This window comes from Babylonia areolata, chromosome 26, assembly GCF_041734735.1.
Source record: "Babylonia areolata isolate BAREFJ2019XMU chromosome 26, ASM4173473v1, whole genome shotgun sequence".
NCBI classification, from domain to species: domain Eukaryota; kingdom Metazoa; phylum Mollusca; class Gastropoda; order Neogastropoda; family Buccinidae; genus Babylonia; species Babylonia areolata.
In genome coordinates this window covers 34015761-34067283 of record NC_134901.1, presented here as the reverse complement: position 1 = coordinate 34067283, position 51523 = coordinate 34015761, and the positions used below count along the sequence as shown (strand labels likewise).

Here is a 51523-nt window from a genome sequence, read left to right as displayed (position 1 = left end):
TTTTACATTTGGTATCAACGGCACTGTTCTCAGTCAACTGGTTCAAATCTTATCTAGTCACTGATCGATTCTAGTCTGGGAGACTGCAGTGCTCTTCACACTGTGGACACTGCTCCTCAGTCTTGCTGAAATCGTCAACCGCCATAATGTCAGTCACCATTCTTATGCTGATGACACTCAACTCTAGAAGAGTGTTACCCCTGAACATAAAATCGTCCTCGCTCTTGCAAGAAATATATGACTTCTTCCTGGACATGATCAAAACTCGATCAGTGGAGGACTCTAAATACGAGTACGTTACAATTGAACGCGGACAAAACTGACTGAAGCAACAATCATAGGAACTAAACAAAAACTCTCTTCTATCACAACTGACACAATCAAACCCGATACTCCCCGGCCCAATACTCCCCCTCTCCCCGGTCCGATACTGACTCCCCAGCCCGATACTCCCCCGCCGTCTCCCCGGCCCGATACTCCGGCTCCCTCTGCCCGGCCCGATACTTCCCCTCTCCCCGGCCCGATACTCCCTCTCTCCCCGGCCCGATACTCCCCTCGTCTCCCCGGCCCGATACTCCCTCTCTCCCCGGCCCGATACTCCCCCTCTCCCAAGCCCGATACTCCCCCTCCTCCCCAGCCCGATACTCCCCCTCTCCCAGGCCCGATACTCCCCCTCTCCCAAGCCCGATACTCCCCGGCCCGATACTCCCCCTCTGCCCGGCCCGATACTTCCCCTCTTCCCCGGCGGCCCGATACTCCCCCTCTCCCCGGCCTGATACTCTCCCTCTCCCCCCGCCGGCCCAATACTCTCCCTCTCTTCGGCCTGATACTTCCCGGCCCAATACTTCCTGGCCCGATACTTCCCGGCCCGATACTCCCCGGGCCAATACTCCCCCGGCCCGATATTTCCCCTCTCCCGGCCTGATATTCCCTGGCCCAATACTCCCCATCTCCCCGGCCCGATACTCCCTCTCCCCCCGGCCTGATACTCCCCGGCCCAATACTCCCTCTCTCCCCGGCCCGATACTCCCCCTCTCCTCGGCCCGATACTTCCCGTCCTGATACTTCCCGGCTCGATACTCCCCCGGCCCGGTACTCCCCGGCCCAATACTTGCTCTATCCCCGGCCCGATACTCCCCAGGCCCGGTACTTCCCGGCCTGATACTCCCCAGGCCCGATACTCCCCAGCCCAATACTCCCTGGCCCGATACTCCCCCTCTCCCCGGCCCGATACTCCCCGACCTGATACTCCCCCTCTCCCCAGCCCGATACTTCCCCCTCTACCTGGCCCAATACTCCCCCTCTCCCTGGCCCAATACTCCCCCTCTACCCGGCCCGATACTTCCCCTCTCCCCGGCCCGATACTCCCCCTCTCCCCAGTCCAATATTTCCTGGCCCAATACTCCCCCTCTCCCCGGCCTGATACTCCCCCTCTCCCCGTCCCGATACACACACCCTCTCCCCGGCCCAATACTCCCCGGCCCAATACTCCCCTTCTCCCCAGCCCGATACTTCCTGGCCCGATACTCCCCGGCCTGATACTCCCCCTCTCCCTGGCCCGATACTCCCCCTCTCCCCGGCCCGATACTCTCTGGCCTGATACTCCCCCATGTCGATACTCCCCAGCCTGATACTCCCAGGCCCCGATACCTCCGGGCCGATACTCTCCTGTGTCAATACTCCCCAGCCCGATACAACAGCCTCTTCTCTGTAAGATAAGAATAACTTTATTTTATTTTGTATTTCTCTTTTTTTGTTTGTTTGTTTATTTGTCACAACAGATTTCTGTGTGTGAAATTCGGGCTGCTCTCCCCAGGGAGAGCGCGTCTCTACACTGAGAGCACCACCCAATTTTTTGTATTCAAGTTCCTGCATGCAGTTTTATTTGTTTTTCCTATTGAAGTGGATTTTTCTACAGAATTTTGCCAGGGACAACCCTTTTGTAGCCGTGGGTTCTTTTACGTGCGCTAAGTGCATGCTGCACACAGGACCTTGGTTTATCGTCTCATCCGAACAACTGGCGTCCAGACCACCACTCAAGGTCTTGTGTAGGGGGAGAAAATATTGGCAACTGTACCGTGATTCGAGCCAGTGCTCTCAGAGTCTCTCGCTTCCTTGGCGGACGCGTTTCATGGTCAGGTCATGATAGAATCAGGCAATGCATTTTGCACAGTTACATCCTAATTCATCCGACTGGAAATTTCTGCTGAATCATTTAGTGATTGTACAAGAACAACTGAACATTCTTCGAATAGTAGGTATATATACCCATTTAGTTTATGAGACAATAGAAACTGAAACTGAATCTGCATGAAGTCATCTGAACTCTGAAGCTGTAGGTGAATACTAAGAGCACCACGAGCAGACATTCACAGAACACCAGAAAAGGATCAAAGATGCCTGTGTGAACAGACAAAAGCGGACTCGTGGAAATGCTGGACGCATTCTTATGCTTGTAAGCAATTCACATTTAGAATACATGTTTATAACATGTGTTCATGCCCTTAGCACACATAAAAAGGATCTATGATTTCCACAGTACAAAAGGGTTGTCACCAGAAAAAAAGAAGTAAACATGCCACTTTGACTAAAACAAATACCCTAGACTCAAGCAATCAGAAAAAAGAAAGCAATAGACTTGGGGCTGGTGTCACAGGGGGTTCTTAGCAGTAAAGAACATGGTCATAGTGGGAAAACGGGTGCAGCAACTAAAATATGCGTTTCACATCGGCTGCATAGAGGGGTTTTATTTGTAAATGTGTTCGCAACTTTGACGGTGGTCCTCCCCCCCGCCCCCCAAGCCTCCCTCAGACCCCCCCCCGTCCCTCCCCTCCCCCTGTGTTTGCAGCTATGTGGACAGCACAGCTGCACATCATTATCAGCAAGCCAGTGTGTCTGCAGCGGGTTTTGAACACTGATTTTAGATGTGTGTGAGCCATGGACTACACGGCAGGAAAAGAAGAGACGGTTAACCGCGTGCTGTACCATTACTTTTTTATATGTGTGTTTCAGCAGAAGACGTCTAATCAGAAGCAGGCACACATTTTGATGGTGGTGCTTGTTCAGTTGTAAAACAATAATGAGAATAAGAATAAAATATTATACTGTTGTCAATATAGTAGTTTGTTGATTTGCCAGAAAATGGGTCAACTTCTAATAACAGCATTATTTTCATTAAGACCCAGAACGCTGAAGGATCAAAAGAGTAAATACACAAACGCACGCACCAACCTTTCTCCCTCCGCCTCTCCCTCCCTCCCACACAAAACCAGTGAAAGAAAATGTCAGTTAAAATATATGTTGAATAAAGATCCACATAATACTTGCATGTCAGTTGTAGTCAATGGTGAACATTTGTGTGTTTGTTGTTTTTGATATCAACTCTCAATTAAAGCTCCCAGAGGTCTATAGAAAATTACATTGAATAAGTTCTTTGATTTTCTTCCTGCTGGACCCTCATTTAATTGGTGCTTTGTCCGAAGTTACGATCATGAACTGATCCTGAACACAATTTTTCCTCATTTTTATGCAATGACAGGTCGATCTTGTTCTCTTTGTGAAGGATCTTTTAGCAGAATTACTTATATATTCTTTCACTTTAAATTTGATCTTTTATATGTTTATACTAATCTGGTACATGTGCTTGTATCTAATCATATAGCCTGTGAAGAAACGTGTCATAAATATCTTAATTTGTTTGTTCCCAACATGAGATCAGTGATTCTGTTCAAGTCTGTATCATATAAGGAGAAGTGCACTTGTTACTATGTGCACATGTATGTGCTGAAGAAATATGTGTGTGTTTGTGTGTGTGTGAGTGCATGTGTCCACGCATAGGTCTTGTGTATGTTATGAGTACATTTTGTGTGTATGTCTGAATTTATCAAATTATAATAAATTGTAATAGTAACTCTTTTTTTTGTATCACTTCCAATTAAAACCAACATATCTGGCATTAACCGACTGTTCACCAAATTATCTTGTCAAAAAGAGGGGTAATGAGTTACCCTGTGCCCAATTTTCAAGAAACTGAAATCATTCCCGAGAGAGAGAGAGAGTGACAGTAACAGACACACTGAGAGAGAGAGAGTACTCAAATGCAATGCAATCAGGAAAGGGTTATTCTCACTCTCTTTTTCATAAAGATGAGACGCATGCACGCAAGTTGAAAACACACTATCAATCAAAAGAAAAAAGAAAGAAATGGAATCAGTTGCATTTTTATTTTAAATGATATTGTAGCATACTACAGAAAAAGTGCATTAAGCACAGTGTGTTGTGTTCATGAAAAATTTAAAACCATCATCATCATCATAACTGAATACAGGTAGTCCTTGCCGTAAATGTACATAAAATGCCATTCTAAGAGGAAATTCACTGTCACTGTTTCTGTGACATTCACTTCTTGCACGCATAAAACAAAAACAAAAAAAGAGAAGAAAATAAAAGAAAATAAAGATATGACTGAGGTCATGCACTGTGGGAAATTTATGCAAGGGGAAAATGGGATGTCTTACTATTACTGTTTCAGTTCTGTACATGTCATTCATACAGACTGCTAAACAAATGTATATGTAACAATTATCAGTGGTGACATTCCCCTTTGTCAGGATCACAGCGAAGAAAAAAACAACAAAACATTAGCAGTGGCTATACATGTTTCATCCATTTTAAAATCATCTTTTCCCTTTTCTATGTTTACTTAATGCCAAAGAGCACAAACACATTCTGAGATTGGTAACACGACTGTCCACCTATTCATCTGCATAATGAGACCTAAATGCTTGGTAATATTATTATCCGCCTATTTATGTACATAATTTGACCTGAATGTAAAAAAAATCTGTAACATATATTAAGTATCACCTGAACAAATTTACAAAAGCAAGTCAGTCTACATGTGAAGTTTACACAAAGAGAGCCAAGCATCCAACAACAACAACAAAAAACATATGATAATCATTCTCACTGTATGTATCATGATCTCTCCTCCCTCACTCTTTCCACAATAATACTATCATGCGTTGGATTCTTGTATCTATGTGAGAGACAGAAACGAATATTTTTTGTTTGTTAAAAAGAATACTGTTTGCATTCTGGTTTCTACTTCTGTCTCTCTTTCATTCTCTCTCCCTCCACCCCCCCCCCCCCACCCCCCCTCCTTGTAGCATACACTGAGCACTGCAGTTTTTTGTGCAAGTAAATTTTCTTTCTGACAGACAAGAATGAATATTACTTTTGAAAAAGGAGAGAGAGAGAATGCGAAGGGTGGTGGGAGGGGAGTGAAGGGGAGTGGGTGTTCAGACCCAATGAAATCAACTTTTCCTAAAACAGTATGAAAATGCAGTGAAAGGAGTGGAAACAGAATGGGATATTTCTTAATTTCTTCTTTTTTTTCTTTGTTAAAAAATAAAATAAAATAAAATAAAAAATATAAAAAAATGAGAAGAAGAAGAAGAAAAAAAAGGTATGTGCAATAATGCTGTTTCCTAATGTTTTGTTCCTTTGTTTGCTAGCTTGCTTGCTGCTCATTTGTTTGTCTCTGTCTCTTGTTCAGCTGCAGTTGTGCTGTGTCAGTCATCCATCAGTTTCAAGTTCATTCATTCTTTACGCTCAGTCAACCAAAGGTTACAAGGTTACAACAGTGCAATCCTGCAAACATCCCTCCCATCACATGTCTGAATAATCATGTCCATATTTTCCATGTGAGGATTACACAGTTCAAATCTCACACATAATCATCATTTTTGACAACAGAACAATGTATAGGTTCATGGTATGCTGGGTTTCTTTTGTTTCCTATCAAAGCCTAACAAACGTCCCTGGTACAACAGCCTTCCACACCATTTTCTTTCCTGCTCTGTTTTCCATGACCTCCAAGTAGAATTAACCACATGCTGTTTGACCCCAATATCTCATGCACAACCCCACTCAGGCTCAATCTGCAGCAGCTGCAGTGTTGTCAGTTCTCAAGGATTTATCAATATCAGAGCACCATCAGGCCACCCACCAGAGCCGATCCTGCACTGCTGCTGGATCAATCTGGTGGTGTTCAAAACATGCTGGACATCACTTGCTGAGCCTGTAACTGAGGACAGTGACAGCTTTGTCACAGAGTAAGACTGGGTGAGTGTCCCGTCTCGACTGAAGACTTCTTTTTGACAGTGACAGTCCCTATAGATCTGCTGATAGTGCAGACTTGGACACCAACTCATCAAAAGTGGAGGGGAAGTCAACACTGAGCTCACCATGAGAGCAGAGTATGAAGGGCCACCAAATTTGAGTCAAAATTTCTTTTTTTCCCCCCATTTTTTAAGGTGAAGAGGAGGATGGTGAAGATGCTTCCTAGAAGATACATTTTGGATTGAGACTGCTGCACTCTACTCTTCACTTCATCAACCGTGCTCAAGAGAAAACAATACCTGCAGTGTTGATCAGAAAGTTTGAGCAATACTTAAAGATGCATCCACAAAGCAAATGACACTGTATGATCCCATTCTTACAACTTAAAACTATGAGACTGTGTCCCACCCCATATGCCTTCTTGAACCTCTGACAAAATAAACTCTGGGCAGGAGCTTGCTTGGACCAAGATTTCTCACAGTAAAGTGTGTCTTATGAGCTCTGTTCCCACCATATCCGATCATATGTTTGTGGCGTTTCATCATTTGCCAAGGTGGTCAGTGCCTTCCAACAAACTTCATGTACATAGAACCTCAACAATCAGGCAGGAAAATTAAATAGAAAGAACACACACACACACACACACACACACACACACACATATGACAACAACAAAAAAAGAGAAATATAACTCAGAAGAAATTTTAAGTAACTAACACATAACCTCTAGAAGAATGGACATATAACTGCAACAACAACAACAACAACAACACCCTTAATCCCCCCAAAGAATATCTAAACTATCCTTCCTCACCTCGTCCTTTTCACACAACACAAATGCACTGTATGCTGGCAGCATCGATGCAACACTGGCATCAAAACAAAAAACAAAAAAAATCCTCCTGCACTCCAAAACCAAAAACAAATCAAAACCCCAAAATAGTTATGTGCTCAAAGCAAGGGGGACAGGAGGGGAGGAAGGGGGGTGTGGGGGGTGGGGGAGGGTTGGGGGGGAATGATATCGAGGTATCAGTAATGTTTTCAAAAATCACTGTCACCTAAAGTGAATGACCCACGCGCCATCCAAAATATTTGATAAAACAAACCAAAGAAGCATCAACATGTATACATACACTCTATAACAAATGAGGAATCTCAATAATAAAAATCAACAAGTGTTATGCACGGTGTCAATGATAGTAAATTTCCCCAGATGTTAGTAACTGTGTGGTATTCTTTACTCCCCCGAACATGGTGGGCAAGGGGAGGGGTCATAAAACGACATCAACCAATCAATAAAGACCATCAACCATCAATTGTATTGCACTTTCTGTATAGGCTTTCACACATCAAACTATAATATGAAACCAACATTCATTTTGTGACATAAATATTCATTCACTGCCATGAACTGATGATGGAAGTAAGCTTGAATTAAAAGAATTCAGTCCATAAAAGAAAACATGAAGATCAAGTTTATGGAATGCAGATGCTATGAAACAGTGTGACACTGATTCATACACATTTCTGACACACGCACCTGTGAAGGGAAAGTGAAAATTTCATGAAACATACCAAACAAATAATTCCATAAAAATGAAAGAAAGTAATCTCCAACAGAGTTTGTTGCAGTAACTCTGACCTAGGATTAACTCTGTCATCAGTCTTTACAGCCACCTCAAATCAAAACAAGAAAGTGACATGGTAATGTGAAATGAAATGGCTTCATCTGGTAAAAAAACAACTCAAACTGGTGAAGAAAGCACTGGCTTTTTTTTTTTAAACACTATTCATTAACTGACCATGTTAAATTCATATAAACTTAAATAAATTAAAAAAAAAGGGGGGGGGGGGGAAACAACCAGACACTGTGATAAAGTGGTTCGTGTCATGGTGTTATGGATTGACGACTGAGAGAATGCAGGTTTGAGCCACAACAGAGGCAGGGATTTTTCAGCCAGTGGCCAGCTCCTACACTCAGTTGAATGTGCTATGAGCTCAAATGGTAAGACTTGGATCATCACACAGCTGAGGGATTATCCACTTCATGAACGAGTTGTCTTTATCTCTTGAGCTTGGTTGATGCCGGGATAGGTTACGTTATGAAAGGAAGCACAGAGAACAGCTTTGCCATGAAGTCCCAAACCTAACTGGATCTCCATAACAGCATTTTCATCATTCTCATTATCATTCATCATCAAATTAAAAAAAGAAAAACATTGTCCCAGATTCTGTAGGCATTTATTTTGGACTGCTGACCCTGAACTGTGGCAGATAAAGCAGACTGGCTGTGTATAACTGTATGGGGATCTTGGGGTGAGTGGCCTCAGAAAGTGGAGGTAATGCCTAAAAAATGCCTCAGAGAAAGGAGAGAAGAGACACAACTTCTTGTTTTTTGGTGTGTTTTTTTAATTCCAAAGGACACTTATTACTTTCTAAAAGAGATAAAACTGATGATAGCCCGTGACAATTATTGCAACAGACACTTTTGGCCATGTGTTCCTTTCTTGACTTTGAAAACATCTTTTGTTTTCAGAAATAATTCAGTGGTTTCATCAATTGGAGAAATCAACCAAAGTCATGATTTCAGGAAATGTAACAACCAATCAAAATAAATGCTGCAAAAAAAAAAGAAAAAAAAAAAAAGTAACAATCAAATGGGAGAAAAATGTTTTTGTTAAACAAATCAGTTTCATCAAACAGCAACCAAATAAAAAGAAAAATGGTTTTATCAATCATATACATCAAATCACGCAGTTTCCTCTGAGTACCATATCAAAAAAAACACAACAAGGTATACTTGATTTCAAAGTAAGTGCTAATACTAATCTCAGTTTCTGTCAATACCTTTTACATCACAGTCATCATAAATTAGACAACGAAAGAACAAAGTATAAAATAAATGAAATACATAAAATAAGGACAGGGGTTGGCGAGAATGAGAACAAGAGAAAGGCAAGCCATTTCAAATAAATTTTCTAAAAATACTGTTTGATGACAGAAAGAAACAGTGTTAAACAAAAAGAACATGCTACAGGCTTGTTTTGTTGTTTCTGGCCCTGCTGGAGAAAAAAGTGCAGTGCTTCATCTTCTTTAACCCCTTGAAAGCTGCTGACGAGTATGCTCATCATCACCTTACTGAGGTAAGACAGCTTACAGGTCAGGGTGCCAGTCAGCACTGTGTATGTGGACTTCTTCCTATCAGACTGCATTACATTTGTTCAGCAAAACCAATCACAACAGTGAAAAGTACACAGGTAGCAAGTGCACTTCAGACTCCTGCCATACTGATCTTAGTTCACCATTGTTCAGCAGTTCAGGGGTTAAAGCAGTATAATGATCAGCTTTTTTTGTGCTTTTTTTTTAGGGCAGGGGGGAGTGGAGGGGAGGGGGGTATTTCACCCACAGGGTGTTTTGTCATCATCATTATCATTATGGTTACTTATCTCATTGTTTTTTGTTTTTTTTACATAGTTCTATTATTGATCTTATCACTATCATTATTGATGTTGCTGCTAAACATCATTATCATCATTAGTATCATTATCTCTGTTATCATTATCATTAGTACTGTTGTCTCTATTTCAATGATTACCACCATCGTCAGTGTTTTTTCCACTTTCAGCCAACTACAGCAACTGCTCCAGAGCAATCATCCATGCATATTTTCAATGCCAACCCAAACCATCGCATCTGCAGTGTCATTTGGATATTGGCATTACTTGCATCTGAAGCAAGACATGTTCTTTCTGAAACAGAACAACTGTACATATGCAAAAAAAAGAAAAAGAAAAAAAAAAGCTGCTTCCTTCAAGCAGATATGCTCGACGGCACTTTCGTCAGCCTTCTGTTCAAGCCACCTCCAGTGAGCACACATACCCCAAACAAGTCCATGGCACTGTTATCATTTCCAGTCAATTTACTGAACAGAAGATAAGCAACAACCAAAACTGCAACATCGATAAAACTACTCTGTTTAAAAGGCATATGTAGGGTGAAACGTTTTAAAAAAATAATGGGTGTGTTCAACAGTGCAAACTTGAAAAAAGAAATGAAAAAAAAAAGGCAGCACTGAATAAAAGCATCACAAGATCAGGCCTTGACAGTGGCAGAAACAGCAATTCTATTTTTTCTTATAATAATTATACAGAGATATGGTGAGAGACGAGCCACATTTGGTTCAAAACAGGGGATGGATCAAGTATCTCATAGGAAAGAAAACTGGAACTAAATTGTATTACACTGTATTTCATCGTGTTGGGTGTATACTGTGTTGAACAGAATTGTATTGAACTTCAGTCCCAGCAGTGGGATTCCTGTGCATCAAATTCGAGCTGCTCTCCCCAGGAACAGCATGTCACCAAAAACAGATGCCACTTTCTTCTTTTTTTCTCATGTACAGGGAGACACACTCTGTTTACCTCTCTGTTATAAAATAGTTTACTGATCACCCTGCTTCAACAGACAACAGAATAAACATGTAATCTACAAAAGTCAAACTCTCCCATTATTTATTTTATTTTATTTTATTTTATTTTTGTATTCATCTCACAGTTCTGGAAGCAAAACAGCAACAGAAGGCCTGAAAGTTCTGAAGAAGAAGAGACAAGATGTACTGAAATTCAACATGATGTTGTGGACCTAATGGAGAGAAGAGACACTGCTGGGGCAAATATTTTCACCCTTGTGTTCATCCCAGAGGAGAGGTGTGTAACATGCTCCATATCTGTGCAGTGTGAATTCTATGTCGTCCTTTGTCATCAAGTGACAGAAGGCATTTAAACCTCACTGAAACTATGTCCAGCACAAATGCTAATAAGCATTCTAATTTCATATTATCATGTTCATTGCCCTGTATGCTCTATCATTCTACAAAAATAAACACTACTTACTATCACTATTGCTGCATGACTACCATTGCTACTGCTACTATTTCTACTAACAATTACAGTAATGATAACAATAAGAAGAAGAACAATTACTGATAATAATAACAACTACAACAACAATAAGAAGATTGCATGTGTCTGAACCTTAAACACATGCCCACACAAATCTAAGCAAGTGGTTCTTTCTTACTGTCCACCACAGAGATATTACAAACATATGTGGGTGTGGGTGCATGCGTGCACACACACACACACACACACACACACACACACATACACAAATCACCTATGTGGCAATAACTGGAATTCATGTAGCTATTCTCCTCCATGCCAGCATGCCATGATACCACCTTCTTGCATACCAAACAGCCACTTAGAAATTCACCACTGTCTCAACAAAATAAAACAAAACAAGATGTCCAACCAGCACAGCTATATGAAGACACTTCTAACAAAACAGGGCCCCTAATCCAGGGATAAGAGGAAAAAAGCAACTGTAGGTTACTTATTCCAGTCAAGTTCAGTACCAAGGACTATCTATTTCTAGCAACATTACATCTGTGACAATAATCGCCTAGTTAGTGATGAATATAATCACCTAGTTACTGACGACAATAATTGCCAAGTTGGTGATGACAATAATAGCGGAGTTAGTGACAATAATAATCGCTTAGTTAGTGATGACAATATTGCCAAGTCACTGACAATAATCGCCTAGTTATTGACGACAATGATCGCCAAATCAGTGATGACAATAATCGCTAAGTTACTGCTGACAGGAATCACTGAGTGAAAGCTGACAATTATCAGCCAAGTTAGCGCCAACAATAATCCTTAATTCACAGAGCCAGACTGAGTAGAGACGACCCCTGGAGTGGTGGGTTCCACCATGTCTTGCCTCTGACAATCCCCACAACTCTGCTGACCACTTTCCTCCCCTGCCCACCAGCTACCACCATTCTCCTTTTTAACCCCAACTTCTCTCTCATGTTCACTTCAGCAAAACAGAACGAGCCTTCCAGTTTGTTTTGTGCTCTGGATTAATTTACAGTCCCTATCGTAGTGTTTGACCCATGTGCATTTAAACCCTTCAGTGCAAACAGAGCGTGCTGAGGATGGATCTGGAACAACAACTAATACATCTGGTTTAAATACATATTCTCTGGGGTACAACGCAGTAGAAGGGAAATGAAACTGTTGAAATACAACATGCAGCATAAATTACAAAACGCACTGCACTGCTGAACCACAAAGCACTGGTTATCTTCTTGCAATGCAGGAGATATGTAAATAAATAAATAAATACATAAAAGTTTGTACGACATCCTCATGAAATTCAGTTTTATTCACAGAATGACTGCAGAATGTCTAAAGCAAATGAAAAAGTTGATCTCAGTTTGATTTCCCCTGTGTATATGCGCATGCGTGCACATGTGTGTATGTGTGTGTGTGTGTGTGTGTGTGTGTGTGAGTGCATATACGTTTTTTTGTTTGTTTTTTCTTTTCATGTGTGTGTGTGTGTGTGTGTGTGTGTGTGTGTGTGCACATGTGCTCATGTATGTGAAAACAGTGTAGTCACAAAAAGACCATCTCTTTCAGGGCTGATCCAGGGAATATATTTTCATTTAAGCCAATATCACCTTAACCAAACAAAAATATAAACATCATCTGCACCATTCAAACATTCACAAATTCCCTTTACTCCTGTGCACTTTTCACGTTAATAAAAACATTGCCTCAAAAAATGTGTGCATCATATGGGCCACTTAAAGTGAAGGGTTCACACATTCTTATGCACTTGTTTTATTTGAATTGAAGCCACTATTATTTAACAAATGTGTGCATTATCTGACCCATTCCAAATTAAGGAGTTCTCAGTATCTGTTCATCCCTGTAGAAACTTTCAGTCCAAATAAACCCCAAATCACAACTGTAAAGGTCATCTGACCCGTTCAAAATGAAGAGTCTGATTTGAAGGGTTCACAAATTCCCTCTTTTCCAGACTTACGAGCCTACATTTTTGAACACAGGAACAGGCAGTGAACAAGTTCTTCTGACCCATAGTCAAATCAGACACAACCACTCAACAGGCACACACAAAATAGAACAGGTTTTGTGACAATCAACCAATGTCTCCGTTTCAAAAACCAGAGAATAAATACATGACATTTTCTGACAACTCTCCTTTCAATGTCTACGTACCGCAGTTCCCAGGTTACAGGTCCAGTAAAATCATACCATCAACCATCAGACCCCATCAGGCACTACTTGTATCCATGTGTTGACAAAGTGTCAGCACAAATGATTTAAATAAATCACATCATCAGCTGGACCAAAGAGATTTTTTGTGTGTTTTCTCATAAATATGCATATATACATTGTGACAATGAATGTGTTGACCACATATGAAATAATGTGCCAGAATGCTGAACTGAGAAACGAACCAGCAAATGCTGGATCACTGATGCTGAATGTGAAATAAATGACTGAACTTTTCGAACATTATTACAAACAGTGGCAGTAAACACACACACACACAGAGACAAACACACACACAAACACATACACACAACTCAGAGGCAAATGCACACACACACACACACACACACACAATCAAATGCACAAGCACACATGCATGCACAGGTGCAAGTGTGCATACACACACACACACATACACAATGCCAAAGCAGCCAGACTTACATTCACTCTTTCATTGTGCCTTATGAACTGAGAACAGGGGGAGGGGAGGGGAGGGGAGGGGTTGGGGTAAGCCGAAGCAAAAGAACTGGGGGAACAGATGTAACCTGAAACTGAATTCAAGCCCATCGTGCAACAGCAACAGCTATCTTAACAGCATCTTGACAGAAAGTTACAAGTACCAGGTTCAATCCACGGTGAGTTTCTCTTTCAGAAGAGTTCCTCATTCTTTACTTATTTGTATATGTATCTATTCAGTTCAGTTAATTATTCATTTAGTCATGTGCCTTGCACACGTAAAAGATTTCAGTGTGTAAAAAATATAGCCCCCGACTAAATTCCACAGAAAATGTTTGGTACATCATCTGACATATTTTGTTTGGAAATACTGGGGTGTGGGTGGGGGGAAAATTGAAGATTTTTTTTTTTAAGTTTGCCATTGAACATCTTGGAAACAAAAGAAATACTTGCAGCTGCAGACATACTTAATACACAAAATAACAAATGCTTACCACTCCACCATTCCAGAAGCACAAGTTCCATTTCAAGTTTTTAATGTCTGGGGCCACACAAAAATATCAACACAAATTAACAGCCACCTAAGAACCACTTCATTTGCATACATACACAGGTCAGTAACCACTTGAGGATGTACATATGAATGCATGCACACATTCACGAACATGCACACAGACACACATAAACAGCCACTTAGCCCCCCACCCCACCCCCCAACCCCCCTGTCTTTGCTCACAACCACCCCCTAGTCACACACACACACACACACGTATTAAAAGCCACTTAAAGGCTACACACACACACACACACACACACACACACACACACAGAGGCATGCAAACACACACACACACACTTTTAATACAGAGACTGATAATCACACCAAGCCTCTCCCCTGCCCCCACTGACACAGACAGACAACACAGACTGACAGCTGTGCTCAGAAGAGCGATATAACTTTGCTGTGCTCGGGGGTGTCGGCCGTCTCGTCACCCTCCCTCAGACCTTCACTGACCGGTCCCCGGCCCAGCAGCTCCAGCATGGCCTTGGCCTCGGGGTCCTTGTCCAGGATGCTCTTCTTGGCTGCCTCCTGCCACCGCAACACACAGCAGCTTAGTGCACAAGAGCTGTTTGATATTGACCATGCTTCAGGCACTTCAGACATTTCTTATTGACAATGGTCTTTAAGTGCTGAGCTGTTTGAGAGGCCTAGCTTCAGGCATTTAAGACAATTCTTATTGACAATGGTCTATAAGTGCTGAGCTGTTTGAGAGGCCACACTTCAGACATTTCAGACATTTCTTACTGACAATGGTCTATAATGGATGAGCGGTTTGAGAGGCCACGCTTCAGGCATTTCAGACATTTCTTATTGACAATGGTCTATAAGTGCTGAGCTGTTTGAGAGGCCACACTTCAGACATTTCAGACATTTCTTACTGACAATGGTCTATAATGGATGAGCGGTTTGAGAGGCCACACTTCAGGCATTTCAGACATTTCTTACTGACAATGGTCTATAATGGATGAGCGGTTTGAGAGGCCTAGCTTCAGGTATTTCAGACATTTCTTATTGACAATGGTCTATAAGTGCTGAGCTGTTTGAGAGGCCACACTTCAGACATTTCAGACATTTCTTACTGACAATGGTCTATAATGGATGAGCGGTTTGAGAGGCCACGCTTCAGGCATTTCAGACATTTCTTACTGACAATGGTCTATAATGGATGAGCGGTTTGAGAGGCCTAGCTTCAGGCATTTCAGACATTTCTTACTGACAATGGTCTATAATGGATGAGCGGTTTGAGAGGCCTAGCTTCAGGCATTTCAGACATTTCTTACTGACAATGGTCTATAATGGATGAGCTGTTTGAGAGGCCACACTTCAGGCATTTCAGACATTTCTTACTGACAATGGTCTATAATGGATGAGCTGTTTGAGAGGCCACACTTCAGGCATTTCTTACTGATACTGGCCTATCTTCAGCCCTCGTGTCAAAAGGTTACAATTCTCAGTTGCTGCATCAAGTGTATTGAATGGAAGATGAGAAACAGAACAAAGTACGAGAGACTGGTGGTTGAGGAAGCCAGGCAGACAGCAACTGACAATGCCAATATTTCAGCCAAACCCACAGCTCAGAAGACTTTTATTCTCAATCATTAATTTAACCTTTTAAATTCTTAAGACTTATGTGTGTGTGCACGTCCGTGAGTGTGTACGTGCATGCAGGAGCGTGTATAAGTGTATGTGCATGCATGCATGCGTGTGTGTGTGTGTGTGTGTGTGTGTGTGTGTGTGTGTGTGTGTGTGTGTGTGTGTGTGTGTGTGTGTGTGTGTGTGTGTGCGCGCGCGTGTTGCTTGGATAATAAGCTGTGTTTGTTTTACTTTCTGGAATGATCTGTTTCTAATATTGTCATACTGGGGATGTGTGGTAGTGTGTGGAGTGAGTGTGGAATATGATGTATGCAATGTTATGGTTTGTGTCTTTCCAACAGATTATATCATATTTACTACAATGTTTTACAGTGAATATATGAAATATTTTCCATTTTAAATGTTGCTTTTTAAAGTCATGTTTACTATTCTCATGTTGAGTCACCGTCCATGTTTATTTTGCCGCTCATGGAACAACATCTCTTTATGAAATAATAAAGTTCTTCTGATCTAACCTGACCTGACCTGACCTTATTCTATATTACCTTATCTTATCTTACCTTCATGTCAACAAGCATAGTGCAGTGCCACAGAGGGTGTGAGGAAATCAGACATGACATGCCCACCCCAGATTCTGACAATCAGTACTACAGCCTCCAAAAGAACAGAACAATCCCAGATCATCAGGAACACCACATCACATTTGCTTGCAGTCATTAAACTGCACATACATTGATAAAAAAAAAAAGATAAAAAAAAGCTCTCAGCTCATCAGACAGCTGCAGACAACACTCATGCTGATTTTGCCTTAGGCAGTGTTCCGCAAGCATCCTCTTCATCCCTGACTTAAAGTCTTTTCAGTGTAGTTACGAATTAACTTCCTCTTTGTCGCCATGTTGGTTTGCCGAGTCATTTCATGGCCTTTCTAAACTGTTGGTTCTGACAATGCTGGCGCATGCACATGAAAAGCTGCCACTGTGATTGGCTGAAGAAATTAACCATGTGCAATTTTCGTGGGTTTTTTTGTTGTTGTTTTTTTTCAGCACAACAACATACCTTTTGTATTTTCCTAACTCAGAGACATTTTTGTTTGTTTTCCAGAACATGTATAGACACAGCACGATAGCAGGCAAGTCTGGGGAAGATGTGTGTGTGTATGGGAAGAGGAAAGCTGGTGGAAGACCTGTGTGTGTACGGGAAGAGGAAAGCAGGTGGAAGACATGTGTGTGTGTACGGGAAGAGGAAAGCAGGTGGAAGACATGTGTGTGTGTACGGGAAGAGGAAAGCAGGTGGAAGACATGTGTGTGTACGGGAAGAGGAAAGCAGGTGGAAGACCTGTGTGTGTATGGGAAGAGGAAAGCAGGTGGAAGACGTGTGTGTGTATGGGAAGAGGAAAGCAGGAGGAAGGGGCAACAGTGAAAGTGAACCCAGGAAGGTACAAAGAAGAAGAAAGCAAATGAGGGTATGATGGAGGCAACGATGCAAAGATAGAAAGATGTGGGACAGAGATGAAGATGGGGTACAGCCTACCGTCTCCTCTCAGATCATCAGATGGTCACTAGGGTGGGCTTAACCACCGGTAAAGGGTAGAGCAAAATGAATAATAAAAACAAAACAAAAACTGTTCACTATAGGTTTATCAGTTCATGACATGTCTATCTAATGTTACACGTTCTCTAAATTACTGCTGAGGCCTTCTTCAGTTATTTCCTGAATAATGAATACTTTGTCTGTCTGACTGTCTGTCTCTGCCTCTCTTTGTCTATCTGTCTCACCTATTTGGTTGTTTTCTCTTTCACTTCCTTACTGATTTTCCAAATCTCTGTCGTCAATGGGAAAAGTATTTTATATATATATATATATATTCTTTTAAATTGTCCTGTATTAAAATCAAATTAAACACGTTCTTCCGCTACCCTTCCACCCCCAAAAAGTATATATATATATATATATTACTTGCATCTCTCCCATATGAACGCAAAATACGCACCTCATCAGAGAGTTCATCAACATCATAATCATCTTCCTTCTTCTTCAGAGGACCAACATGCCAAACTTCCATTACGTCCACCTCAAACTCTGGTTCCATATCTCTGTCATCAATGCGAAAAGTATCACACATATATATTTTTTATTGTTGTTATATATCGCAGGACACCAGTGGTGTTACACGATATATGTTTGCAAAATGTTTAATTGGAGCTGAATGCAACCATTCTTGTTGCGTGAAGTTGAATTGCTCCTTTTTCATGAAATATGAATATGTTCACTAGTTTAAAAAAACAACAACAAAAAAACCATCTGTTTTTTGATGGTTCACGAGTTATTCTCATAACTGTTTTACCAACTTAGAGGAGTCTGATTCTGAGCCCAGAACAGTGGACATCGGACTTGTTCTTGCACTATTTTAGGTGGGAAGGAGAGAGAGCAAGTCTTAAAACAGAAGACGAGGATGAAGAAAGAGAAAAAGAAGTAGAAGAAAAAAAAAGAAGAGATGCTTGAGAAGACCAAGAAGAAGACTGAGAAGAAGACAGAACAAGGAAGAGTAGAAGACAGAGAAGAGGAAGATGGAGAAGGCAACGGAGAAGAGGAGGAAGACGAAGAAGGCGACGACTAAGAAGAGGAGGAAGACGGAGAAGAAGAGGAGGAAAATGAAGAAGAAGACGACGGAGAAGGAGAAGACGATGGAGAAGAGGAGGAAGACGAAGGAGAAGACGGCGGAGAAGAGGAGGAAGACAAAGAAGAAGACGGAGAAGAGGAGGAAGACAAAGAAGAAGACGGAGAAGAGGAGGAAGATGAAGGAGAAGACGATGGAGAAGAGGAGGAAGACAAAGAAGAAGACGGAGAAGAGGAGGAAGACAAAGAAGAAGATGGAGAAGAGGAGAAGACGAAGGAGAAGACGACGGAGAAGAGGAGGAAGACGAAGAAGAAGACGACGGAGAAGAGGAGGAAGACGAAGAAGACGAAGGAGAAGAGGAGGAAGACGAAGGAGAAGACGATGGAGAAGAGGAGGAAGACGAAGAAGAAGACGACGGAGAAGAGGAGGAAGACAAAGAAGAAGACGACGGAGAAGAGGAGGAAGACGAAGGAGAAGACGATGGAGAAGAGGAGGAAGACAAAGAAGAAGACGACGGAGAAGAGGAGGAAGACGAAGGAGAAGACGATGGAGAAGAGGAGGAAGACAAAGAAGAAGACGACGGAGAAGAGGAGGAAGACGAAGGAGAAGACGATGGAGAAGAGGAGGAAGACAAAGAAGAAGACGACAGAGAAGGGGAGGAAGACAAAGAAGAAGACGACGGAGAAGAGGAGGAAGACAAAGAAGAAGACGACGGAGAAGAGGAGGAAGACAAAGAATAAAACGGAGAAGAGGAGGCAAACAGAGAAGAAGACGATGGAGAAGAGGAGGAAGACGGGGAAGAAGTAGAAGAGGAAGAGGCCAGAGACTGATGAAGAAGGCGGAGGAGATTAAGAAGAGAAGCAGAAGGAAGAAGATATGGGAAAGAGAGAAGCAGAGGGAGAGAAAGAAGAGTAAGAATCATTTTTGTTGTATATGGGTATGAGAATTGCTTTTGTGTGTGCATTTGTTAATGGATGTGTGTAAAATACCTGACATTTTCATTTATTTAGAAATCAAGAATTGTCACTGCGCTGGACTGTTGTTTGTCATGAATGAGATGGAGTGGATATGGTTATGTGAATAAAGGTGTGCCAGTGCGGATGATTGGTGAGAACGGAAGAAACATGTCATGCACATGTGGTACGTTACAATTGTCCTGTATCAAAATCAAAATAAACAAGTTCTTCCCCACACCCCAACTCCCCCCAAAATTACTTGCATCTCTCCCATATGAATACAAAGTACACACCTCGTCAGAGAGTTCATCAGCATCATAATCATCTTCCTTCTTCTTCAGAGGACCAACATGCCAAACTTCCAATATGTCCACCTCAAACTCTGGGGATTTTGACAACTGCGGGCTGCCATAGGTGGTGCATCGTGGCTGGGCCTTACTGTGGCCTCTGTTGAACGTGTCAGCAACCCACAGGCCGAAGTAATCCAACTGACCCCCCATGCCCTGAAAGAAACACCAGCTTGGCATGTACAATTTTATGTCACAAAAAAAAGAAAAAGAAAAAAAGAAACAAGATGAAAATAGAAAAAAAAACCCACCCACATGCTTATTAACTGATGACTGATTGATTGATTGCTTAATTATGTTTAATTAATTATTGCCCTGGAAACTGTAGCCCATTTACATTTTCGTTCCATTTTATAGTTTAACACACACAGTAGAACACAGACACTGAAGCTGAAGATAAAACAGCACAGAACACAGACAAAAAACAGGGCAAAACACAGACATTTAACAGAGCAGAACACAGACATAAACAGGGCAAAACAGAGACATAAAACAGAGCAGAACACAGACATAAAACAGAGCAGACCACAGACACTGGAGCGGACAAGAAAACACAACAGACCCTCACCAGCCCGTTGGGTAGAGTCTGCATGTTCATGTTGAGGTACATGAAGTTGCTGTTGTAGCCTGAAGAGGAGAACACCCCATAGTTGGGCCTCAGGCGGAACAGGTAGCACTGGCCGTCACCTGCATCAACACACATTTACTTAAGCAGACATGATCATCTCAGTCATTTAAAGAAGAGGAAAACAAAAAATATACATCAATGATTTGCTCAGATCCTGTTCTCTCTCTCTCTCTCTCTCTCTCTCTCTCTCTCTCTCATGATTTTGCAACAAAGTCCAGGTGGCAAGGAAATGTCTGAAATGAGAGCTGTTTACTCATGTTGTTTATAGTTAACACACACACACACACACATATCCATGGGTGTGCATGCGTACACACACACACACACACATACATGCACACACAAAACATACACACCCAACCACTCCCACACACCCAATACATACACCACCACACACACAACACTGAACACCACTATTCCACATCCCCCACCCCCACCCCTCAGCCCCCACCTAAAACGAACTTTCACCACAACACTAACCATAGAAGTTGGGGTTGATATTCCAGGGCTGACTGGCAAACCCCTACACACACACACACACACACACACACACACACACACCACACATACCACACACAAAACACCACTATTACCCCCACCCTCTTGACCCCTAACCCCCCAACCTAACAAACTGTCACCATCAACACTGACCATAGAACTTGGCGTTGACATTCCAGGGCTGACTGGCAAACCCCCCAAACACGTGCCCCTGTCGGTCCTGCAGCACCAGAAGGGTGGGCCCCTTTCCTTCCAGAATCTTCACCAGCTGGGTGAAGCTGTCTCCATGGAGACCATTGCTGAAGAGCAGGCGCCACTCCTCCTGCAGGTCAGAGGGCAGGCTGGCGTTGAGGAAAAGCACGGAGGGCAGGTTCAGGATGGTCTGCACCTTGGACCAGTTGGTGTCGCACACCTGGGGGATCCTCGGGTGGACGAACATCACGTCCGATGGGTCATTGTCCTGAAAGGTTGAATTTTGTTGTTGGTTTTTTTTGACATTTTTGACAAACACCACATCCGATGGGTCACTGTCCTGAAAGATTGAATTCTGTTGTTGTTGTTTTTTGAAAAACACCACGTCCTATGGGTCGTTGACATGAAAGGTTGTATTTTGTTGTTGCTTTTTTGACAAATACCACGTCCTATGGGTCACTGTCCTGAAAGATAGTATTTTGTTATGTTTTTTTTAAAAATAACTAACTGCATGATTTTCTTTTTTTAAAACGTTATTTTGAAATACCTAACAATATTCCATTTTCTTCTTTTATTTAATTTTTTGGGAGGAAAGAAAATATTGCCATTGACAGGGATAGGTCACTGACCTTTTCAACAGACTTGTTGTGACTAAGGAAGAGGCTGTCAACAATCTCTCATGTTTAGATGTGAACTGGTTCAGTTGGTTCACAGTGATACATGCATATACTTTTATATTCAGAATTATACTGTTGAATTGTTTTGGTGCAGTGAGTCTGTCCTTTTAGAAAAGCAGTTTTGCCAACAGTTACCACCTTGCCAGCTCTGTTCATAACACTCCATGTTAAACATTTCCACACCCTTTTCCCCCTTATAATAGCCAGTCCTTTTTTTTCTTCTTTGTTTTATAGGTATAATTTCAATATATGACTACTGCCACAGTGAAGAATCACAATGTAAAAAGTGAGAAAGATTATGTAGCTTTCAAAATGTGACACTGATCAGAAAAGCAAGTCTATTTTGTTTTTGTTTTTCTGTTAAATGTCTTTATCACTGTGCTAAAGATGGCATCAATACCAAGTTCATTTGAAAAAAACAAACTATTCTGATTTGTAAAAAACACAACTTCTTCTTTTTCTTCTTCCTCGTTCGCCTCCCATTAGATGAGCAGCCCGGTGTCCTCGATGAAGGCTGCCGTCCATCGCAGCTCCTCCAGGGTGCCATACAGTTTGGCTTCCACTGCTGTCGGTGTTGGCCAGTACTTCCTCCTGGATGCTGCATGCGTCCTACAGTCTTGAAGGATGTGGCCGGTTGTCATTGGTCCCTCAACACAAGGGCACTCTCCACTCTGTCCAATGCCAAATTTTGTGTGCATATGGTGGAGCAAGTGGTTGTGTCCAGTCCTCAGGCGGAAGATCTTGACCTGTTCCCGTCATTCCAGCAAATGGTATCTGTCTTCTGGGTTATATTTGGGGTGCTGGAGGCGCCACTTTATTCCTTGCTGTGCCTTGATGATTGTCTTGATTTCATCGTATGACACCAGTTTGTTGGCCTACTCCTTCTGTGCACTGTCTTTTGCCAGAATGTCCGATTTTTCGTTGCCTCTGATGCCAGTGTGCTGGTACCCACTGTATCACCACTTTCTCCACTCTGACACTCAGAGCAACAAGGGCTGAAGTGAGATGGTTCTGTTCTTTGCAGCAGGAGTTCTTGAGGGCTTGGAGCACAGGGAGAGCATCTGAGAACACCACCACCTGTTCTGTTGTTCTTGTGGAGTTCTGCGAGACTGTTGTGGCTGCCTCACAGAGGGCTTCTTGCTCAGCTCGGAAGTTGGTGGAGTATTTTCCTGTTGGGATTGCAATTTCTTCATCTCTGTCTTTGTATCGGAGGAAGATTCCAGCTCCACCATCCCTCGTTGCTTCTGTGGCGGAGCAGATGTACTCCATGGCCAGGGCCTTCCTTTGGGTGTCTGACTGTGTTCCTCTCTTCTCCACTCCAGGCATGCTGGTGACGACTATTGGGAACACCTGCCTCTTCCAAGATGGGTGGGTGACATTTGCCGGGATAGGCTTTGCTTTTTGTTCCATCAAGACTGGGGTTTGTCTTTCAAGGCGTCTTGACTAGTGGATGAAGCTGCCTCTTTTCAGCCAGCTCTTGGTGGGTCTGCTCATTCTGTTGCTCATTGGATGGTTTTAAATGTCTTTATCACTGTGCTAAAGATGGCATCAATACCAAGTTCATTTGAAAAAAACAACAACAAACTATTCTGATTTGTAAAAAACACTACTGATTTGTCACACACAAAAAACAAACTAAACTGATCTGTCAAGGACCTTGAAAAATCTGACAAAACAGTGACTTTCAATAATCGTTTGCAAAAAGCAGTTTCTAGTTAGTTCTCTCATATTTAAAAAAAACCAAACGAAACAAACAAAAAAACTTCCATATACCCAGATTTGTCTCATACTGACCTGCAATCTTTGACTATAAAAGACTTTAAAAAGAAAAGATTTTCCTGAAAAACTGCAGTATATTCATGAGAGTGGAATCATACAGGTCTGACTATCTCTTTCACTGCTGCACATGAGAATGATAAAAAAAGATGCAATAACAAGAGCAAAATGTTTAAAGGTGGGAACACCCAGCATAAATGCAAAAATGAAAAAGAAAAAGAACTAAACAAATGAAAATATAATCGGAACTTCAGCAGACATTTCCCCCATGCACACAAAAACAAACAAAATAAATAGACAAACAATCAAACCAGCCAGAAAGCACAGAGACTAGAGACACAGCCAGACTGTCACTGTGTATGACAAACAGGTAAAGCACGCATCATTCAACTTGAAATCATTCACTTTCAAGGAGGTGTCACAGAGAACTAATTATTGCATATAAATAACACATCCATTAAAAATAGAATAAAACAAACAAAAGGAAAAACACACTCTCTTCTCTACATATAAGCTCACCATGCTGGTCATTCAAATCATTCAATAATAAAATTAAAAAAAAAAAAAAATTCAACAAATCCTCCTCACCTTATCTATAGCCTCATTTATCAACCATTTTATCAAAGCAGAAGAACACAACACACGAAATATCAGTCACAAGTTTTTATCCAAACTTTTACATCCTTTCTTTTCTCTTATCCTGTTCATCATTATTGTTGGGTTGTTTCTTTGTTGTTGTTGTTTTCAAGTCTCCCCCCAAACATGTTTAGTCATTCATTTTTCAACAATGTATATAAATATTGTGCCAAACGATGCAGGTTCAAAATACAGCAAAATGACATATGAACTGAAAAAAAACCCCACAGATATGACTTTTTTTTTTAACATCATTGTCAGTTGTTTGACAAGAAAGACAAATGGAGATATGAATATTAAAAAACAACAAAAACAAAAACAGACAAATAAAAGAAAGAAACAAACAAAAATGTAATGATAGGAATAATGATAATAATTAGCCTGCACAGCTACCAGTGGGCTTCTCACAAAGGGTCTTCTTATTAATCCTCAGATACAAGGAATCTGCCATCAGCATCATCATCACCATAATAATAATAATTACCATCATAATAATCATACTAACAATAAATACAACAATAACTCTAATAACAATAATAACAAGAACAAAACCAAAATCAAGACAACACATAAGACCAAACCAAAGGCACTTCTGTAAAATGAACAGCAGGCATATACCTTAAAATGGCGGCTTGAATCGTCTTTTCTTATCTGAATAGAGTGTGAAATACATGCAGACTGGCAACATTAAAGAACAAAGTACAAAAAAAATAAATAAATAAAAAAGGTGAAGCCTTCATCATGACTCAAGTGTGCCTCCTGCTGATTTAAAAACTAAAAGAACAAAACCCAAAATGCGCTGGTGGTGGGGGTGGGGGTGAAGGTTATATATAGTACCCCTATGTTGCCTATATGACGAGATTTGGTTGGGTTACTGCCACAGTATTTTACCTGCCTCCTTGCTTGCTTAGAAAAATGCCGGACGCTGTGCTCAAGCTATGCAATTATGGGGCACTAAAACCCTGGCAAATAGATTTCACTTTAATCTTATTTCCCTGGCATCAAAAGGGTTAAATATTCCAGCTTTGATAAATCATAACAAAACCACCATCACACCAGATATGTCCAGTCATTTTGTCAAAAAATTATAATCAGTGGTTCGGAGGTGTTCTCAGATCAAAGTTTCAAACTTCCTGTCTTCTTTGTGGCTTTTGGGCTTCAATAGATTGTTAAAAAAACAAAAAAACAAAAAAAAGCACTCCAGTCAAAAACCGATTTTCAGTTATCTTCAATTCTAGGGTTTTTCTCCTCCATATTACCATTTGAATTACTGCAGTCAGATAATGTGTTTTGATAGTTTCAGAATTTGTTAGTATTTTTCACTGTGTACTATTAATGATTGTATGCTATGACTTTTCTGAGTGCGTGCGCATGTGCTTGTGTGTAGTGTGTGTGGGGGGGGGGGGGGGGGGGGGGCAGGGGGTGTGTGATGGGGGGGGAGGCGTTGGGGGGGATGAATAATTTTTAATGATGTTTGGTACCTTGTGTTCAATTTTTCCTTTTGATATTTACATGTGTTCTATTTGTAAATGCCTAGAGCTTATTTTCAAGATTAGGCATAAATGCTCCATACTACTATACTACTATTACTACTACTATTAATAATAATAATAATAATGTGTAAACTGCCTGAGTTGATCAACATTATATCTTAATGGTCAGATCTATTGAAATGTGCTGGTTTGTGCCTGACAGTCCTATTAATGTGCCTGTGCAGCCTTAATCAGTATTGATCAGAATGACCAGCCAGTACAGAATGTGATGTTATGAATTTAGATGAATGTTAAAAATTATTACACACAGTCTATTCAGACTGATGGCCCATCACATGGCACAATTTTGCTGCTGCTGGCAGAATTATGCATCAATGAAAAATTCCAAACTAAACAAGGAAGTTTCTATCTTGACTAAAAATGACATAATAGCTGCTGTTAATCAGTGTTTAGCATATCTGATAAAACTTCTTTGTGAAAGAGAAAGAAAAATGTAAGTGAACTGACTATGGCAACAGTTTTGGCTTCTTTAATTTTTAAACTTTTATTTTTATGCTCTTTGCAGAAGTGCTTTGTGTGTGGAAAGAATTGATTTTGGAGTGAACAGACAAACAATTTCCAGATAAAATGAATTTGTAAAAATTTACCATGGACAAGCACCAAACACACACACACACACACACACACACACACACACACAGAGAGAGAGAGAGAGAGAGAGAACAGAAACACAGGGTTCTTAAATAAGCTCACATTAAATGTTAACACACACAACCAAAAAGCAGTGCTGAGAAGAAAAGGTATTAACAAAATAAAGCAACATGAAACAGGGTAATCAAAAGATGATTCTCTTTTTGGTATGGCACTGTAAAACCGGTTTGTTGCAATTAATTTTTCAATATAGTTTACGAATGGAAGCTATTTTATCTCAAAATTGTAATTTTGCATGTCCAGTGAGTGTGTATATTTTTCTCTCTTATATCTGATTGTTACTTCAGTCAAGAATATTTAAATGTTTGGTCTAATTCTGTTTATTCTGCATCTGTACATAAAGAATTTTGCAAATAAGATCTGATATGTCATCCCTTGTACTGTTTTCTTTAGTGCCAGGTAAGACTGGTTTATCATTCATATTAACACAATTCTGACAGTTTTCCATGACAATACTTTGTAATCCTTTCCAAGATGAAAGCAAATACTGGCAAATGTAAAGGTAAAGATACACATTGCTCCCTCTTTACCACAGAAATTGCTTCTTTTGTCATTATCTATAAAAACCCAAGTTTTGTTTAATGACATATGTCAACAAGATTTTTTGATATATTCTAAACTGAAACAATTTTAACTTCATGTCATTCATTTTGCAAATTTTTTTCTCGATATTGCTTCACAGTCTTGTTGTGTAGTTAAAGTTTTCCATCCATAAATAATTTGACACTGAATACTTCTATTTTACCCATTTAGATTTTGTAATACTGTTTCAATCCTTTGTTTACACTTTGTAGAAGTTGTTTTTACACTGAAAGAACACAAACGAGAGTCCTCCCCAGTGGACAAACATCTGACCCACAACCAACATCACTTTGTAAAGGACAATGTGCAAATTCTCGACAGAGAAGCAAGATGGTTCCAGAGGGGAGTAAAGGAAGCAGTCCACATCGCCGCCCAGAACCCCACCCTCAACCGTGACTGGGACCGACACAACCTGCCTTTGGTGAACTCCTCACTCGTCAAGTTGCATTGTCAAAGTTTGCTCACGGCGATGCATACAGCTGCTAGTTCTCTACCCAGCAGTTGTGCTGAAGAAGCCGGCCGGATCGCCGATGAAAACTAGGCAAGTGAGTAGCCTTCTTTGACTGAGAGATCGGTTTAACTTGGTAGTCATTGACTCACCTGTGTAAAAAAAGTGAGTCTATGTTTCAACCCAGTGTTTGGTTGTCTGTGTGTGTGTGTGTGTGTGTGTGTCCATGGTAAACTTTAACATTGCCATTTTCTCTGCAAATACTTTGTCAGTTGACACCAAATTAGGCATAAAAATAGGAAAAATTCAGTTCTTTCCAGTCATCTTGTTTAAAACAATATTGCACCTCTGGGATGGGCACAAAATTTTTTTTTTTAAAAGAAGCCAAATTATATGCAAACTGCATTTACTGGGGTTTTTTTGTTCATTTTTTTCTCTCTAAACTTGGCACTTTGATCTGATATTCTGACACAACAACAAGAGCAGTCATTTTTATCATTTTTTGTTCAAACAGGAACTTCTTTTGCAAAACATGGAAGTTATATTTATTTTGCAAACATTTTGGTGCAGATAGTAAAAAAGGGAAATTAATCTGTAATTAACCCCTAGGCTGCCTGCATGACGAGATAACTCGTCATGGCAAGCATGTATGCTTCTCTGCCTGCATGACGAGATAACTCGTCATCGAAATATTCTGACTTTTCCCTGGTTTGCATTCACTTCCTTGGCAAAAATAGTGGTAGCTTTAGCCTGGGGAATCTCTCTAGATTCTATTCATAGCTAGAAACCCCATCTACGTCATGAAGCAGTCCTTTATTTGAACGTTTTGGTTGGGTCACTGTCCAAGTTTTTGCCTGACTTCTCTCCTCGCTCGCTCAACAAAATGTTGGACTGACGCCGTGCTCAAGACATGCGATCGTGACGAACTAAATCAACCATGATTTCTTTCTTTAGCTGATGCTCAGAAAGAATTGAAGCGTAAATTCGAAGGAGAAGATAGAGATGAACATTTATAGGACGATCTGATAGAAAATAAAGGGAGTAATCAAGAGAGTGGCCAAGATGCGACTGTCAGTGAGTGATGCCGGCTGTACAGATGTTAGCAGACGACAGATGACCGAATTAGCAGCAGAGCGATATTCTTGGCACGCAGCCAAAGCGGTCTGATGAGAACTGAATCAAGTGACCGTGTGAGAGGGGTGAGGAGGAGGGGGGTGGAAACTGAGGGGTCGTGGCCTCACATCCATCTTATCACTTGGAGAAGTCACAATGTATTGTGTATCTATCTCTTAAAAAATATATACATATTGTGGTTGTTCTAGTATGATTTTGTGTTTGCAGATATCCATTTGTCCAGAAAATATGATGTTTTTGTGCAAATTACCTGACTAATGTTTGTAATGAACAAGTTGAAAATGTGACAAAAAACAAAACACTGATTTCAAAACAACAGCATGTCACTAAAAATATATAAAATGGGAAAACAGCATGTGTTTTGTATTCTTTATTCATTTACCTTTCAGAAAATATACACTTTTATGGGTCTTTCTCCAATAACAAAGAGCACAGAATTTTTGGAAAATTTATACCCGTTTTTTGTGAAAAAAAACCCTGGCAAATAGATTTCACTTAAATCTTATTTTCCTGGCAGCGAAAGGGTTAATGCTAGGGGACTTAATTTGCTTTAAACTGATCTTTCTCATCTTAAACATTACATTTTGAAATTATACTCAATACATAAAAAGCTTGTGTGTTTTACTCTCAGTGTACAGGGCTTTCACTATGTTCATTCGCCCAAGTGGTCTTTTTTGGAAAATACCAAAAGCAATACGACAAGTGGACTTTATAGATCTACTGGCTGAGCCCTGAAGGTCATGGGCAAAAATCAATTGAGTACACATATTTATACACATTCAAAGCGTGTGCTCATATCCTTTGCGAACGCGAACAACGCCATTTTGTTTCAAGTTGTTGACCTGCCCGTTCAATCCTATATTCAATGGACAATACACGATAACATGTGCTGGAAAGTTGGAGAAGGAGACCGTCAAATATTTATTCAGAGAAAGATTTGTGAACGCCTCATCACTTACTGGATTATGCCCCAAACTGCCATAAAAATATCCACAGAATCAGTCAGAATTCACAGTTAAAAATAATAAGCCATGTGAGTTAATACCCTTGAACTGATGATACGTAAAAATTTCATGAAGTCCTTTTCACTTCATAAGATGTTTAGAAGTACTTGTACTTGGCTCTACGTGTTATTAGTTTAACAAAATACTCAATTTTCATATCAACTTTAAAACTATAAAACTAGAACGAACATAAAAGAGAAATTGAATCGACCGTGTCAACCGGGTGTAACTAACTGAAACTTGTACATCTATCTAGATCCAGAGAAAACGGCTAAATGTTGCAGTGTGATTGCGGCAATAGCCACGTCTACTTTACCGCAGACTTAAAAAGAATTTTTAATTGCCCTTAAAGATTTTTTGAATGCCCAAGATACACCAGAATAATATGATTTAAACAGCGTTCTCACTGCGAATACCGCAATCAATTTATCGCCCTTTAAAAAAGCATGTTTAAATATTATATTTTTGAATGCCAGTTAAGGAGCCACGATAGTGTAATGGGTAAGACAGTTTCTTCTCACCCGAGCACGCGGAGTTCGAATCTGCCATTAGGACTTTTTTTTTTCTTTCTTTTAACCCGAAGCTTTTATAATAACAAATACAGAACACATTTTAACGATTAGATTTTTTTTTTTTTTTTTTAAGTGTATCACAAGTGAGTCTTGAAGGCCTTGCCTCTCTTGTTTTGTTTTTAAACTTTGTAGAAGTTTACATTTTGCGCTAATTTTCACTGTATTATTTTTTTTATCATGTTTAATCAAATGAATACAACTTGCATATTTCATGAAATTTATTACGCATCTTATTTTTTTGGTGAAATATATATTATGTTAAAAATTTACCACTTTCATCAATCAAGTCTTCAACAATGATGTTTTGACCTGCCCACTGTTAAAATAATTCTTTATGGTCTATCATGAATTTGTTTTTAAATAGGGGCTCTGCTAGTAATTCTTCACATTTTTTTAAACTCTATGTTGTTTTCCATCAAAGCATCTCTTAAGAATGAGCTGAGTTTGTTAGTTACAAATCATGTTGGATTTAAATTGTCCATGACTTCTTCAGGACACAGATATGTCAGTATTTCCTTCCACCTTGCAGTTGAAACCTTTAGTTTTCACACTCATAATTTTAATGATTTTAAGCATATTTAAAATAACTGGAATGCATAATTCCCCTTTTTGAATACCATGGAGAGAATATTGTCTCCTAATTTTATCTCTTTTTTAAAATATCTTATTCCATACTAACTCATAGCAGGGTTTTTTGTTGTTGGTGGGTTGTTTTTTTTCGTTTTGTTTTGTTATGTCTTTTGCAACTGCTTTATTTGCCTGTCAGGAAAGCTAAGTTAAAAAATTCACAAATGATTAATGTGAGATCAAGATTTTAATACTGCTACTCTCATAAATGGATATGGTGTTCTTTTCAAGCCATGTTCTGAGTGAACATTTTTTGCTTCTAACAATTTCTGTTACTTCTTTCAACCATAGGAGAATCTGTCCTTCATAAACCAGAGCCCTGATTTTGTTAAATCTGCGAATCATTTCAACATTTTTAAACAATCATCCTCACAACCTTTTTCCTAATCATTTTCCCAGAAAGTCCTACAGTCAGCCTGTTTGGATTTAACATTTACAAAAAAAAAAAGAAAAAAAAAAAGAAAAAAAAAGTAAGAATTAAAAAAAAAAAGGAAATGCTATGCACAGTAGACTTACATAAAGTCGAAAACAAGCGTGAAAGACTTCATGGAAGATCTGCTGGAAGAGCGTACTCTTGGAGATCCAGTCTTCTAGATCACTGGTGCAGAACATGACATCTCTTGGGACCTCTGGCAAATGGAACCCTCTGTCCTTGTGGCTGCCTGCAATGAAACAGGCAGTGGACCATGAAAATTGGCAGGTGCAGTCAATAGTGTCAACACTCCTAGGTCCTTTGATGTCTTGGAAGGAAGTTTAGTATGTCATATTAATGTTATACATGTGAACAAGTGTGTGTACATGGGTGTGTGTAGCAGTAGCAGTACTTTATCATAACCCACATCGGTGTGTGTGTGTGTGTGTGTGTGTGTGTGTGTGTGTGAGCGCTCATGCGTGTACATGCACGTGTGCATGTGTGTGTGTTGTGTTCTCTTATGGGGAGAAATATGTGTTGATTATCTTTAAGGAATTGAAGTGGAATTATAGAGAACTAGAAGTGGGAGTTGTGAGAGATGCTGAGGAATAGGGCCATGTGTGGGGTGGTTAAAAGAGAGGGCGTGCAGGTCAGAGGGTAACCAGGGTTGGGGGAGGAGAAGATTGTAGAGTTTGCAAGATAGAAAAGATCTGATGTACGATTTTATGAATCCTTTTTCTTTCATTCTGAGTGTGCTATAATTTTACATTCCTATGAATATAAAATATTATCTTAATATTGTACCTTCCCATGCTATCTTGTTTGCCCACTACCTAGTTTCCGTTGTACTTTTGAGGACACTGAACTGATCTAATTGATCTGAATGATTTATTGATAAATCCAGTCAATTTGTCCATGTCAATAAAGACACTTGGACCCCCCCCCCCCCCCCTTTTAAAAATGGAGACATTCATTCCATCATTAAATGAAGACACTCACACAAACATGGTGGGAAATAGTTGGGGGTGAGGAAAGGAACGGCGTTGCACTTTCAACATCACAGTACAGTAGATTTGTCAACAATACAAATGATCGACATACAAATATATTAATCAATAAGTCTTAATGAAACTGGATATATATATATATACATATCTTTTTAAATGATTAAAAGCAGGTGAAGGCAGGGGTGCGGGTGGGTGGTATGAACTAAATTAGAAGGTGAGAGGAGGGGGGGGTATATAATAACAGGGAAACCTTTACACACACACACACACACACACACGCACGCACCGTGCGCCGCACACGCATGCACGCATGCATGCACGCACGCACATGCACACACACACACACGCTGACATGTGCTCTCACGCATGCTCACACACACACACACACACACACACACACTCACTCACATCCATGGGCACAATGCAAGTTTAAAAAAGGTGGAAGGTGACAGAATGGTTCAGACTTTCATCTGCCAATACAGTGTCCGTGAGGGTCTGGGTTCAAATTCTCATCTTGTCCACCACCCAAGTTTGACAGGAAAATCAAACTGAGCATCTAGTTATTTGGATGAGACAATATAAACCAAGGTCCTGTATCCAACACGCACAAGGCACACTGAAAAAGAAGCCATGGCAACGTATGTGTTGTCCTCTGGCAAAATTCTGTAGAAGAAATCCACTCTGATAAGTACATAAACATATGCATGCACTCAAGGCCTGACTAGCATATTGGGTTGTGCTGCTGGTGCTAGCAGGTGTGGGAGCCGCATGTATGGATTTGACTCAACACAGTGGCGCCTCCTTGAAAAACTGAAACTGAAAGGAAGGACACAGTCTCTGACCTGAACAGAAGAGGTCCTCCAGCATGTACAGGGCCAGTCTGCGGTAGTCCTCCCTGGGAGGAGCAAAGATCCAGCTCTGGTACTGCCGGCAGTGGGCAGCTAGAATCTTCTCATAGCTCTGCACCATGCTGCTCACAAACTGAAACACGGGTGAATGTTCATAAATGCATGCGAAGAACTGAAAGTGAAAAGGCCACACACACACATATACTTGTGTGCATGATGGCATATGCATACACACACAGACACACAGACACAGACACAGACACACACACACATCTTCTGGAAAAATGAATTACTCACAAACTGACAGACATGCTAAGAAAGTTTTCAGGAAAATATAAATAAAAATATGATGGCAATGATTATGAAGACAACAACAATATATACAGACCCCACATATGGACTAGAATTATTACTCTCCACCCCACCCACCCCATCACATTACATTTGACCTTAAGTGGTGGTCTGGGTTCTAGTCATTCAGATAAGACAATTAACTGAGGTCCAGTGCGTAGCATGCATTCAGTACACATAAAAGAACTCATGGCAATGGAAGGGTTGTCCCTGGCAAAATTCTGTAGAAAATAAAGGGGGGTGTGGGGAGGAGGGGGTTGGTGGCAATGTACTGCTGTGATCTCTCTGAGAACCCTGAATTCCACACAAAGACAGTGGTTTTGACAAAAATATAAAACAATAGAATGCAATATTACACAACATAACACAACACAATACAATACCATACAACAACAAGAGGCAAAGCCTTCAAGACTCACTTGTGCTTCGCACTTTATCCAGTAAAGGAATCATAGGGAGAAAGAAAAAGAGATTTTGAAAAAATTGTTGAAAAATGCTCTGTATTAAATATGATATAAAATACACTTGGGAAAACTTTTTTTTTTATAATTAAAAAAAAAAGGCATGCAAGCGGGATCGAACCACGCATGTTCAGTTCTGATGCAGGCAGACTAATCCCCAAGGCTGCGACACATCTGACGTCAAATGACTAAATTTAAAACATAAAGCAATGTTGACATTTTCTTCTTCGTGTGATAAATAGATGTGATTGTAGTGGACGTAATAACGCCATTTAAATCATGGTTTTTGTGTGTTTTATTATATCTCGATTATTCTTTCATTTCAGCGAAAAAGGAGACGTTGCCATCTCCTTTCTGGATTTGTTTCTCTGTACCTATTATTCACCCATGGGAAAACACTAAGCAGCACTAGCTTTAAGGTGAAAGCTGTATGACTTTTGTAAAAGAAAGTTACTGTATTCATTTAATAATAACACAACATCAGTAAACAACAACAACAACAACAAGAACAAGAATGATAATAGTAATAATCTTGGTGACTGCAATGATACAATAAAGACATAGCACCACTCAAAATTATTTGTTTTTGTAATAATAATCATAATCATCATCATCATATGCTAATGATGATAATAACATAAGTACACATGCTATCCACCTACATAAAGTGGTTTCTTCAGATACACAGTGCCACACATGAACAGTTGTTTTTGCCTTTCTTTTTTTTTCTGTTTTTCCCCCCCATCATTTTCCCAGCCTCTCCAATTCCTTCTTCTTTTTTCTTCTCTCTCTCTGTTTTCATTAACTAGAACAGTGTGTCCACACACCTTCACTAGGTGCTCAGGGAGCACGTCCTTGTGGTCTGGCGATACAAGGGAGGCTAGCAACTCGGCCTGCTCGCTTACGCCCCCTTTCAAGATGGCGGCCAGGTGGTGGGAGAAGTTATGATGGTCCACCTCCCCCTCATGATGACCCCCACGGTGATGCTGCTTCGACGATGACCCGTGCAGCAGCTCATACAGACGCTCACAAATCTCAGGGTCTAGCACACCATGCGTGAAAAGCTGTGAAGTGTTGAAGATAGAGAGAAAGAAAGGAAGGAAGAAGAAGAAAGAAACATGAGATTCAAACAAAGAAACTGACAAATGCGTTTCATCACAAACTCTAAAGCAATGCATCTTAAAAAGATGAAGGGTGGAGGAGAGGTGCAGTGTGGGAGGCAGAACATGAAAAGAGGGACAGGAAAGGAAGGTGGTGAGGAGGGGGGAGGGATAAAGAGCAACAACAACAACAACAATTTAAAACTCCTTGTAAAAAGTTATCTCCTGACAATTCATACAACACATATTGTTATATGTTGAGAAATGTGCATGTGTATATATATGCGAATTAATTTTCAATCAACATCAGAAAAAAAATAATCATATAGAAAAAAATTGTAAAGATTTCATTAATTTGTTTTGTATTACTTTTAATTTGTCAATTACTTCTTGTGTCTTCACAACTATCATGAAAAGAAATGTTAGGTATCTTTATTTATTGCCAGGCTTATAATGCTGTAGTAACAGCATTAAGAACCTGGTGGTAAAAAATATGAGATAACATTAACATGCATGCTAATGCTTGGGAACTTCAGAGCCTTCGAGAGGAAATTTTCAGTGGCATTACTTCCATGCCACTCATCCCTAATCTCCCACACACAGCCACACCCAGCTTTGTTCTGATGGAATCCAAGTGCCAGCAGTGCACAAAGCTGTCAGTGTTAAGTAATCATAAGCCAACACACTCAAGAAGACACTCCAGTTCTGCTGAGTCACTCCAGCAGTATTCAGTGGTGCCTTTTTTGTACCAACATGTACAAGCAGGACCACCTACAAAGCCTCCTACTGATGACCAGAACTTAGTTTTTGAGCCATACAAATCTTCTCCCCTGCGTGTGGACCATCTCCAATGACAGTCCCCATCAATGATGGATAAGAACAAAGAGGATGATGAAGAAGTTTTTAATGAGATCTATTCAGGTTAGGGAGAATGTGGCCAGGCTGTACTCAACCATTGCTTTCATAATATATATATATATATATATCCCTGAGTCAACCAAGCCAAAGAGATACATCATATACATATGTGCATGAACACATGTAGTGTTGGTCAGGAAGTTTGAGACACATCTATGGAGTGGATCACACTGATTGTGTGGTCCCACTGACTCTCTTTCTTCTCATTTGAACCTTTAGCACAGTCATCTCTGGGTAGATGCTGGTCACTGGCTAACAAAATTCATGTCTCAGATGTGACGCAAACCTATTATTCCCAGTTATCAATTTATGACACTAACTGCTTTGAAAATAAATAGCTATACTCCTAGCAAATAAAGGAACAAAAATATCATAATAATGCTGATAAACAAAGAAAGTTTAGAACACTGTCAAGTGGAGGGGGAAGGGCAGTTGAGAATATGTGGTGCAAACCAAATGAAGGGGAATTACATTTCTAATGTCATTTGTATCATATATTAATTATTATCATGTCTTTGTGGTAATACTCGAACTTAACAAGATGAAAATAATAATACATAATAGTTGAGTAATTATGATTGCTGGTTATGCTTAGCTGATAAAATGCAACAACAAAAATTTTGAACCGCCTCAGATTGGACTGCAAAAAGATCAAAACTGAGAGGTGGGGTTAGAGGAGAAGACAAAATTTATCAAGAAACTTGGAGACACAGGAACAATGAAACGATAATACCAACACACAGTCGTGGGAAGACCTTAGACAATGAAACAGCTGGCATGGTCAAGCAATCTCTGTACCAGTTACTGTTTTTGGCAAGCTTTGTGCAGCTCAAAGTCATACTCAGATAACATCATTGGCTGAGTCAGCTTGAAGCAGATGAATCAATTTTGGAGAACAGCTGCCTTCTCTTCTCTTTTGAACAATACAGAAACAGAAAATAAAGTTTAGTCATTATACACTGTTTAATATCATTCTGCTTTTTCTTGCGAATTTTCTACAGAGTGGATAATTTTATCACCAACGCATGTGACCATCACCATGATAACACAGATGACACAAAAATGTAAATCACGAGGATACAGCAAAGTGAGTCAATCAAACATACCCGAAACTGTTCTCGATTGAAGGTTTTCTTTCCATGTGATATTCTGTGAAATAAAGTCGATACCATAACCTTTTCTTCGTCAGAAAAATGTAATGAAGATTTACTATCTGACTCTTTACTTTCATTTCCGCCCATGGCTGTTACGATATCGGATTTCAGTTCTCGTTGCCCTTGTTTACATGTCTGTTGGCCACTTCCTTGAATCCTCAATTGGGTCAAAACGCATGAGCTGAAGCTAACTGAGTATGTTTACATATTCAAAGTTGGAATTGGCAACGTTTTGGGGAGTGGCAAAATTACGTTCACTTATGATTTTTTTTCCCCGCTATAATTAACATTAAAAGTATTTCTTTCTTGATTTAGCGTAAGACACGATGGAAGGATGCATTACAATATTTTAGATGCATAAAAAGGATAGGGAGGGGGAGACCCCCATGATTAGTTTTGCGTGCTATCTTACACAAACGAGTTTCATCTGAAATGTATATTTGTGCGCTCGCGCGCGCGCGCTGTGAATGTGTGTGTGTGTGTGTGTGTGTGTGTGTGTGTGTGTGTGTGTGAGTGTGTGTTCAGTCGTTCTTTAGTTTAGCGTCTTTTCACTATCAGTGATATATAAGACGATTAAAAAATTTATTAAAAAAGTTGGGGGGGGGGGGGGGGGGGAGAGGAAAACAGAAAAGGTAGAAAACTGCTACAAACCACCAAAAAAAAAAAAAAAAATGCATAGCTAACATACAATTACATTTAACAGTAACAATTCAATAATGATGATAATAATAATTAGAAACCATTAACACAATTCTGAAGTACGTTAAAGGAATGTAGAAATAGGGCTATGAACAAATGCCTGAGAAAGTTCGACCATAAGAACCTCGTCAGAAATAACTTTTAAAAATCATCTGCAGAATAGTTATTCTCTTTGAAATACTCGGGCAAGAAGGTACGTAACTGCTGACAGTGAAACAAACAATGACGCAATTGAGCTGAACTGCTACCACAGATGCATGAAACATTTTTACCATACTTTGTCTTCAGTGCATCAAGTTTTATAGTTTCAAGTCACGGTGCTTTTTAGGTAGACCGCCTGCATGTGTCGATGGGCTTCTCTACGGTTTTGTTTGTTTTGGTTTTTTTTTGTTTTTTTTTTTAACCTCATTGTGGAGTACTGGTCCGCCAGTTTTCTACTTCCCGAAGGCTCCATTGTGCCTGTTGATGGGGCGGCGACTGATCCACAGCTGGTGGGCTTCAGTGCTGGTCTGCTTCTGTGGTATGAATTTATGCACTGCACTTTGCAAGATGATCTTGAAAAAAAAGAAGTCCATGGCTGTTTTGGAGTCAGTGGTCACGGTATGCTACAGTTTTGGAAGTGTGGAAATAAGATAATCTTTGTTAAACTTGTTGCTTATTATGTTTGTTTTTGTTTGTTTTTTGGTTTTATCTATTCGTTAATTGAAGTATTTGAAGACTCTTGAGCTCGAAGAAAAAAATGTTCATACAGTTTTACTGTAAAGTTCATTAACAATTTGCTTTCTAATCCGTGCGAAGAGAAGTTGGTCACGAACAGAAATGGACACCTAAAATCTGTTAAACATTCATCAATACCTTATAATGTACTGTATTTTCGCCTTTATATATATATATATATATATATATATATATATATATATATATATATATATATATATATACACTAAAGTGAAAACACCCGAAGACTGGCAGTTTAGAGGCTAACGAAGATAACCCCCGTAGTGCTCGGTTCTCTGTCCCGGGAGCTGGGCATGATCGGGGGGGAACACGTTGGAGCTAGGCTGTTGGTCGTATATCCCTCCCGAAACCTGGAAGGGGTCAAGCTGGTGTTCCCTTGACCCTGGCCCCTAAGTTGGACCCCATGGTGGGTGGGTAAGGGAGGGATGAATTTACAATTATTAAACATGAATCCTAAACAAACACACACCCCTAAACTCGGAAAAAGGAGGAGACCGAGAACAGACGACTCAGACTCAGATTCGGAGGTCGTTGAGGCCTCTGGATTTTGGCCGTCGTGGCTTGTGATGGAGGGCGCTGATGACGACAAGCCCTTGTCGGCTCTCAGCCCCTTCGCTATCCAGAAGGGCTTCCAGTGTCTGGCGGGATCGCTGAAATCCATCAAGAGGCTGAGGAGCGGAGCGTTTTTAGTGGAGACAGAATCTAAAAGGCAGACACAGCTTCTGCTCAAGGCAACCACTTTTGTGGATAGGGCGGTGAGGGTTTCCCCTCACAAAGGTCTCAACTGCTCAAAGGGGGTTATCAGATGCCCGGAGTTGAAAGGAGTGTCTGAAGCTGAAATCAAGAGCGAGCTGTCCTCTCAGGGAGTGACCGACGTGTACAGGGTGACGGTGAAGAAGGGGTCGGACAGAGTCCCGACCAACACTTTCTTCCTCACCTTCTGCTGCCCGAATGTCCCCAAGGACATTCGAGTCGGATACCTGATGGTGAGTGTAAGCCTGTACGTGCCGTCCCCTCTAAGATGTTTCAAATGCCAGAAATTTGGACACGTGAGAGACCGATGCAAGGAGGAAGAGGCGTGTGGCACCTGTTCAAAGGCGGCGCACCAGGGCGATTGCGTCAGTCCAGCCCGTTGTGCAAACTGCAGAGGCGGCCACCCGTCCTCATCGAAAGACTGCCCCGCCTGGAGAAAGGAAAAGGAAATCCAGAAGGTCAAGACAGAAAAGAAGATAACGTTCATTGAGGCAAGGAAACAGGTGGAGGCCGCGTCGCCTAAGGCGTCTTACGCCTCTGTCGTCAGACCAAAGATGGTGGACGTCGCGGTCCAGACGACGTCCACAGGGACGCAGACGGACGACGTACCTACCTCGTTAGAACCGCTGGCCTTGGGTGGAGGCGCCGTGTCCACCCCTTCCCATCCTGTGCGGCAGTCCTCGGGGGCTGCTGGGCGGGAGCGGAAAGCCTCGGACGGAGGCACGTTGTCCGCCTCCCACCCCACCCCACCCCCCGGCCCCCCTCGCCCCGCCTCTCGTCTGCCTGGCCCTCGGGCTGGCAGAAGTGGCCAGAAACCCCCCGTACCTCCAAAACTCAAGGAGGGGAGGGTTGCGGCCTCGGCGGGATCGGGAAGGGCCGAGGTGGTGGATATTCCGACTTGGTCGGAATCAGAAAAATTCAATTCTAAAAATAAGTACTCAATCCTGGCCGACCTTGAACCACCGCAAGCAGAGGAGCAGGGGGTAGCGATGGAATAGGCTGCTGCTTTTTTTTTTTTTTTTAACCTTTTTAATGGCAGTGATCCACTGGAACATCCGGGGGGTTTTCGCCAATATCCAGGAACTTCAGCTACTTTGTTGTGCTTTGAAACCTTCAGTGCTGGCGCTGCAGGAGACTCTGCAAAGAGATGGCAAGGTTTTATCTCTGTCTGGTTTTAACTCCGTTTTTAAACCCGCTCAACCGAAGCAAGAGGGATTGACGGGAGGTGTCGCTCTTTTTTTTACGCAAGTCCCTTTTATACAGTACAGTTCCTTTAAGCACCCCTTTACAGGCGGTGGCAGTCAGAGTCACACTTGAGAAAACCATCACTGTCTGCTCTCTGTACCTTCCTCCTGCCGTCCGTGTTCTGAGGCAGGACCTCATGAACCTGGTCGACCAGCTCCCACGTCCGTTTTTACTGTTGGGCGACTTCAATGGACACTCCCTGCTCTGGGTGAGATGACATCAGCCCGAGGTCTTCTCTTGGAAAATCTTCTTTCCGATATGGACTTGTGCTGTCTCAACGACAAGTCTCCCACTTACCTTCATCTGTCCTCTGGAAAGCTCTCGTGTTTAGATCTGTCGGTCTGCGATCCATCGTTGGTCCTGGACTACGAGTGGAAAGTGCACGACGATCTGCACGGGAGTGACCACTTTCCTGTCGTCCTCCGCCCCACAGATGGAGAAGGTGACTCTCTGCCTGACCGCCTGAACTATGACAAAGCAGACTGGAGAATTTTTACCAGGAAGATAAGAGCGGAGCTGCAGGAAGAAACAGTATTGAAAAGCAAGGACCCTGCTGACACTCTGACTCGGATCGTTTTAGATTGCGCCAAAGCAGCAGTCCCATCGTCTACCTCCAAGCCTCAGGTGCCAAGAACGCCCTGGTTCAACGCGGAATGTCGGGAGGCCCGTAAGTCTCGGAAGAGAGCGCAGCGACGCGTCTTTCGGAGACCGGAGACCGATAGCGTTCGAACCCATCAACAGCTGAGGGCGAAAGCCAGGTATGTTTTTAAAAAGAGCCAGAGAAAGTCATGGAGAGATTTTTGCTCTTCCTTAACCTCCAACACACCCAAGAAGAAAGTGTGGAGGGTTTTAAAAAGAATTAAGGGCAAAAACGTATGCCCAACCTTTCATCATCTTAAACTTTCAGACGCTCTGGTCACAGAGAAGAAAGCAGTTGCCAATTTGCTTGCCTCCACAATTGAACAGAACTCGAGATCTGCTAACAAATCTGCTCGGTTTCTTAAAACCAAAAACCTGTCAGAAAAAACACCCTGTAACTTCTCTTCCGACAACACAGAGAATTACAACCTTCCTTTCACAATGAATGAACTTAAATCTGCCCTTCAGACCTGTGCGGATTCCTGTCCAGGAATGGACGAGGTCCATTATAAACTCTTAAAGCATCTTCCCCAAACCTGTCTGGACACCCTGCTTAAAGTTTATAACCACATCTGGGTCACAGGCTTTTTTCCACCCTCCTGGCGGAAAGCCCTCATAATCCCGCTGCCGAAACCGGGAAAAGACCCCTCGAACCCCTCCAACTACCGCCCAATAGCACTGACCAGCTGCATCTGCAAACTGATGGAGAAGATGGTCAACGGTAGACTGATGTGGAAACTAGAGACCGACGGCCTTCTGGCGAAAGAAAAGTGTGGTTTCCGCAAGCATCGCTCTACCGTTGACCATCTGGTTCGTCTGGAAACCACTGTAAGAAATGCCTTTGTAAACAAACAGCATGTGGTGGCCATATTTTTGACTTGGAGAAAGCTTACGATACCACGTGGAAATTTGGAATCCTCTCGGACCTGCACAAGCTCGGCTTCCGAGGGCACCTGCCCCAGTTCATCCACAATTTTTTGCAAGACAGACAATTCCAGGTGAGGGTCGGCACCACCCTGTCTGACATTCATGAGCAGGAGCTGGGTGTCCCACAAGGGAGCATCCTGTCGCCGGCTCTTTTCAGCATCAAAATTAATGACATCGTTCAATCCGTTCAGAAGGGATCGGACAGCTCGCTGTTCGTGGACGATTTTGCCTTATATGCAACTGGCAGCACGTATGCCAGCATCCAGCGACGGCTTCAGCTCTGCGTCAACAAAATCCAGTGTTGGGCAGAGGAGAATGGCTTCACATTTTCGTCCTCCAAAACTGAATGCATCCATTTTCATAATTTTCGCCAGTTCTATCCGGACCCTGAAATCCGTCTGGGAAAATCCACCATCCCGGCGGTCAAGGAAGCCAAATTTTTAGGGGTCGTCTTTGATCAGAAGCTGAACTTCCTCAGCCATATTAAACAGCTGAAAATATCTTGCCAAAAAGCCCTGAACATCATTCAAGTTGTGGCACACACGGACTGGGGTGCTGATAAGAGAACTCTCTTGCACCTCTACAGAGCCCTGGTCCGGTCCAAACTAGATTACGGAAGTGTAGTATACGGCTCGGCCAGACCGTCTTACCTGAAACTGTTGGACCCTGTACACCACCAAGGGCTTCGTCTCAGCTTAGGTGCTTTCCGCACCACCCCTGTGCACAGCCTGTACGCAGAGGTGGGGGAAACGCCTCTCTCCAACCGCAGACTGAAGCTGACCCTAAACTATTATTTGAAATTGTTTTCTGAACCTACAAACCCTGCTTACGACGCTGTATTCAACAACCCTTTCGGTAAGAAATTTAAAGACAACCCAAACTGCATACCTCCTCTCGGACTCCACATTCAGCCGCACTTGGAAAATGCCGATCTGGATGTCGGTGGCATCTCAGATTTCTCTAAGTTCCCTGACAGCCCTCCGTGGACCTTTAGAACACCTGAGGTCCGATTCGATCTAGCCTCATACCGTAAAGACTCCACCAGTTCTCTGGCCTACAGAACTTACTTTTCGGAACTCTGCCACAAATTCCCCACTTTTCAAAGTATCTTCACTGACGGTTCCAAGTCAGAGGACGGAGTCGCTGCATCTGCGTTCTGTCCCGCCTTTCCTGACTGGCCCTCAACGGAACACATCCTGTCTGACAGTTCGGTGTACACTGCAGAACTGACTGCACTGGTTCTGGCGGTAAAAATGGTTCTCTCTTCGAAACAAAAGAGATTTATGATCTTATCCGACTCCTTGTCAGCCCTGGAGGCGATCGCCTGCAGGAGTATCTCTCATCCCAAACTGCTGGAATTTTATGAAGATTTTACTCTCGCAAAGAAGAAAGGATACGAGGTTGTGTTGGCCTGGGTTCCCGGACATGTTGGCATTCGTGGTAACGAAAGGGCGGACCTGCTGGCCAGGAACGCTGTAAAGAAAGAATTATCCAGATCCTTTGTACCATACACAGACATGAAGCGGAAGGTGAACACTTACGTTAAGGATCTTTGGCAAGAGGAGTGGAACACCCAGACGGACAACAAGCTCTTCCAGATCCGTCCAGACCTAAAAGAGACCCTCCCTTCGGGGGTGAAGAACAGAAAGGAGGAGTCTGTGCTGTGCAGACTGCGTAAGGGGCACACTTTTTTTTACTCATTCTTACCTGTTGAAGGGGGAAGAGGCCCCTCGATGCATTCCCTGTGATGAGCCTCTCACCGTGAAACACGTGCTCCTTGACTGTTGGGATCTGCATGACGTTAGACGCAGATATTACACGGCGGTTTCTTTGAAGACTTTGTTTCGTGATGTCCCTCCGTGGGCGCTGATGGACTTCTTAAAAGAAGTGAACATTTTTAACCAGATTTGAAGGTTTTAAACTATGGAAGTTTTTTTTTAACTTTGGAGTGGAAAGTTTGAAGTGGTGACTCGTTTTAATTGTTTTTTTTTTTTTTTATCCTTGTAGTAGTTATTGACGTGGCGATAGCCTTGAGATGGCCTTAGTGGTCGGCGAGGCTCTAAGCACCATAATTTCATTTCATTTACCCGAATTTGTTAAGTTTCTCAGTTAACCTTCTTGCACGTACACACAATACTGAGAAGTTCTTCATATTGTTTGTCTGTGGCTGGAGTGACTGCAGGTGTCACGGGAGGTCGTCTTCGAATGAAAAAGACCTCTTTGTTGTGTGTCGCGTCATGTATCAATTTTTAGCTTTGCGGCGACTTCAGTTTTCGTTCATGGGTCATGAAGAAAGGCAGTGACTTCATGGTTGATTTGGCTTCGGGAAGACACGGGCTTGGGAAAGAAATGATCAACCTTCATCTCCTCCCAGCCCCCGCCTCCAACACTCCCCATTCTTCTGCAACAAGCGGTACAGCCCCCACCACACCACACCCCACCCCCCCTCCCCTCCTCACCTCACCCTTCTCCAAGTCCCTCTCCTCTCCTCTCTCTCTCTCTCTCTCTCTCTCCTACCCGTGCAATTCGCTTTTTACCACAACAAAAGAAATTACAGCAGCATCTCACTCACGGACAGAAATCACAGAGGACACGACCAACCTCAGCGAACACAGCAGTTAGCGTGAAGCGCTGTGTTGCCACTTGAACCCAAGGCCAATCAAGAAGTTGTCTCCGTCAAAGTGTACCGTCAACAGAATATTCTGCTCGTTAACGTGAACCCACTTTTTCTCCGGTACATTGGACATGGACCCCGAAAGAGGACACGAGTTCCCAAAAGGAAATATCCTTGGTGAGTTCCCACACGGAAGGAGAGATAGTGGTAGATTGAAGCATTGTTGATAATAATAATGATAATAATAATCTCAACATTGGATGTTATCAACATATGTTAAAATGCTCAGATCCAGAGAGCTTTCAAATATGTTTTTCTTTGATATCCTATGATGTAAAACGTGTTTGATAATTAGTAGCTGGGTTTGACACTTCTGTGTGTGTGTGTGTGGGGGGGGGGGTATGTGTGTGTGTGTGATTCCTCATGCAATCGGAACGAGGGTATGAATTAGATATGAACCCATGTAATGCCTGAGGCCTTGATACAATGCCTCCCGCCATTTCTGTTGCTGCTGCTTCATCTGCTGCAACTGACACAATTACCATTGCCAAAGGCACTACAAAGTAAAATCCGTCTTAACTGGTTCTGTGCTACTGCATTCTGGCTGAATTTCCATTCTACCCATGCATTAACTGACCGATATCTGACACGAATTGCATGCCAGCTCGCGTATATGTCTGCATGCGCCAGTCCACCAAGTGTGGGTTTCAAGCACAAGCAGATCTGTGTGTGTTGATGTGGGGACATGAAATGTCCTCACAATCAGTCCGTTCCGCGCTGTTGAGAATACATCCCATCAGTGTGTAGCACTGACGTTTGTCACGAGTGGTTCAATATCTGACAACCTCCTCTCTGTCCCAACACTTCTGCTCTATGCGAATACAACCAAACCTTCCGAAAATGTATTGGGTGTGTTCAATGTGTTCAAAAATCACCTTGACATGAACATCAATTCAAAAGAAAAATTCATTGACTTTGACGAATGAATTACAGTAAATGAAAACGTGTGTGTACCCCCACAAATAAAAGGAGACAGATATTGAAGGGGACATAAAGGCCGTGAGGCCTAGGCAGTCAAACTGCCAGTCCCAACACTACTATTACTACAACTACTATTACTTCAACTAGGAAGAGTTGAAAAGGGACCGAACAGCCACCATTTTCCCCTCTACTTCTGCTGTCGTAACATTAAACGTCTTTCGTTTGGCAAAATGTCTTCTGTAAAAGGTTGTTTGCAGTATCAATTATGTCTCTTAAAAGAGTTATTCCTCTGTTTGGATTTGTTGTCACTGCATTCATGAATACAGAAAGGGCTTGTTTTTAAAACGTATTGCTGTAGATCAGTGGATACAGCGCCAGTGCAAAGTTGCATGCGAAAGGATGCTAACATAAACAGATTAACCTATGAACCAGCGTGAAATGGAGCATTCTGGAGATATGTAACAGAAAAGATTGCATCGCAACAGACATCCGTCAAAACTTTCTTTGGTCCCGTTTGTTTTCACACTCCGCACTCGAGGGTAAAGCATTGTGAAATAGCCTTTTCCGTCACACTCATGTAGAAAGTTACATTATTTCAATGTCATTCCCAATAATTATATCTCGGGAAAGATTTGGGTCAAGACCTGGTATGATTATATTTCTGTTTGAGTTATACACATTGTCTTTTGTTGCATGCTATTGATTCCGATGTTGAATTCGAGGCCGATGCACTGCAATGATCCGTGTCATGTGAAATACAATAAATATATATCAGTTTCAGTGTCATCACTCTCGATGTCTCCACTAACACCATTGTCTTTATCATGATAGTCGTTGTCATCGTCCTCCTCATTCTCTTTTCATTTTATGTCATTTTTCTATCATATTGGCGAAAGACAAGAAACCAACCCAGGTGACAAAGGAAATGTTTCTGGTAAACTTAAGGGGGACTTCCTACGTTTTTTCACAATCATCCCTTCTAACCGATAATACTCAGATGTATTCATAAATACTTTAACAAAATGTCTTCAATCACCGATATGTGTGACGGGACATTAAACAAAATTCCTCCTCCTCCTCCTCCCTCCCCTCCCCACGCTTTCTGGCATTTTGAGAGAAAGCGAGGGAGGGGACCGACAACACTTTCTCACAATCCATGCTTTCTCGTGAAGTGTGAAAAAGCGGAGAAAGCAAGGGATTGCGAGAAAGCGCAGGCTAAGAATGAGATTCACAAGACACCAAGAAAGTTGAATTGTATTGATGATGTGCTCTGAAGAATGTTTGACATAGCCACTTTCGTATGCCGCTGAAATTTGGGGAGTGCATAGAAATGAGCGGGTCAAACCTTTTGCTTTTGCAGTGTGGGTGTTCCGAAACACGCTTCAAAGTTTTATACAGTGAAACTGAGAGATATCCTGTGTTTATGGAAATTTACGTAAAATGTAAGAACTGGCTTAAACTCTAGAAACTGCCCAAAACTAGACTTTGTAAACAGGTGTACGACATGATAATCCAAATACAGAAAGTAAAAGAAAAGTGGTCTTGTGTAAGAAACAAGTTATCAGAATATAGTTTTAGAAAAGTTTTTTTGTTTTTTTACATATTGAATTAAAAAAAAATTGACAATAAAATAAAAATGAACCCTTTTTAGTTGTAATCGTTAGATGATCAAGGGTTGGTAAATTTAATTGTTAAAGTTATTTCCAAAGCTGTGAATGTAAGGAATGATAGAATTTCACGATAAAATGCTGCATTTCTTTCTTTTTTTTTTCTTTTCTTTTCTTTTTCCTTTCTTTTTTCTTTCTTTCTTTCTTTTTTTTTTGACACTTGTTAAGTCTTGCTTCACTGACAGATGAATGAATGAAACTTGATGATGAAACGTGTTGGGTGCTCTATCAGTTGCAACCACTCTTATCAAGGAATGATCATTTTCGTTTTGTTTGTCCTTGTTCCCATTGCAATCCGTCTTTGTTCTGTTTTGTTATTCACTCATGTTTCAACCTAACAGACGACATAAATCTCTCTCTCTCTCTCTCTCTCTCTCTCTCTCTCTCTCACACACACACACACACACACACACACACACACACACACACAGCACTTGACCCTCCACCCAATCCTGCTGTCTGTCATCAAGACCAGTACGACTTCCAGCCAGCTGCTGCTGATAGTCAATATGACCACTATTCCAACAACTTGTGTCATTATTCAAACAAAGTATTTGGAAACTGCTATTCTTTGTCACCAGAACAACCATCATTCCACAATGCTTACCAACGTACCACACACCCTTTCCCCGTTAAATCTGTACCACTCTTCAACCCTTCTTTGCAAACAGACCAATTCCCAGCTCTCAGACCTCACCCCTTGATACAATCTCTTGTATCATAAATAATTAGATGACTGACGATCAGCCCAGATCGTATATGACGTTGTGGTAACTTAACTCACCCCACCTCCCCACCTCCACCTCCCCTGCAAGCTGTCATCGCCATGGATGTTTCAGTTTGCATCGTTGACGTTCCCAGAGACTTGCCTTGGCGTCAAATCAACGCTGACATACAAGCTCTCTCTGTCTCTGTCTCTGTCTGTCTCTCTCTCTCTCTGTCTCTCTCTCTCTCTCTCTCTCTCTCTCTCTCTCTCTCTCAGCTTGAATTATTCAGCACTTTCCCTTACTAGAACTGCATTTCGAAAATCTAGGTAGTATTTTTATTATGCACTAATGTCAAGTCCTGCTAATGTCTCGAACTGGCCTGTTTGTGAAGGACTGCGAGTAGGTCACTTAAACATATGTCATTTGGTCAATAAAATGACAGACATATCGAAGATGATATATAATAATGATAAACCATTCCATATCTTTGGCTTTTCTGAATCATGGACGAACATTCACATTAATGACAAATCTATTTCTATTCCTGGTTACAATATTGTTCGGAAAAATCCTCAAAAATCTAAAGAAAGTGGTATCGTCATTTATATTCAAAATAACGTTCCGTACAGAATTCGTAATGACCTACATCATCCAGATGTTGAATCACTGTGGCTTGAAGTTCAATCCCAAAATAAATCAACAGATTCGCTCCTTATAGCATTTTTGTACAGACATCCTAAGAGTTTTTCCAAGTGGTATGACGATTTTTGTGAAATGATGGACAGCGCCTGGTTTTCAAAAAAAGAAGTATTAATTTTGGGTGACTTTAATTTAGATCTTTTTCAGCGTCATAGCCGATGGAACAACATCTATACGTCTTACAATCTCCATCAGTGTATTGATTCCCCCACCAGAGTTACACAAAAAACTAGAACGCTCTTAGATCATATCTATACATCCAATCTAACATCAGTTCGAGAAATTTGTGTGCCGAATGTTGGCGTAAGTGACCACAATGCCGTCTGCATTACATGGGGAAAAAAGGGCTTCAAAATACCCAAAACAGGTCATACTGTTGTCACATTTCGGTCATTTAAACATTTTAATCTGGACGCCTTTCAATCAGACCTCATTTCTGCACCTTTCACTAACATTTATAGCTTTACTAATCCAGACGAAGCCCTTTCCTTTTGGACTGCAACGTTACTGCATGTTGTTGATAAACATATCCCTTTAATTCAGAGACGAGTCAAGTCGGAAATTCTTCCGAGTTGGCTTACGCAAGATATCTTTCAAGCAATGGATGACAGAGACCATCAAAAGATAATCGGTCCATTCGAAGAATACCAGAAGAAACGTAATATTGTCAAATACATGATCAGAAAGTCTAAACGGATTTTCTTTCGTAAGCTAATCGAAGACAAAAGCAACACAGCCTCCATATGGAAGGCTATACACCAACTCACCAAACCAAACAATTCAAATGTGGAATGTCTCATTCCTGTTGATACACTGAACAATCACTTTGCTGACATTGGAAACAAATTAATCGCAAATGACAGTGCACACACTTCTTTTGATTTCAGCATTTTAGAAAACTTCTGTCATAATAAAGATATAAAAACAAAGTTTTCTGTTCCATTAATGTCTATTCATGAAGTCTTATCTTATTTAGTATCGCTAAAAAATAAAAACTCGTGTGGCTTCGATGGCATTAGTCCAAAAATATTAAAACTATCTGCACCTTATATTGCCGATTCTCTTACTTATCTCTTCAATCTTTGTCTATCCAAAAATCATTTTCCAAAAGAGTTTAAATATGCAAAGGTTATTCCACTGCATAAAAAAGGTGATGCTAATGATGTCAATAATTACAGACCAATCTCATTGTTGTCTTCTGTCTCAAAAGTTCTAGAACGTCATGTACACCTTTGTCTTACATTCTTTATTGAAAAATATCAGCTTCTACATACCAATCAATCAGGATTTAGACAGCACCATTCTTGTGAAACCGCTTTATGTAGAATAACTGATGCATGGCTGCGTGATATTAATAAAAGCAAGGTGGTTGGAGTGATATTCCTTGATTTTACAAAAGCGTTTGACTTAATCAATCACGAAATATTGCTTCAAAAATTGAAATGTTATGGTATTGACGATAACAGCTTATTGTTTCTCAGATCTTACCTAGAAAACCGTATTCAGTCTGTCTATTCACGTGGCTTTACTTCTTCCAAAAGGCATGTTCCAAGAGGAGTACCACAGGGGTCAATTCTAGGCCCTCTCTTATTTTCCTTGTATATCAACGATCTACCTTTATCAATTCAACATGCAATCTGTGATTTATTTGCTGATGATACATCAATACAATATGCTAGTCACAATGTTGACGAAATTAGTTATCACCTGAATGCCAACATGAAATCTGTCGAAAACTGGTGTGATGCTAATGATATGGTCGTGCACCCTGAAAAGACAGAATGCATGTTAATTTGTCCTCGTCAGAAAAGACAGAACATAAAAGAAGCACAACTTAACATAAAATATAAAGACAATACTATCAAACAAGTTACTAAGCATATGCTATTAGGCATTACTATTGATCAAAATCTTTCGTGGCAGGAACATATTCATTGCCTCATAAAACAAGTATCATCTAGTGTATTCCAATTATCACAGATCAAACACTTTCTTGATAATCATTCTAGACGTGTGTTTTACTTTGCCTATATCCAGTCTCGCCTCAGCTATTGCTCGATTATTTGGGGTAAATGTCCTCCTTCTACATTAAAGCCACTTTGCTCTTTACAAAAACGTGCCATTAAGATGATTAACCATGTAAATACCACAGGTGGATCTGTGCACAATATGTACAAAGAACTTCAAATATTACCTGTTCATCTACTTATTAGATATAACACATTGATTCTTATGCATAAAACTGTTCATAACGTATGCCCACAATATTTAAAATCGTTATTTTGTTTCCAGTTCCAACGTAATTCAGATAGAGCTATTGTCCCAAAGCCTAAAATTGATTTATTTAAGATGAGTCTCTCATTTAATGGAAGCATCGAATGGAACATGCTTCCAAAGACATGTCGTCAAATTCCAGCCATATCTCTCTTTAAAACTAAGATAAGAATATTTCTATTCGATACATTTGATTAACCTACTCGCGGTCTTTTGCAAATGCTTGCTTGTACTCAGTCCACTAGCTGCCATGCCATGATGAATGAAAAATTGAATGTATGTGTATGTGTGAACAGTAAGTGCGCGTGTGTGTTTGTGTGTGTTTGAGTGTGTGGGCGTGAATGTGTACGTATGTCTTTGTTGCTTGTTTTATAATTGTGTGTGTGTGTGTGTGTGTGTGTGTGTGTGTGTAAGTACGTATGAACATGTAATGTACCAATTGTTCCAGTTTTTCATCGCTTTGTTACCTTTAGTAGACTATTCAAGTTCCTATTCTTATTCATCGTTCTTATTATTTTATTTTATTTCAGTTTATTTCTTTATTTTTAT

General features: G+C 41.1%; 2 protein-coding genes across 2 annotated transcripts in view; one reads left to right on the top strand and one right to left on the bottom strand.

The window, feature by feature from the left end:
• Nucleotides 1-4210: 4210 nt before the first annotated feature.
• On the bottom strand, nucleotides 4211-37177 carry LOC143300869 (MTOR-associated protein MEAK7-like). Its single transcript, XM_076614839.1, has 8 exons — nucleotides 36984-37177; nucleotides 34687-34923; nucleotides 33042-33180; nucleotides 31297-31442; nucleotides 21082-21388; nucleotides 20371-20489; nucleotides 19749-19958; nucleotides 4211-14817 (listed from the first exon to the last, which is right to left on the bottom strand). Exons 1-8 carry the CDS (start codon nucleotides 37116-37118, stop codon nucleotides 14668-14670), a joined length of 1443 nt encoding a protein of 480 aa, XP_076470954.1. The 5' UTR covers nucleotides 37119-37177; the 3' UTR covers nucleotides 4211-14667.
• Nucleotides 37178-44703: 7526 nt separating this feature from the next.
• The window catches only part of LOC143300444 (uncharacterized), a 9412-nt gene continuing 2592 nt past the window's right edge, over nucleotides 44704-51523 (top strand). The window contains exon 1 of the mRNA XM_076614106.1: nucleotides 44704-44823. Coding sequence (XP_076470221.1) covers nucleotides 44778-44823 — 46 coding nt within the window. The 5' untranslated portion in view covers nucleotides 44704-44777. The remainder of the gene's footprint in view (nucleotides 44824-51523) is intronic.

Coding starts and splice junctions, on each gene's coding strand:
- LOC143300869 (XM_076614839.1), bottom strand. CDS start 37,118: ATGGGCGGAAATGAAAGTAAAGAGTCAGATAGTAAATCTTCATTACAT. Junction 31,443..33,041: donor GGAGGACCTCTTCTGTTCAG/GTCAGAGACTGT, acceptor GTTTCATTGCAG/GCAGCCACAAGGACAGAGGG. Junction 21,389..31,296: donor ACGCTTGTTTTCGACTTTAT/GTAAGTCTACTG, acceptor TCAACCTTTCAG/GACAATGACCCATCGGACGT.